Here is a 72,089-nt window from a genome sequence, read left to right as displayed (position 1 = left end):
ATGCATTTTCATCACCGCATTTCATTCCACATTTTCACCTCATAAAACAACGCATCAAGTTTTTGGCACCGGTGCCAGGGACTTCAGCAAATCAGTGTGCTAACGGTGATTTTTCTGATTTCTTTGCAACTCTCAATCTCTGGCGAATTACGACCCAAAAATTGAGAGAACATTTCGACACAGACTGAGAGACAACCACCAACAACAAGACAAAACCCCAAGAATGGCGGAACAACCGGAAGCAAAGGCCGCAAATGCGAACAATATAATGGTCAACCCATCCTTCTGCGAATGACCGCAATAGACCCATTCGGGACTATGCATCGCCCAACCTCTACGATTTCTCTCCATGAATCATGAGGCTAGTGTTAGATGGATCGAGGTTTGAAATTAAGCTGGTAATGTTGCAGATGATCCAGCCTATTGGCCAGTTTGGAGGGAGGCGTGGTGAAGAACCGCACGCCCACCTTCGGAGCTTCATAGAAATCTGCAACACTTTTGTGTTCCCGAATATCTCTACCAAAGAAGTTCAACTAACTCTATTTCCATTTTCTTTGTGTGATTAGGCAAGAAAATGGGTGTATTCCCTCGAGCCAGGAGAGATCACTTCGTGGGAACAGGTAGTGGAAAAGTTTATGAAGAAGTATTTCCCATCAACTGAGAATGCAAGGAGAAGGAAATTAATAACAAATTTTGAACAAGAAGATGACGAATCGCTCAGCGATGCTTGGGCAAGGTTTAAGCGGCTGGTAAGAGACTGTCCACATAATGGCTTATCAGACTGCCTGCAGAAGGAGATCTTTTATCAAGGATTGAATCCCTCTTCGCAGACCGCTACCAATGCGGCAGCCACTGGTGATCTGCTAGACAAAACATATGAGGAGGCAAAGAGTATACTTGATCGCATTTCCAAAAATCATGAGGATTGGCGGGAAAGCGATCAAAGATTAAAAATTAAAGATAATGATGCAAACAACAGGGCCATCGCATCCCTGCAAAACAAGATGACTGCGATGATGAGTTTGATTCAAGGCATCGCAATTAATAACACGAGAGCGAAGAAAGGGTAGGTCAATGCAATCACTCAAACGACCGCAAGTTGTGTCATTTACGGAGACACTCATTCGATGGAGGAATGTCCAGCTAACCCGCAGTCAGTATGTTTCATAAACAACAATCCCTACTCCGATACATACAACCCCGGGTGGAGAAACAACCCAAATTTTGCATGGAAAAATCAACAACAAAACTTCCAACCTGTGGCGCAAAAAGGAGGGCCACCCGGATTTTTCCTGCAAAACAACGGTCCAACGCATAGTCAAGCTAGCAGCTCGCAATCACCGCAATCTTCGTCCTTTTAGAGCTTGTTGAAGCAATACATTGAGAAAAACGAATCAGTGCTTCAGAATCACGCAACGTCCATTCGAAATCTCAAACTTCAGTTGGGACAAATTGCAGGGGAGTTAAAAAATAGAACGCAAGGAGTGTTGCCGAGCTCAACTGAGCTCCCTCGCAAGTTGGGGGTACCGGGAAGGAACAATGCTTAGCAGTCTCCGTGCTAAGTGACAAAATGACTGCGGAAGTAAGGGAGGAACCCATCACGACCAACTTGAATGCAGTGACAACCGAGGTTCCGTTGACTTATAATTCGGAAAAGCCCAAGAAAATGAACCCCAAGTTATGTCCATCCTCAAGCCTTTAGAACCTGAGACAGAAGAAGTCAGCTACCACCAGCTCTGCAAAGATTGAAAGAGAAACAAAATGATGAAGAAAAGATCACAACAGTGACTACAACGCAAAATGCTATGATCCACACAAAAATGTGCGACATAGGAATCTTCACGATACCATGCTCCATTGGAGGGATCTACAGTGGCCAAGACTATGTGATCTTGAGGCGAGCATAACATAATGACATTATCAATCTTCAAACGATTGACCATTGGCATACTCACGCCCACGACAGAGACTCTCCTGCTTGCAGACAGATCCGAATACATCCTGAAGGAGAGTTGAAAAATGTTGCAATCTCAATTGATAGTTCATCTTGCCGGCAGATTTCCTCATTTTAGATTATAAAGTGGACGAATGCGCCCATCATATTGGACAACCATCCTTTCGACCAATCGCGCTCAAATTGATGTAAGTAATGGGAGATTATAATAAACATTCATGGGAACCACTCCGAATTAAGGCAGTCAAGATCCCAGAGGACAAAGAAAAGAGGGAAAAGCCACGTTGGACGTGAAAAGACCAGCTTGGAATAAGTAGTCCCTGAGTTACTCTATAACTAACTCAACCTCATCAGGGGCGCAACTCTTTTGAATATCCTTTTTCCTGCATCAATACTTCATGAACTTTCATCATACTCGTTATTATCTATTATCGCAATCACTTTGTTGTTATCTGCACTTTTCTTTATCTAAAAAAAAAACCAACGCAATCGTACTAAATGATTGCGGTGAAGCGATTTTGTTAACCTTGTTTTTTTATAATATTTGACCCTCTCTATGTTTTTCTTGCAAACGATCAAGGCGAACGATTGTAGAGGCATTATATGAAGAAGCAACTTATCTTATTCTATCGTCGCAATCCAAAGAAGATAGATTGCTGCAAAGTAGGATGCGTCAACAAACAATGTGAGCAACAGCGCAAATTTGAGGGTTGTATTCTTCCTTGACTTTATTCCAAATTCTGCACTATCGTATCGCATTTTAATTTTGAAATTTTATCACCGCATCCTCTTTGATTACCGCAATCATTCCACATTGATAAATTTAGTAAGTCGTCGCATGCTTTCGCTTTGCCAATTATGATTTCAATGATGAAAAACATGCTTCTATTTTTTTCATATACACTAGGGTCAGCTTAATTTTAGGATAGTCACCTCATGAAATATTTCTAGAAGTTAGTGGTCTGTTGGCTTTCTTTCAAATTGACCCTTTACCAAACTTCCTAAGAACATCGCATGACTTCTTTCAATTTTTTGGCAATGGGGACATTGCCGCATTTTAAATTTGGGGGTGAGGTATTTATTTTTCAACCTTGCTATTTTTAGCCTTATGAAAAAAAATATTTGAGAATAACAACTCCACTGTCCACGCAATGGGGAAACCCATGATTGATAAAAGTTAAGTTGTGAAGGGCACTTACCCATAGTTAGATGTCCGCATGACATGGGGGCAAACCAAAACAAAAGTAAGTCGCTGATGCGTTATTTTACTGAATGGAAATATGGGTGATATGCGTTGATGGAATTACGTTGTGCACTCAAGTTTCCCTAGTGGAATCCACGTGTAAATTCCTCTGAGTTTCCTGGTAAGTCCAGGGTCGATCACAGGGACTTGTGAAAATAGTTTGCGTTGATAATTTCTTATGAAAACTTTGCGGTAACCGGTAAATGAATAAGGTGGTTGGTTTGTTGTTGCGTTAATAAAAATAATAATAAATGCGGCAGAGTTCGAAAAGAGTTAGCAACGGGAGATACAATGAATATGCGATGAACGGTTTGAGAAGAGTTTCGGCTAACAGTCCCTAGGTTGCATTCATGCCTTGCGATCATGCAACATGCATACAATAGTAAACCACCTCTCGGCGTGAATGCCACGGCTTCTAAGGCTAGAACGTATGCGATAAATATGCAATAAGTATACAGGGTTTACATATAAACCTCTATTTCTATTTATGCGATGATAATCACATAAATATGCGACCACATAATATCATTCCTATTCCTAGGATCCATGCGATGCAAGTTGACAAACAGAGTTTATCTCTAAGTCCCTATTTCTTGTTTATGCAGGCCTAATCTTGCTATTTCAAGTCAGATTCTAGCCTAGCTCTCTCGAGACATTAGGTTCTTTCTTTAGATTCTCTCTCGAGCAACTCTAAAGGGATGTTTCGCACAGCATAAAACAAGACAATCGCAAGCAATGAACTTCCTAGATCATGTTAGCTTAATTCCTCTCAACACATTCAACTAGTTTAGCTACTCATGTGTGTTAAGAGAGTGAGCAGATGTAGAAATATAACTTCCATTGAATAGATAAAAGATGAAGTACAGAATAACAATGCAGGTATAGTAAAGAGCCTGGAGCAATTTCTTGCCACTAGAAGTTACACTGTTCTACTCGTGCTCTAATGATATTCTCGCTTTTGCGAGGGTCAACCCGCTCTCTGCTCTACCCCAAGGTCCTCTCTTAAGCCGCCTTGGACAATCTCCAGTGTCACCATTCTTCTCTAGCTCCATCGTGTAATGAAAAAGAAAACTATGAAAAGAGTTGTGAACTTGTAAGGTTATGAAGTAATCGACTGCTTAACCCCTTCCCTAAAGAATGCACTTGGTATTTATAAGGCATCAAAATGTGAAAGGCGACTTCTCTTTCCTGACTGTACAAATGGGACTGCTTTAATTCTTGACTGATGCATCGGATAATTGTCACCGATAAAGCTGGATGTACTTTGTGACCGTTATTGGCTGTCAACTTAATTTGGATCTGACTGTTGTCAGCTTTCTGTCCCATCAATCTTAATTGTCCTTTCGTCCGGATGCGTCCACCATGTTGCGGTTATTCTACTTGGGTAAATATTTGCGAGAGCGATCAACGCAAAGTCTTGCGGTGAAGTTGCGCTCGATGATGAATTCCTATGATCGCAATCTCTGCAATGTGTTAATGCATATTCTACACAAAAAATATAAAAATCAATAGTTCCAATGTGTTGACGCACGTGACCGCAATATTATAGATTTTATGCTTAATGAACGCAATTTATCATTTTTCATCAACGCAATTCAATATTGTTTAATAACTTGACACTATGATAACATGCATTTCTGCCCGTTGTCAGTCGCCAGGATCAACGCATAAATAAATTACCGCAACTCCGTTGCCAAGTAGGTATGAGTTTAATCTGAGAAAGAGCGAATTTCTCGTAGTTGGATGTCCACATGACACACATGGGGGCAAGCCAAAACGAAGGCAAGGCACTTGGATCAGTGTAAAGTCAGAAAAAAATAATAATGTCAAGAAATATGCAAGGATAAAAATCATTTGACACTCTGGTGGAAAAGTTTTTTGAAATAAATCATGCGATATCTCAAAATTTAGTAAAATCCTTTTGAAGGTTAAACTTGCAGTCCCTAGGTCTTAGAAATATTTTAAGAAGAAGACTTGAATAAGAATCAAGGAAATTTTGGTGTATAGGATTTGAATTAAGAAATCTAGGAAAAGAGAATTGTGGTCGACTTGCTAAAGAAATCTTTAGCTTATGCTTGAGGACAAGCATTGTTTAAATTTAGGGGTGTGATAACGGGTAGAAATGCACGTTACAGTTCTAAGTTATTAAACAATGAAGGTTTGTGTTGATAAAATATGTTAGATTGCGTCCAAAAAACATTAAGTTCATAACATTGCGGTCGCATGCGTTCATCATTGAAAAATAGATATCACTTAGGATACACTAAACTACTTTGCTAAATCTTGATTGGTTTTCTAAAAGTGGTTTAATATAAGTAGACTTATTTAAGTTTGTTCATTTTTTAGCAATTTAAAATATGGCTACCGCTATTCTTAGTCTGCTTGTCGCTGATAAACCGATTGGCGAAAATTACGCTAGTTGGAAAAACACAATTAATATGATTTTGACCAACGATGATCTAAGGTTTGTCCTTACGGAGGAATGTTCTCCTATTCCACCTTCTACGATTACTCGAAACGTTCGAGAAGCATATGAGCGCTGGACACGAGCGAACGAAAAAGCCGAAGTGTATATCTTGGCCAGCCTTAATGAAGTTTTGGCCAAGAAGCACGAGCCCATGATCACTGCACGTGAGATCATGGAGTCCCTGAGGGGAATGTTCGAACAACCGTCTGTGTAGCTCAGGCACGACACTCTAAAGTACATCTTTAACTCATAGATGAAAGAGGGAACATATGTTCGGGAACATGTTCTCAATATGATGGTCCACTTCAACGTGGCGGAGATGAACGGGTCGAGCATCAATGAGGCCAACCAGGTTAGCATCATTTTGGAGTCCTTACTAGAAAGCTTCCTTCATTTTTTAAGCAATGTTGTTCTGAACAGAGTTGACTACAACCATACAACTCTACTCGATGAGTTGCAATCTTTCCAATCTTTGCTAAAAAGTAAAGAGAAGAGGGTTGGGTAAGCAAATGTTGCTTTATCATCCAAAAAGTTCCACAAAGGTTCGATCTCTAGAACTAAGTTTGCACCTTCTTCCTCCGGCACCAGAAAGTGGAAGAAGAAGAAGGGTGGTAAGGGGAAGGCTTACCTGATGAGTTACGCTTCCTTTCCTGACTCGTTTTGGTGTTATAAAGTAAAGACTACAGCTTATATCTAGAACTGTGTTCCCTCCAAGAGTGTTGCCAAAACACCTTTGGAGTTACGGAATGGTTGTAAAGCTAGTTTATGTCATTTCAGGATCTGAGGTTGCCCAGCACATGTGCTTGAGGCTAATCCTAAGAAATTGGAACCACGTTCAAGGTTATGCCTATTTGTAAGCTACCCCAAGGGAACGAGAGGTGATTATTTCTATGATCCTAAAGAAAAAAAGTGTTTGTATCGACAAATGCTACTTTCGTTGAGGAAGATCTTATAAAGAAGCACAGACCTAGAAGAAAAATGTCAACATCATCTTTTGATACTTGCAAAGTATGCATTCATGCTTGGTTTCTGAAGTATCATCGCATTCCACCACCCTTGCGTTCATCCCTCTATTATGGTTATTACTCTATAGCCACAACCTTTTATGTAATGGATGCATGCAATTAATGGCCGCAACATCCATGCGTCAAATGTATGCGATCGCCTTTTGTGATGGTGGGAATCACCGCATGCGATCGATTCCTGCAATAGCTACAAAAATAGACAATTGGAGGCAAAATAACACATAATAGTGGCTTAGCCGAGATTTTCATTGCTGATCGACACAAGCTCACTTTCTCATGAATTCTTAGTATAATCACCGCATATTCTACTTACAACCCTCATAATTCTAAATAAAAGGCCTATAATAACGTACATTTCTGCCCATCATTAAGGGCCCCTGCATTTCTTGGCATAAATTTCTTGTAATCGAGTCTGTATTTATTTAAGTTTTGAGTTGTTCATGGAGCTTCAGACGCAAAAGTTTCAGTTCGTTTCGATGAAGAAGACGAAACGGTGGTCGCATCATGTAGCTTAAGTTAGACAATCGTTTAGATTTGGCTATGCGTTCATGTAAAGTTGTTATGTACAATCGTATAGCATTTTCTAAACAATCGCATAGCTAATGCTACACGATCGTATAAAGTGTTTGCACGATCGTGTTGCATTGGCTGCAAGATCGCGTAGGCGCTCGAGGTGTAAACGATCGCACAGTATTTGATACTCGACGCGAGGCATATGTGCTAAACGATCATGTAGACTATCATTCTCATCGCATAGTCAATAGCTACACGATTGCATAGTATATGATACTCGACGTACGCTACTCGATCATGTAGACTATCATGCTCATCGCATAGTCTTTAGCTACATGATCGCACGGCATGCGTTACTCGAAGCGCGTTGTACGATCACATGGACTTTTATGCTCATCGCATAGTCTAACGCTACGCGATCGTTCACAGTCGACGCTCATTGCTCAATGATCAAGGAATTTGCTACATGATCAAGCTGCAAGGCTTCAAGGTGAGCGGTTCAAGACCCGATTCACCTGTTCCGAACCAAAGGACTCAATCTTTTGTAATAGTTTAGCCTTTACTTTTCCGGTTTTGAGATATTCAATCCCGGTCCATCAACTTTTATTAAATATGCATTTGATGTATGTTTATTTTATATGCCATAATGTATGTCACTTAGTTTTAAAACCCACTATAGGTTATGTATTTATTTTCATGCATCATTTTTATATTATAAGTGTTATAATATATTAGTATGCATGATTAAATTATATAAAGCATGCTCATGCATCATATAATATAAGAGTTATAATATATGCATGCATTATAGCATATCCATAAATTATTTATATTATAAATGTTATAATATAAGGTTGAATGTATGTATGGGATGTATGTTATAGCTTAGTTCATTACTTGTTTATATAAAAGTTATATATTAGTAATGAATGAACGTTGCATGAAGCATGACACTACCTTAGGTTTATTTATAATTGCTATAAATACCTTATGTATGTCTAGCTAGCAATGTTGAATGGTTTTAATTGTTTCATTTCTTATAAGAGTTATAATTAATGAAATAGAATTAAAACCAATAATAAAAAGTTGCATGCAAACCTTAGGCTTTAATCATCTTTTAAAAGTGTTTTAAAATTTGATTGAGATATAACTAAGATCACGTTTCTAATAAGATTAGAAATCTAAGTTTAATCTTTTAAATCGGTTTATATGATTAAATTGATTCTATTAAAAGATTAAATATGTGACAAGTATATCTATAAGGGATCTTTTGTCTAAGGCTAGTTCTGGCTAGGTTGGGATATTTAAGTCGATGGAAACGCCGCACCCCTACTTGGGAACCTACCTGGAAAGGTGAATTAGATAGATTTGTTACATGCATGCAAATTTAATGAAAGTATGTTAAAGAGTTTAATAAGACTTCAATCAAAGTTGTTTAATCATCAAAAGCAAGTTTTATTTTTTAGAAAAATCACTTAGCTAAAATCAGTAGCCAAATTTTCTAAGTTAATGAACCCTAGGTAGAACATTCAGTGGCAGGTAAATGGGGTATATGATACTTCACTTTACCTCTACACGTTTCTCCCTAAAAGTTCACACCGTGAGATCTATCCTCAGTCTCGAGGCACCTCTAGAGTGTCCTCCTATGGGTGGCATTTGGGTAGGTCAATACCAAGGTGAATGGAGAGAATGTTCATAGTAAGTAGGAGTGGGATGTGTGACAATATATCCCTCAGTCTCTTTCATTAGGTTGGATAAAGTTTTTGTACATCGACTCGTGGCATCATGGGTGTCCTCCTAAAGGATGGCAGTTTTGCACAACTCTTTATTTGATCTCCAAAAATGGATATGGTTGCTTTAGTCTCTTTTCCTAGTCAGCTTTTCCCTAAGGTTAGTTCATTAGGACGGAACTCTAGGGCCTAAAATGAGGGGTTACATTTACACAGAATTGTTAAGGACGTTAACAAATTCTGGATCAAACAATAGTGATTGTTAGATTAAGTTACAATGAGTTGTTTCTGTCTAATGGTTGAGATTGTCTCATTATAGCGAAGAGGCACTTGATCACCCTACGTTGACTTTTGTCCTGCCTCATTGAAGCATCATTGCAAAATAGATGTCACTTAAGGTACACTAAACTACTTTGCTAAAACTTGATTAGTTTTCTAAAAGTGGTTTAATACAAGTAGACATATTTAAGTTTGTTCATTTTTTAGCAATTTAAAATATGGCTACCGCTACTCTTAGTCTGCTTGTCGCTGATAAACCGACTGGAAAAAATTACGCTAGTTGGAAAAACACAATTAATATGATTTTGACCAACGATGATCTAAGGTTTATCCTTACGGAGGAATGTTCTCCTATTCCACCTTCTACCACTGCTCGAAACGTTCGAGAAGCATATGAGCGCTAGACACGGGCGGATCTTGGCCAGCCTTAATGAATTTTTGGCCAAGAAGCATGAACCCATGATCACTGCACGTGAGATCATGGAGTCCCTGAGGGGAATGTTCGGACAGCCGTCTACGTAGCTCAGGCATAACGCTCTAAAGTACATCTTCAACTCACGGATGAAGAAGGGAACATGTTTTCAACATGATGGTCCATTTCAACGTGGCGGAGATGAACGGGTCGAGCATCAATGAGGCCAACCAGGTTAGCATCATTCTGGAGTCCTTACCAGAAAGCTTCCTTCACTTTTTGAGCAACGTTGTTCTGAACAGAGTTGACTACAACCATACAACTCTACTCAATGAGTTGCAAGCTTTCCAATCTTAGCTGAAAAGCAAGGAGAAGAGGAGAAGAGGGTTGGTGAAGCAAATGTTGCTTTATCATCCAAAAAAGTTTAACAAAGGTTCGACCTCTAGAACTAAGTTTGTACCTTCTCCCCCGGCACCAGAAAGTGGAAGAAGAAGAAGGGTGGTAAGGGGAAGGCTTACCTGATGAGTTACACTTCCTTACCTGACTCGTTTTAGGGTTATGCAGTAAAAACTGCAGCTTATATCTAGAACTTTGTTCCCTCCAAGAGTGTTTCCAAAACACCTTTGGAGTTATGGAATGGTTGTAAAGCTAGTTTACGTCATTTCAGGATCTGAGGTTGCTTAGTACATGTGCTTGAGGCTAATCCTAAGAAATTGGAACCACGTTCAAGGTTATGCCTATTTGTAGGCTACCCCAAGGGAACGAGAGGTGGTTATTTTTATGATCATAAAGAAAACAAAGTGTTTGTATCGACAAATGCTACTTTTGTTGAGGAAGATCATATAAGAGAGCACAAACCTAGAAGCAAAATCGTGTTGAATGAGCTTTCCAAAGAAACTACTGAATCTTCAACAAGAGTTGTTGAAAAGCGTACTATATCAACAAAAGTTGTTGAAGTAGGTTCATCTAGTAGGTTAAATCCACCTCAAATGTTAAGGGAACCTCAATGTAGTGGGAGGGTTGCGAATCCACCTATTCGCTATATGGGTTTAACTGAAATCCTAGCTATGGTAGTTGATGACGAGGTTGAGGATCCACTGTCTTATAAGAAAGCAATGGAGGATGTTGACATAGATGAATGGATCAAAGCCATGGATCTCGGAATGGAGTCTATGTTTCTTTAATTCAGTTTGGGATCTTGTAGATCAACCTGATGAGGTTAACCCTATAGGTTGTAAATGGATCTACAAGAGGAAACGGGGTGCTGATGGGAAGGTGCAAACCTTCAAGGCTAGACTGGTGGCAAAGGGTTATACCCAGGTAGAGGGAGTCGATTATAAGGATACTTTCTTGCCTGTTGCCATGCTGAAGTCTATCCGCATCCTTCTATCCATTATCTCATATTATGACTATGAGATATGGTAAATAGATGTCAAGACTGTTTTTCTGAATGGCAATCTTGAGGAGACCATTTACATGGTGCAGCCCAAGGGATTCATAGTCCAAGGTCAAGAGCAAAATGTTTGCAAGCTTAATCAATCCATTTATAGACTGAAGCAGGCATCTCGTTCTTAGAATATAAGGTTTGATACTACGATCAAATCTTATGGCTTGATCAGAACGTTGATGAGCCTTGTGTCTACAAGAAAATCATCAATAGTTCAGTAGTTTTCCTAGTGTTATATGTAGATGATATCCTACTCATTGGGAATGATATAGGCTTACTGACTACAGTTAAGAACTGGCTAGCGACCTAATTCCAAATGAAAGATTTGGGAGAGGCTCGGTTTGTTCTTGGTATTCAGATCTTTCGAGATCGAAAGAACAAAATGCAAGCATTGTCTTAAGCATCATATATTGACAAGATATTGATCAAATATTTGATGCAGAACTTCAAGAGGGGCTTATTGCCTTTCAGGCACGGAGTTACTTTGTCTAAAGAACAGTGTCCTAAGACACCTCAAGAGGTTGAGGAAATGAGACGGGTCCCTATGCACATGTCGTGGGCAGTTTGATGTATGCGATGTTATGTACTAAACCTGACATCTGCTATGCAGTGGGGATAGTTACTAGATATCAGTCTAATCCAGGATATGATCATTGGACGGTCATGAAGAACATCCTCAAGTATCTACAGAGAACGAGGGACTACATGCTTGTGTATGGTTCTAAGAATTTGATCCTTACAGGATACACGGACTCTGATTTTCAAACTGATAGGGATTCTCAGAAATCCACTTCAGGATCAGTGTTCACTCTTAACAGAGGGGTTGTAATATGGCAAAGCACCAAGCAGGGGTGCATCACGAACTCCACCATGGAGGTTGAGTATGTAGCGGCTTGTGAAGCTGCTAAAGAGGTCGTTTGGCTCAGAAAATTCCTGACTTATCTGGAAGTTATTCCACACATGTTAAAGCCCATCACACTTTAGTGTGATAATAGTGGTGTTGTGGCTAATTCTCGTGAGCCTAAGAGTTATAAGCGCGGAAAGCACATTGAGCGAAAATACCATCTCATCCAAGAGATTATGCATCGAGGGGACATGAATGTCACAAAGATAGCTTCAGAGCACAATGTTGCTGATCCGTTTACGAAGGCCCTCATGGCTACAGTGTTTGAGGGTTACTTGTAGAGTATGGGTCTGTGGGACAAACCACGGCTAGACTAAGGCAAGTGGGAGATCTTATAATGGGCGTGTTTTGCCCTAGTTTATTGTTTTGTGTACTTATAATTTGATTATCTTGTACACCCCACTAGCTTTAGGATAAGTGGGAGATTGTTGGGTTGATGCCCTAAATCTCGTAGGGTTCTATAGTTTGTAAACCTTGTATGAACAAAGATTTCTGTGATTAATAATATTTGATATTTTATTCACTTCGTCTATAAAATATATGCTATTTTAGTTGCATTAACCACAACCAATAAATTAACATCCAAGGTTATCGTGTAACTTAAACATGTATGTGGAGACATATAGGTGGATTATATTTAAGTGATAACCTAAATGGTCTGTAGTATATGGATAAAGTTGGATACCTTATCCTGGTGATACTATGAGTATGGTCTGCTTTGTAGGTGTTACAAACGTTGTAAATTGCTACAAATGATCTAATCCTGATCATTCATGTATTAGACTTACAGACGAGGATATTCTATGCAAAGAAGTCTGTATAAGACCGGATCACAAAATGCATAGTCTCATTATATAACACCGTTTATAATAGAGATTTTCATTTCACTAGGATGACTATAGGTAACATGACCTTAATCCTAAGTGAGTTGTGAGTTGTTGCCTATGAGAGCGGTCTTTTGATTTGCATGGGTAAGAGTGGCTAGATCGCCCACTCAACAAGCTTACCATATTGGGGATTCATCTGATTGGGGAGCTGGGAACTCAGCTACACAAGATGGAATTCACTCCTTCCCGAAGCAGAAGTAAGTAGATAAATTGTTCCCTTACGGGCTGATTCCGGGTCTTGACCAATATGGCACCACACCCTCTCTTGGCCCGAGAGGGGTTTAGTCATAATAAAACTATGATCTATTGTTCATTAGAGTGATCAATGGTAATTAAGGAGTTAGATGTAACTACAGGGGCAAAACGATAATTTGGTTTAGTTGTACTTACGAGCAATTTGTGAAGGGTTATCGTATTGTACTATTGATTGGTTATATTCAATGAACACAAAAATATATCTGTAGTGCGAAGAGTGCAACTGTTGGTCTTTAGTGGAGTGTCCGACAGTTAACAGATGGTGGATAAAGTAATTAAAGAGTTTAATTAATTATTCACGTACCGTTGGAGTTTCAAGCTACAGGTCCATAAGGTCCATAAGGAAGGTCCCCTTAGTAGCTCAAGGATTTAGTTGAGAATCAGTTTTTGGGTTAATTTGAAATGTTCAAATTAATAAAAGGGAATTTAATTATATATGATATAATTAAATTAGTTCAATTATATATGATATAATTGATATAATGTATTTGATACATTATAGTTGGAGGAATAAATATTTGAATATGATTCAAATAAATTTTCTATGAATAAGATTCATAGTTATTAAATTTAATATAAATATGATTTATACTAAATGTCATAATATAGAGAAAAAGAACTATGGTTTATATATTATATATGATGCAATATTAAAACTATAGTTTATAAATATAATAAGATAAGTTGGTTATCATATTTATTTATAGTTGGAGGAATAAATATTTGAATATGATTCAAATATATTTTCTATGAATAAGATTCATAGTTGTTAAATTTAATATTAATATGATTTATACTAAATGCCATAATATAGAGAAAAATCTATGGTTTATATATTATATATGATGCATTATTAAAACTATAGGTTATAAATATAATAAGATAAGTTGGTTATCATATTTATTTATATTATTAATTATTTGATAATTAATTCTCTTTTTCTCTCTAACCACCTTAGTGGGAAGTTATCAATTTTTATGGCAAAATGCAATAAAATAAAATATGATTTCATTATTTTGGTGGACAAGTTACACGAATTGTGAACCTTCTACACGATTGGTTGAGAGTCTATGTGATAGACTCGGTTTACTACACAATTGGTTGAGAGTCTATGTGATAGACTCGGTTTACTACACAATTGAAGATTTATCTATGCGATAGAGTTTTTCCTCCTTCAATTGTCTTCCTCCTCCAAACCACAAACTTCCCTTTAACCAAAATAGCCAGAACCCAATATTTCTGGATTTTCACACCAAAAATACCAAGGTCACCAAGTGATAGTGTCCTTCTCCTTTTTGGTTCGAGTTCTGGTTGTTATTTCGAGAGGAGTTCGTGCATGTTCGGCGCGTTCGTGAACGTTCATGGGATATACTTGAAGAAAAGTTCTTCAAAAGTATAATCTCTAAAGCCTTTTTATAGTTCAAAAGCATGTTGTAATTTATGCATATGATGCATAATCTATTCTGTTTACTGTAAATATTTGTTTCTGCTCAAAGATTCTCTGTAAAACAAGATCCTTGAATGTGTGTAGTAGTTATCACATGAGTATGTCATCTAAATTCCCACCTGGTTGTTCGTCTCAATTGTCCATCACAGAATGCCCCAGCAAAAGTGAGGTTTTTATATGGAGAGCTTTTCATAATTGTTTACCTGTGCTGACTTGCCTCATCAATCGTGGTATGGATGTTGCGACGCAATGCCAACTTTGCTGTCGAAGGCCTGAAACCATTTTTTATGCTTTTGTTGGTTGTGATCAGGCTAATTTATTCTGGGCTCGGTTGTAGGACCCAAATTTTCATCTCCTAATATTATGGATACAGATAAACTATATCGTTGAAGGAGGAAGTTTGAAGAGAAATGGAAGAAAAAAATAAGGTTTGAATTAGGTATTAAGGAGAATAGTGAGGAATTTCATAGTTGCAAAGATAACATTCTTACTTCATTAAGAAAAAATAAATCAAAACTAAATCAAAAAGAGGAAGAAATAGTAAGTCGGTTAGTGGAAGCTCTATAAAAAGGAAAGGAAAAATAAAAGTAACTTTTTTTTTTTTTATTTAACCACAACCATGGCCGTGAAACACACTGAGAGGGATTGAGGGAGAAAAGATTAAATGGAAGAAGTTGCTCTTAGAGGGCCAAAAACAAGAAGAAATATAACTTTAATGGTAAGAATATTTATATGTTTTGTTATAGTTTTATAAAGATGGCTTGAAATGGACAAATGAGGATAAGGGCTATGTTGGAATCAAAACTTTGCGTGAAATATTAACATTGTAAAAAGAATTTGGTATATTTTCTTGCATTAACTAGTCTTTGAAGAAATCAATGAATTTTGCTAATTTTTAAGAAAAGAATTTTGAAGAAATTTTGTTTAATGGCGGGAATTTTGAAGGAAGTCTATTTTTAGTTCTTGGATTTAAATGGCAAGGGGTTCTTAGGAGTTTTTGTTGGACTAAAGATCCCACGAGTCCTAAATACTCAGGATCACCGTTGAATAGATGAAGAAATGGCTCAAATCAATTCTGCCAAATCCTTGATATTCGGAACTTGACATTCGACTGCTTGCTACTCGATCTTCATCAGAATTCCCTTCTTCATCTGACTGGTCTCTATTAAATCTTCGATGCAACTCGATGATAACAGAGTTAATACTCGATCATACTCGACAGTTCTTGAACGATACTCAGTGCAACTCAAAGGTGAAAACGATATACTCGGACCTATTCGATAGTGATGAATCGATGTACGATTGACTCGATAACTTGATTACTCGATGCGATTTGTAATGTAAATGATTGGCGCGCGATTTGCAATAAAGAGTTTACTCGATTGAATAAGAAAAATAAGGGAAGAAGAAAGAGACACAGTGTTTTACGTGGTTTGGTAAAGTTGCCTACGTCCACAGGAAGATTTGAAATCTTTACTTGATGAAGATTGTTTACAGATTTGTTGTTTGCAAGAAAACCAATAAATGATGATAACTCTCTGTTTTTAAATTCAAAGTTAGTGGTATTTATAAGGTTATACCAGCTGATCATTACAAAATCTTAGTTATAAACAAACTAAAATTTGAGGTATTTGAGTCAAACTTCTTCGGTTTTGAAGAGGTTGAAGATGATCATGGAGGTTGGAAAAAACGAAATTAAGGAACAATGTGTAATACAATTGCTTAGGATGGATGTGTGGGAAGTAGCTAAGTACCTGGGTCTGAGAGAGAGAGTGTGTGCTTTAGAAGCTCTAAAAAGGGGGTTATTTTTATTTAATTCGAACTAATCTTATAGTTATTGGAATTCCAGGTCGGACCGAAGTTGGAGTTGCTTACAATCTAAAGGGTGATCGACGATAATTTTGTGAGTGGTTTATTTTACGCAATATTTTATTATTAATTATATTTTAAGAGGTTTCATGAAATTTATGTTTATGAATGGTTTAGAAAGTGTTACTAAGTGATTTTCATGTATTGTTTACAAACTTACAGTATCGTCATGTTTTTAGTTGATGTTAGGTCTAAGGAAGCGTTAAAGTATGTTGTATTCTAAATGGCTTAACAATGTTAAATGATATGAGTTATGAGATTTAAGATAAAGTGATTTAAAATGCACTGAATCTTGTACCCATGTGTTACTCGATACACTTCGTGAATGTGTTTTTACGGTGTAAATGATATGGTTATGTTTTCCGATACATCTTGAGAGTGTGTTTTAAGGTGTAAATGTTATGGATATGTTTCTCGATACACCGCCAAAATGTGTTTCAGTGGTGTAAATGTTGACCTACATGCACGTATGGAAGGAAAAATTGATTGTGTATCAATCTATGCCAACATGTTTAAGTTGGAATACAGGTTTAGTGAAGATTTTTACAAGTTTATCTTAAAGATATTACAAGGAGATGTTTTTTTAATTTTCTAATGGTTTGAAGATAGTTTGACAAAGTTATTTTAATTCTAAACTCACCACTCAATGGGCTTTTTAGCTCGTACTTTTCTTTTCTTTCTTTTTTTTTTTTTTTTTTTTTGAATTTTTTTACTAGGTTGCTCTTGAGTTTCAGAAAGAGTTAGCTTACCAGTATCTACCACCGATCTCACCACATGTCGCAATACATTTTTTGTATGAATATTTAGTTAGACGTTAAGCTAGGTGTATGTTATTGACGTTTTATGTGTTGTAATATGAATGCTATGTTCAAGAGAGTATAAGAATGTAAAGTTTAGGATAATGAAAGTTTTAACAATAGATTCCATTGCACGCTCAGGATCTATTATCGTCACATCTCGTCTTGGGATCAATAAGAAATCTGGGATGGGTGTGTCATCAGTTGCTCCCAATGGTATGTAATCTTAATTTGGTTGTTTCTATTTTCCAAGATTTTGCTTGTTGTTGGTTGATGAGCTGTCGGACTGTGATTTTTTGCTATGGTGTGTTAGATGTTAGAGGTCATGGAATGACAGATATGTTTTGTATGTTAAGGGTTGTGTTCCTCATGTTGAAGGCAAGGTGTCATGAGCTACAGATGCATTGTCAGGCTGGGGAGAGGTTATGAGTTTCAAGGATGTGGTTGTGACAAGGGGTTGTTTTCAACTTCATGTTGATGTTACGTCTTTTGCTCGGTTTTGAGCTTCTAGAAGTGGGGTTAGGATTGGGGTTGTGGACGATGCGGGTGTGTGGTGGCGGCCTCAACTAAACTTATTCCTATTTCATACTCTCCCTTGTTGGGGGAAGCTTGGGACTTGCTGAGGGTTTGCGGTTTGCTCAAAGTATTCATCTTAAATTGGCGGTGATTGCTTCTTCTTTGAATAACGAAAGTCAAGAATATAAGCTCAAACATTCAACTTATTCAAAAACTATTTCACATTTCTTTAACTTTTACAGTTTGTTATTATAACTACTTGTATCAAAAAATAGTAGAAGTACTCATCATTTACAAATTTTGTAGCATACAATTACAATAGCTTCAAGAAAACTTGAAATCTGTAAAAGAAAGAATCTGTGATTTAGCTCACAATAAAGATCTCCCTCCTTCCCATGGATGTAAGCAACATTTCATTGAACCACGTATATCGTTGTGTAGCACTTCTCTTCTTCCTTTCTTCTTCAAGATTGCATGTTTTGTTCATCAATCGTTTACTCAAGCAGTCGCACAAAACAAACAGAAAAATAAGGTTAGAAGAAGTTTTGTCGAAATTGAAAAGAGAGAACGAGAGAGGAAATTAATTTTGAAAACATCACCCATCAGATTAATTTTTCTTTCACTTCCATCAGGCAAAGATTAGTGGAGCAAACCACGTGGAGCACATCAGCTGGAAGTTCGTGGACAAACGGTAGCCAAGTATTCTACCAAACCAAATCTTTTAGGGCAAAATAATTGGACTCACGAAATTGGATCAGCAAGAAGGGCCACATTATTCATCATTTGGACTCATATCAGTCATACAACAAGAAGCAGGCCCAACAAAGTGGTATCAGAGCAAAAGACTTACAAGATTACAGTTCTTGAAGAATCAAGACTCAAGTTTTTCATCCAAAAATGTCAATAGCAAGATTCAAAGTGGAGAAATTCAATGGCAAAGGAGACTTCGGCCTGTGGAAGGCCAAAATCAAGGCGATTCTCGGCCAGCAGAAAGCTCACAGGGCCCTCCTTGACCCATCAACACTCCCTGCCACTGTGACAACCCAAGAAAAAAAAGACTGGGAGCTGGCAGCCTATGATATGTTGGTTTTAAACCTTAGTGACAGTGTTCTTAGACAAGTTTTAGATCAAGCAACTGCACAAAGAATATGGACTAAACTAGAAGAGTTATATGCTACTAAAGATTTTCCTAGTAAAATGTATCTTAAAGAGAAATTCTTCACATTTAAAATGGATTCAACTAAAACTTTAACTGATAACTTAGATGAGTTCAAGAAAATTGTTGTTGAATTTAAAACTCTAAGAGAAAAACTTGGTGATGAAAATGAGGCCTAAATTCTAATTCATTTTGAATCCCACAATCAATCTAAGATCCAAAAGGATAGTAGAGAAGATCCATTGGTGATCTACAAGCTTTTGGAGTCAAGAGTGAAGCTGAATTCGTGGGTTGAAGAAGGTTTTCAAAGGTATATTCTTCAAACCCTAATTTATCTTATGAAAATGTTTTCTTAATTGTTAAAATTGTTGAATTAGAGTGCTTAATGATTTTGTTTGCTTTCGTTTATTGCTTGCTAACTCCATGAGACGTGATGCTAGAAACGATCATACTCTGCAAAAATACGGGTTTGTAAAAGTGAAAAATAAAAATTATGATTTAGAATGTTTATGGAGAGAAAATTAAACTCACGTGTAGAATATACCTACGAAGAAGTTTGACGACCACTCCAATACCTTTCATTATCATAATTTAAATTTTTTTCTTCATTTGGTGCCACGTCGTTGCTTTTTTCAAGTTGCATCTCAAGCTCTTTTGCAAATAATGTGTCTTCGTCAATTGAATAATCTTGATCAAGTGCTTTTGTTTGCATTGTTGGACTATAAGAAAAATCAAAGTCTTTCTTTAAGAATATTGTTAAAGAATGAAACAATTTCACATCTACAAAATTAAAATCTTTTGAAATACAATTATAAAACAAAATGAAGAAATTATCGATATACATAAAAATAAAAATAAAAATGCTTTATACGTACCATAGTTCATGATCATAATTTGAATCTTTTTATGTTTTTGAAGGTTTCACATTGTTGAATATTTGTTGAAGACTTATCTTGATATCTTTTCGCAATATTACTTCGTCAATTGAATTATACGATAATGTGATTTCATTCACATTATTGGACTATAAGAAAAATTAGTATCTTTACTTAAGAACATTGTTAATGAATAAATTCTTTTTAGAGGCAACTCTATATAAAAGAATGAAGTAATTTTAATATAAATCAGAATAAAATTGTTTTTTACGTACCATTTATTAGCAAGTTCCACATTTTCATAATGTTGATTTCTCAATCCCATTTCAGGTTATTGTCTATCATCAAAGGTTGAACGATATCCACCTAAATGTGAGGAGATTCCATTTTGTATCCATGCATTACTTGTTGAATGTCATCTTCAAAAAATCATCTTGTATCAATGAAAATTCATTTTCAAAATTAACTCCATCAATGCAAAGTTCATTTTCTAAACGACCAACCACTTGTTTTTCCAATTTTTTGCGTTCATGTACTCCCATTTGTGTTGTTGTAGCTTCGGGCCAATTTGGGAAAAATAATGTTTGTATGGTCGTGGAGAATTCCTTTTCTCCTTTTCCATAATTTTGTTTCAAAGCTTCCAAAGTACAAAGAAATCATGTATCACCTCTTTTGGTACGAAAGTATGATGAATTGTATACTCATACATGATCCAGGAACAATTATCATTAAGCTTCACTTTAGAGTTTTCATAATGGAACCGTTTAAAACTACCACTCAACACATTATTGTTGATGGAAGAGAACACTTTATTAGTCTTGTTCTCATCACTCCAAATGGCCCCATTAGAGCCAACTTTTCTAATAACTCGAGACTTATTCTTCTTGAGATTGGTGAAGAAGTAGATATCTTGGTTATTCTTGTTAGGTTGTATACCCTAAAACTCATAATCTGTAAACATTAAACATATTCTATTCTACAATAAAGTTGTTATTGAGGTAATTCAATAAAAATGTTATTGAATATGTGAATTGCACTTTTTAAACTCTAAATCCAATAAATTAAAACCCTCTGGCTACAGCATGAATACTTGAACTATATGTAGAGACATAAATGTAGATCAAGTTCAAGTATGTAGTCAAAACGATCTAGATCCTAAATCTTATGGCTTTAAGTAGAATGTTGACGAACCTTGCTACAAGAAGATTGCTAACAAAACTATAACAGTCTTAGTGTTGTATGTTGATGACATCCTACTCATTAGGAATGATGTAGGATATCTGAACGGCGTTAAGCAGTAGCTAGCAACGCAATTTCAAATTAAAGATTTGGGAGAAGCTCAATTTGTTCTTAAAATCCAAATTGTTCAGAATCGCAAGAACAGAACGTTAGTCATGTCTCAATCATCTTATATAGACAAGATGTTGTCTAGATATAAGATGCAGAATTCCAAGAAGGGTTTATTACCTTTCAGACATGGATTTCATCTGTCGAAGAAACAGTGTCCTAGAACACCTCAAGAAGTTGAGACATGAAACCTATTCTTTATACATCAGCAGTTGGTAGTCTGATGTATGTCATGTTGTGTACACAACCTGATATATGTTATACAGTAGGAATCGTCAGCAGGTTTCAATCCAATCTTGGATATGATCATTGGACTACCGTTAAAAATATCCTCAAGTATCTTAGGAGAACGAGAGACTATATGCTCGTATATGGCGTTAAGGATGTGATCCTTACAGAATACACTAACTCTTATTTTCAGACTGATACAGATTCGAGGAAATCAACTTCAGGATCAGTGTTCACTCTAAACGGAGAAGCTATAGTTTGGAGGAGTATAAAGCAAAGTTGTATTGCTAACTCCACCTAGAGTACGTGGCTGCATGTGAAGCAGCAAAAGAGGTTGTATGACTTGGGAAGTTTTTAACTGATTTAGAAGTGGTTTCAAATATACATCTGTCTATCACCGTTTATTGTGATAACAGTGGAGTAGTTGTCAATTCTAAAGAATCTAGAAGCCATAAGCACGGAAATCACATTGAAGGAAAATACCATCTCATCAGGGAGATCGTATATCGAGGAGACGTTATCGTCATACAGATAGCTTTAGAAGACAAAATTGTTGATTCGTTTACAAAGGCCCTAATGACTAAAGTGTTTGAGGTTCACCTAGTAAATCTAAGACTGTAAACCCCAAACTTTACTTACCCTACTTAAATAAACTGATTAATATGTTTAGTAGGTGTAAATATGAGTTATGTTATATTGTAAGGAAAAGGTTAAAGAATGAAAAGGGTGGAGAAGGAAAATTCTAAGTGTGGATGTGTATTGCCTCGGGTAGCTTTGTGTTTGGCCTTAGTAAGTGGGAAATTTGACTAAGTATGGGAATAGACATGGATGCCATGAGGCGTTGGTATGAGGAACTTGAGAGGCAATGATCTTGTCATTGGGGGTTAGGCAAGTACCTAGAAGAGTTGGCCTTGTTGGCGAAGTATCGGTCGCATAAGGACACCATGTGTTGGAGGCTTTGATGCACCGAAGCTTGAGGCATGGTATGTGGCAGCCATGTCCTCTTGATGTTATTTAGGCGCATGGTAGCCGCGAGGGAAGGTGTTGTTAGTAGGCTAAGTGTTAGCCGCAAGAAATGTAGGCATTGAGCGCACGGCATGGGCGAGGCTGCCTAGGCATTAAGGCTGGGCGTGCACGTTGGTCAGTGTACGAGCTGTGAGGACTATGCATTAGCCACAAACCTATGCAAGGAAAAGTTGTGAGATATGCCAGAACATGCATCGAGTGCGTAGGTGGTGTGCAGCAAGGCAAGACATGGGTGATGGCATGGTCGAGCGATAACATGAACGATTGACTAGGCGAGGGCAAGAGTGTGATGCTAGGCGATGGTACTGCAAGCTTGAAAGTCAAGGCGACAACCTTGAGCAAGGCGTTGGGCCTAGGCTAGCGATGGCCTTAAGGCATGCAGCCAAACGAGTGTGCGATGGTGTAAGCGATGGCCTTGAGACATGCAGCCAAGGGGTTGTACGATGGTAAGGTTGGTAAGCTAGCATTGATCAATGTTGATGTCATGTAGCTACGTGTTGATAATTATGGGAAGATAATCAGCTTAACCACCATTTTAAGTGGCCAACTGTCGTGATCAGATATATTAATCCCACTTAGGGAATGAGGTGGCAGCTTAATAGTTAAAGTAAAGCATGCAGACTTGAGTATAAAAAGAAAGGCTGAATTCAGATGCACGGTTTGAGCGATCTATTCATGCTATTAAAGTGATTCTAAAGTCATTAGAAAGCTTAGTGAGCTAGTTGATAAAGTAGGGCTTTCAGATGGAAACCCCAAAGGAACTGAGTTGGAAATTGAAGAAATTTCAAGACGGTCGAGTTCTCAAGTGAACTTGAACCAGTGATGAAGATTTAAAGTTTCTAGCCAAACCAAGAGGAATTCTGAGCTCAAAATTTAAGTTAAGTATGATAAGAAAATTTTGAACAAGTTTGTAGAAGAATATTTTCTAAGAAAAGGCCTAAAAAATAAGTTATTTGAATTATAAGTTGAATCTAAAATTTTGGAACAAGCAGGTAGCTACTTGAGATGAACAAGTAAGCAGCTCGTTGGTTGACGCACATGCAAGGGTAGGAGTGAACGCCAAAATGCGTTGAGCTGAGCATGGGACTATGTATGCGAGCATGGAAAGCTTATATATATGAGGGTAGGGTTGTGCGATGAGTTGTGGCTGTTAGAGCGCCTAGCCATGCGATAAGCGCATGTGTCATGGGCGATGGTGGTGTGTGATTGCCACATAGCCAAGGTTTAAAACCTAAAGAAATTTCTAAGTATTTAACACATAGTAAGATAGGCGTTGAGAGGTATGACCAATTTGTTAAGGAAAATGTGTGCTTAATTATGCAAGTTAGTCTGGAAAGGGAGACCTTTGTTAGTAGCTAAATGGAGTTATTATATTCACAGGGTTGACACCAATAGGAGAAGCTTATCAACCCTAGGAGGATTGCTCAAAGCCGTGGGTGACTATGATTGTTTTCTAAATGTTTTAGAAATCATGCTAGTTAAATTACAATAAGTTTATTGTAATTTAACTATGACTTTTAATGAAAGTTTATCCTCATGCTAGTTAAATTATAATAAGTTTCCAAGCAGACAAATTTTCCTAAGTTATGAACGCATGCTAGTTTACAAAATTTATGAATATACTTTAATTATGTTATGATTCTTGACACCGAAGGTACGATCGTATGACAGGTTATTGATGTTGGTGAGCTTGAGCAAAAGGGTTCTCTCCCAACATTGGTTGTAAGGTGATTGAGCAAAAGAGTTCTCACCCCAGCCCAGGTTTATGTTTGAGGGATTGAGCAAAAGGGTCCTCTCTCAAACAAGGATATCTGATGTTGAGAGATAGAGCAAAAGGATTCTCTCTCAACTAGGAATCAGTTCAGTTACGTTTTCAGTCACGATAAGTTTGAAAGTTTTGTGTACATGTCTGCTTGGTAAGTTTTTAGTTTTCTAGCTTTTAGTTTGCCACTCAAGGACTCCAACTTGGGAAAGATTAGGTGTTTGTTGTGTAATATTTGTACACATGTTTTATTCATACAGGGACTAGTTTAGCATGATGGTTGTTAAGAGACATATTTGTACATGTGTCATGTATATGAATGGTTATTAAGAGACCTTGTTGATGTAAGTCTATTGAATGTTGGTTACTCAGTAAATGTATGTTTGTATAATTCATGGTTTCTAAGACAGGTTAAGCAATAGTAGGCAGTAAGTGCCAATAAGAAGATTGGTAACTGTTGCTGTCACATTTCCTTTTAGGTTAAGAGGGTAATTTGGGAGGGGGTGTGACAAGGACTACGGGTTATGTAAATCTAAGGCAAGTGGGAGAAGTTATGGGTATATGATGCCCTAGTTTATTATTCTTTTTTGTCACACTCACCCTTATATACATATGTAACCCCACTGGGGTTTTAGTCAAAATCGAAGTTTGTTGAGTTGTATGTCATAAAACTCATGGTTCATAAACATTAAACATATTTTATTTTACAATAAATTTGTTATTGAGGTTATTAAGTAAAAATGTTATTGAATATGTGAATTGCACCTTTCAAACTCTAAATCTAATAAACTAAAAACCCCTAGCATGAATACTTGATCTATATGTAAAGACATAAAAATGGATCAAGTTCGAGTATAAGCCAAAACGGTCTATAGTATAGGGATAAGGTTGGATACCTTAACCTGGGGACATAATGGAATGACTCACTTTGTGTTTGATACAAATGATGTGATCCTGAACCATTCATGTGGAGACATACAAACGGGGGCGTCCTATGCAATGAGTTTGCATAAGATTGAACTACAAAATAGTCACTTTTACTTTATAACGTTGTTTATTGTTAAGACTGACTAGTTCAATTCGATGATAGGTAACTCGATCTTAATCCTGAGCTAACTATGAACTTCTATTTATTCGGGATTATTCTTTAATCTGCATGAGTGAGAGTGACTCAATATCATTGACTCAATAAGTCTTCCATTTTAGAGGTAAGATCAAGTAGATAGTTGGGGACATAGTTCTGCAATATGGAATTTACTCGTACCTGACTCTAGGGATAGTAGATAGGTTGTTCTTTTAAGTGTTGGCTCCGGGTCTTGAACAAATGGTCTCACCCTCTCAATGGCCTGAGAGAGGCTCAATTTGTTGGTTGGACCACAAACTAATTGTTCATTGGAAGATTAGTGAGACTTAAGGAGCAAAATGTAATTACAAGGATAAAACTAATTTTGACATAACTGTAATTACGAACAACCTGTGAAGGATCGACTTACTAATCATGGTTAAATCAAATGGACAAAAATATATATACAATGAGGAGAGTGTAGCTACTGGGCCTTAGTGGAGTGTCCCGATAGTTAATAAATGTTGGTTAATTAGGTTAAAGAGTCTGCCGGTTAATCTCAAATTGTTAGAGCTCATGATCTGTAGGTCCTTCAGGTCACCCTGCTAACTCATATCAGACTAAACCGTAGAATGGTGTGATGAGAATTTGAAACATTCAAATTCGATTTAGGGAATTATAGTTAATTATATGTGATATAAATAACGTCATTATCTAGTTTAATTGTTGAAAACCAAATTGGAGAGTAATAAATATTTAAATATGATTTAAATATTGTACATGTGAATGAAGATTCATGTTCGGGATTAGTGTTTTGTTAATTTAATATTTCATATTAAATTAATTTGATTAATTAAATTGTTTAATTAATTATTTAAAATTGTTTAAAAGAAATTAGTTTTATTTGAAATTAATTATTTGAATTAATTTTATTTAAAATTAAAATAATTTTAAGTAAGAATTTGTGAAATTCATTTTAAATGAATTTGGGATAGTGGGAAAATCTCACATTTTCCACAAATTTAAACACTTATTTTTCACTTAATTTTTGGGTGTTTTGGTATCAAATTTTCATGCAATTTGATTGCATGATTTCCTTCTTTAAATAGAAGAAACTTTAATAGTTAAAATCTTCATGCAATCTTGATATTTGAAGAAGAAAATTGTTCTTTCAAAACTTTACACCAAAACCACTCTCAAAGCCTAAAAATTCCCTTCAATCTCACCACAAGTTGGATCTCATAATCCGTTCTAAGATCGGAGAATAGCGGGGAAGGCTCTAGCAGTAGTCCACGACGAGTTCATGATTAGATTCAAGTAAAGGGTTGGTTAATTTGGAGTTTCTATAAAGGCTGTATCTCAAATCCTAATTTATTGATATGAACATGCATGCTTGATTCCTAAAATCAATGTAGTTAGAGTGCTTAAGATCTTAATGCTTCTGCATACACCTTGTAGACTCTTACAATTTTAGTCTTAAACATGAGATTCTAAGCTAAAATTGGGCTAGTGCAGACCTGGGATTCTAAAAGAAACCATGAAGCCAAAAGGCTTGGAAGTGGAAAAAACTAGGAAACTGTGAGTGGTGTTCCTTTAAATATGATTAAATTTCATACTTGTGTTTGTGTAGGTTGTATGGTGATAAAGATTACACCGCACAGGATGGTTAGAGGGTCTTATGTCCTAGTTCCTGAGCTTGTGGCGGAGTCTCTTGGGATGGTAAAGGGGTTGTAAGGCCTAGTTCCTGAGGTTGTGAGAAGAACCTCGCGTGGGATGGTCAGAGGATTGACGGGTCTAGTTTCTAAGCCCATACGAGATAGAGCTATGTGCACATAGGAAAATATGGATAACCGTCTACCGTATGTGTAGGGATAGCGGGAAATGGATATGGGTAAGCCTGAGGTTTGAATAGTAACCTTGTGGTGTGGATATGCTGTTATTGTGCCCTTGCTCTTAAGGGTTGAAAGAGACCCTGTAATTTGTTTACCACTCACTGGGTTTCTAGCTCACTCTTTTCTCTTATATTTTCGTTCACAGGTAATAGAAGAGTCTGGGTTGCTGGGTGAAGAAAAGGTCTACCATGAGTTAAATTTCTTATTTAGTAGCTGGGAATGGGTTAGACAAATGATTTGTAAAACCTATTGAACTGTATGAACTTTATTTTTTTATGTATAAAAGCTTGAAGTGAATTTCACCTTTCGTTAAGTTTGAACTAAAATTAAATATAGGCAGTAAATATCACAAAATGGTGGTATCTGTTGTCCTCACTCCTTCTTTTGAGAAAGAGAGGTAAGCTCAGGAGGAGATGTGACATACCAGCTATCGGTTGTGTTGGTGGCGCGATGATCTCCAACAACGAGCTAATGTGAGGGTAAGCTTTTTTTTATTATTATTAATTATGGGAAAAATACCTTTTTAGTCCATAACTTTTCAAGAATAGGTATATTTGGTCCTTAATGTTTCAAATTGGTCATTTTAGTCCCCCAAATTTTCAAGAATAGATTTAAAATGTCCTCTACTAATAAATTCACTAAATTTAGTCATAAAATTGACTAAATGTTGATATGTCAAGTTGACTTGGGAAAAAATATATTTTTAAATATTTTTCCTCTTCTCTTTCCTTCTCTTTCTCCCTCTTCTGATCTTCTCTCTGAGCTATGAAGTCTGGTTTTCTCCTCCCCTCTTTTTCTCTTTCACCTCGAACAAAAAATCGATCTCGCCATCAGCTCGACTAAGAGTTCTGAATCAAAAAAGTCGACTAAACAGCCCCAATTGGTAGAAACAAACCCACAACCCCTTGGGCTTAAATGTTCTATGATACCTTATTATCACTGATAGAGGAGAATCTTTCGAGGTTGTCGTGCTGACCATACTAGTGTTGGGGGTGAGTACCGGCCCGCGCTAACAATACATGTTCTTTGAAACTCGTTGAATGAGAGATATTGGCAGGGGATTCTTTCGAGCGATATGTTTGACATTCATCCATCCATACGTAGGTAAGCTGGGTCAGGAAGGAGGCGAACTAACGTGGCTGATACGCAGTGAAGCAGGTGTATTAGTAGTACCGGAAGTGATAATAAAAGTGGGAATGTTGTCACTAGAACGGACAAACCTTCTTTTAGGAAAGGGATAGTAGACATCTGAAGTGCTTGTCTTAAAGAATGAGAATGCAATATTTCTCATTTCGTTCTCTCTCCATATTTCTCATTTTTCAGACAAATGCAATATTTTCCTCCAGCTACAGAAACTTAATGTGTTATTTTGGCTTCATCCCTATCTTCTTCACCTAACACCAGCAGGCTTTTTCTAGCTCTACAAGCTTTCATCCACATTAACCTTGCTCAGAAGGCAGTTTCGAAGCTTTAAGCTTGTTTACTACTCTCTCCCAGATTCCTTTCTCCTTTCTTTTTTGCTCCAAAGTTGTCGATGAGAAATTGGTTTCAACGATTCTCTCATTCTTTCATATGAGAAGATGAGAATTACACACACAATTACGCGAAAAAAAACTCTCTTTCACTGTAAGACTTCCTCTCTCAAGAAATTTGCAAGGAGAGAGAAATAATCTTATAAATTTTAAGGCAGTTCCATAGCTACCTTTATGCCTCACAAAATTAATGTCAAAGAGAAGGGTTGATATTGTAGAGAGGAATTTTAAATAAAAATGGTACAACAAGTTTGTATATGGAAGGGAAAGTTGCAGAAAAATGATAGAGAAAAAAAGAAAGGATGGAAAAGGAGAATCCGAGGAGATAGAAGAGGACGGAAGGGAGAAAGAGGAGCGAAAGAAAGAGAGAAGAGGAAAAATAATTAAAATGTATATTTTTCCAAATTAACTTGATACTCACAATTTTATGATTAAATTTAATGATTTTATTAATAAAAAGACCTTTTAAACCTATTTTTGAAAACTAGATGATTAATGCACCTCAAAACTCAGCAGCAAAAAGGTATTTGTCTCTTAATTCAGTTATCAACCTTTTATAGTTCTTACTTCAAGAATAATAAATCCCTTTCTTTATATTATCTTTTCTCTTCTATTTCTTTTTTTTTCTCCACATCATATCTTACAAATTGACCATTAAGATTTAAATCTTTATCTTTTTCTTTTCTTTTTGAAATAAATTAATTTATCCAATTAGATTTAAATCATATTTATTTTCAATGTACAAAAATTTAATTAACCAATAAATTTTAAGTCATCTCCAAATTAATTCAATTAGGATTTTAAAACCTAAACTTAATTAAAAGAATATATAAAACCAAACAATTTTAAAAATAATAATAATTTAAACTCGCTTAGAGTGTCACAGAGTTACAATTTATTGAATAATTATCTATTTACCATTTCAAATTCTAAAAATGTCAATATATTTCGTTCTTATTTTCTAACACCAAGACAATTCATGATCACATTGAATCCTCTTTTTATGGAAAATTATAGTCGATGAGAAGCATGTTTCGATTCAAAAGTCATCGAGGAAAAAAAAAATCCATTATTGATCTTGAAAAACAATAATATATGTTTTTTTTTTGGCATCAATATAAAGCAAAATCTTATATATATATATATATATATATATATATAATAATAATAATAANATAATAATAATATGAATCTGGTTTTTTCCCTTAAGAAAACTCACTCAAGATTTAATCATATTCAATTTCAACCTACAAAAATCAAATCAACTTTACAAGAATTTAAATCATCTTCAATTTAATTCATTCAAATAGAGTTTAACGATGGAATAAAAAATAGAAAATAATTTAAACTCAATTAAAGTTCGAGACATTACTAATTAGTTATTTTATAGACATCTGATTCATGCATTCCACTAAAATTAAAAGATTAAATAATAAACATTCAAACTTCAAATTATATGGTTCAAATAATCTCAAAGTTGTCTATTCATCCTTTCAAATTTTTATCATATTCAATTTCAACATACAACAATCAAATCGACTCAATAAGATTTAAATCTTCTATTTAATTCATTCAATAAAGGTTTAGTTAAGGTCTACTTTTTTAAATAAATATCTTGTTTAGTTAAATTTGTGTAATTCTTTTAAAATAAAGATATCGGGTATATAATTACAATTTTATTATTTGACCTAATTTTATCTTAGGTAATTGTTTTGAAAGGTAAAACTTTGAAAATATTTTCGGGTATAGCAAAATGTCACTATCTATTAGTGGTAGACTGCGATGGACATCTATTACTGATACCAATAGATGTCTATCGTGGTCCATCAAGATCTATCATCGATATATAGTGAATTTTTGTTATATTTATAAATAAATTTGTTCATTTTTCTTTATTTTAAAACAACTCTTTTATCTTTAGGTGGGAGGAGAGATGTAGAAACAGAAAATTGGGAAGTCGAACTGTTTGAGAATGACTATTTAATTTCATTCTTTTTTATTTATTATTTTTCATTTTGCTTAAACTTACTGTACATGAAAAGTCATATTTAGTTTCATTCTACAAAATCTAATTAACCCCTAAATCGTTGCCAATTTAATTTAATTAAGATTTTAGAATTTAAAATTAAATAGAAAATAAAATCCAAAAATTTAGGAAAAATAATTTAAATTCACCTAGAACTTAGTATGTTACAAATTATTTCATAGTTATCTATTTATACATCCCTTCAACTTTTAAAAATTTTAATATATTGCATAATGGTTTAATAATTAATTGGTTTTTGGTTTTTAGTTTTTAAAAAACAAGTATGTTTGTTATCCAATTGATTTTTTTTTTTTTTTTTTTTTTGAAAATTTGTTTCTAAAATGTTTTTTGTTTTTTTCAAAAAAATGCTCGTTTTTATTTGATTAATATTGATGCTTCAAGGTATTGAAATGCTTGGAGTCTCCGATAGTCGAAGTGTTTGTCCATCATTCTTCTATGTCGAGGTTTGAGCCTTAGCCCTTGCAATTTTTGCACATTTTATTGTAACCATTTCTAATTTCTAATTCATATAAAAATGTAGTAATGTTGATTTTTTTTTTTTCTTTTCTTTTTTACACTTCATTTCCACATCAAATTTTATCTTCATTTTAATTAAAAAATATATATATTAAAATTAATCTTTTCATATTTCTTATAATAATTTTCCCATTTTAAAAGTAGAACAAAAATGAACCAAACTTGGAAATGTAGAGACCAAATGAATATTTTGAAAATATAATGATCAAAATAAACCAAAGCCAAAAAGTATGGAAACCAAAATAATGTTTAAATCTTTATTTAATAACAATTAATTAATTACATAAACACCCAAATAAGTTATCAAAGTGAGCTTAACTCGACGATTATTCAAAGGTTCAACTTCTCCTTTCATCTGTGCCCACTCCATATTGAAGTGTATAGATTCGTTAGCTGCAAAGGAATTCAGTCTAAGAAGACTGCTGAAATTTGAAAACATTATGAATGTAGGAATTATAACTGTTGTATGATTGATTTGGAAGGAGATGAAGCGTGCAATACAGGCAAATTATACTATGAAGAAATGCCCAGAGTTGCATACAATAAATGCTATTCCTCACTCATGAACTTGCTTCAAGTGGTAAATTCCAACTCAAAATCTCTACCTCTTCCCTAGTACTGCAAAATGGGAGTCTTGCTAAAAAATGAGAACTAGACTCAAGAATATACACCAGAGCATCAGCAGATCTCTCCTATACATATCATTAATTCCAAGCATCCCCATCAGACAGAACTCTCTACTCTAGCCAAAACTTCAGACCTTAGTCTCACATGTCTTTCGTCCTACTACACGAACCCCAGCTAGTGATCTTAGTGAGACCGTAATTCCTGAACATAGCGACCCAATTGCTGAGCGCCAATAAACAGGGCATCAGCAGCAAGAAAGACTGCAACCTGTGCGAAGAAAATTAAACATGGGGCTGAAGGAGAGAAATTTAAGATGGAACTAGAAACCAATTAACTGATACATCTAGATGAAATATTACCAGACGAGCAGAGTAAACCAAGCGATAACCCCAACCTTCTTTTGCACCAGCCATCCTTTGTTGATCTGTCCAACTGAAAGTCATAGGGGAAGTGAGTCAGAGGAGAGGGAGATACGCACTTTCGAAGTAAATTAATTTGAAATGTTCTTTTTGCCATTTGAAACAAATAGCATCACTATCCCTAACAAAGAACTTCATAGTATTTCTGCAGGAGATATAACTGCTGAATAATGCAGAAAACATTAAGAATATATAATTGAGAGATTCATTCTAAGGTAAATTCATGGAAAGAGAAATTTGGTCATTCTCAAGTACCCACAAGTCAATCTGAATCCTACTCCCAGGCATTGACTTAGATTATGCAAAATGCATTTATCCATAGACCGTAATGCATTGAGTATTGACTATTTTTGCATATTGAGCATAGAAGTGAGTACAGAACTAGGTTGCTTGCAAATTAATGATTTATAGCCTGGAGTTGGATTTCCATAGGCATACAAAATGAATATAAGGAGAAGATAGATTAAAATCATCTGTTACCCAAGGAATTCTGAAAGTCCACCAATCCCAGCGAATTTTAAAGGCTGAGGACCTTCTCTGGCAAGATCCTATTCCAGGTAAAATGATAGACATTACCAAATTTTACTTTTACAGACTGAATTAACAGCAAGAAACTACAGACACCAAAAAACATAAACAGAGAGAATGCAGAAACTTCAACGTAAAAATATTGATACCTCTTCTTCAGCAGCATCTAGACCGCCTTGAACCCAGAAAAGGTTTCTATAACCAGCATTGTAGAGGAGCTCGCATGCAGCTAGGGACCTTCCAAAAATGTTGTTCAGATGAAAGAAGCTCGGCCAAGATTATAAGTTCCTTACAATTGGATCTTTTGAAGTAATTAATAATATCAATGGTTTGATTCTTTTAGTGATAATCTGATACAAAGAAGAAAAAAAGTAATATCACACTATAGTAATTTTTTCCACGATAATATTAGCCAACGCTGGATGTGAGATATCGTAGAAGATTATTTAGTCCAATGATTTCATGTAAAATAACAATGTGGTGCAATCCTTTGACTCAGCAAGATGTTTAATCATAACTTGAACCCGCTGCTGGGATCACTATCAGTATACTGAGCCATTTTTCCTTCACTAGTTACATGGAAGTCAAAAGATCATGATTAAGAGTAACAGAAAATCACAATTCATTATGGCCCAAGTTGCGATCTCAGTTTACAACTCAGCATCAATTATTTAAAAACGTTTCATCTTAGCCCATCAAAATCAGGAGATTACCTCAATCCCTTTTGGCATGCAAGAATAAGGTCAGCATCTTTTGGAAACTTCTCTTGAACTTCTGACAAGAATCGGCTGTTGAAGTACAGGCAGTGAAACAAAGTAATATGGATTACACAAATTAACAAAAAGAACCAGAAGAATTGCTGTGGCCTGCTTTATACCTATTGTAGGATACTGTAGGCACACCACTCCACCAACCCCCTAGGAAAATATAAGAACAATGTAAGGGACTAACTGCCAAAAATAAATAACTTGACAAAAAAATAATCCACTAAATTTATGGGCGGTAATACACATTACTTTGTATGATTCACTAATCTTACTAGCAATCTTGAGAAGGAAATTAAGTAAAGTATTTTTTGTCTCTCAATGGCAAGCAGCAAAAGATTACAACCAGAGAACTAGACTTTGTTCTTTAAAGAAGATATAGCAAGAGTTCCATGGTACCCATCATGAAGCTTGTGACCTTTCGAGAAAGAGTTCCAGGATCAAGTTTATCATCAACATCAAAGATTGGGATCCACGTTGAGCCTTTAACCCATGCCTTCAAAACATGGGAGAAACATAAGTTCAAGAGTCCAACAACGAATAAATATGAAGATCTGTTTGTCATAAAATCCCTAGAATAGCTTGTGAAAGTTAGCAAAAGCCTTATCAACATTTTTTAACTAAGAACTATTCACAGTGCCACTAAAATTACTGAGCATAACATGGACTACGCATTCATCAATAGAATCTACCAGTATTGAGGTCCCTTAAGAGCCAATTACATGTGCATCACTGGGAAACATATGACAAAAATCAAAGCGTTACTTTTTCATGTGACCTCTACCGCAAGCATCAATCAGTAAACAAAACTTCCAAGGATCCACTCAATGAGATTTTTTCTCACAAACAATTCAGTAGTCTACCTTTTTGTGTTCTGTAGAAGGACGAACATCAAGCAATGTCTTATCAGAGAGCTGAATGGCATAACCAGCTTCCCTTGGCACCAGAACTTTTACTTTGCCTTCTCGGATCTATAAATATAAATGATTGGTAAACAATAAACAGCAAACATTTATTAATCATACTAACAAAAAAATTTGAATGAACAATTTAAAATTTTAAAGAATGCTATCAAGAAACAATGCCGTTGAAGAATTTTCCCTCAGAGAGTATGACTAAACCATCTGGACATAATGAACACTCATAATACTTGTTGATTTCCAAATTAAGTTGGATCCCAAATCCCAAATAATTGTTACAAGATAATAGATTTGGTTTAACAATTAATATTGAGTAACTAACACATATACACCCAAAAGACCAATTAGTTGTATCAAATTGGACCTGTTTGGTGTATTGATTGAAGTCACTGCCATACTTATTTTCAACTGACTGGTATAATGCAGAAGTGCGATTTAGATTAGGTTCAGCTAGCAAATAAAAGAAGCATTTAGATCCTCTAGTTAATATGATCAAACAAACATTCACTAGAAAGCAATACAATTACAAATAAACGGTGGGTACCAACCAGAGAGTCCCATCTCTTTTTAGCTGCAGCCATATCCCTCATTTGCTTCAGCTCATAGTCTTCACTATCACTTTGCATTTTGATAACATTGAAATGCTGAACAGAAACATCGACATTACAGAAACAAATGGATCATGTAAAGAAATAAAACCAGCAACAGCAATCGTTGAATTGTTTTGTGGGTTTCTTGAATGTTTTCCAAGAAAAGAATCAAATACACCCAAAATTGAAAAAAGGGTATATAATTACGTACATGGCGGTGGGCACCATTGAACTTTAAGGTGGATTGTTCGTAAAATTTGCAGTGATTTAAGCTTCTGGGCAAGCTGGCAAAACTGCGTTTCTTCAAATTAGAAGAGGAAATGGTGAGTGAATTCAGGGAAGGAAGCGCCAGAGCTTCCATTATTATGCTCTGTACAGAAGCGGGAGTGAAGAGAATGTCCAAAGGCTTATCCAACGCAACGCCTATATCCCTTACTCCCACGAGGATTAGCGTTATCCAGAATCTGAATATTCATTATTCGGATTAAGAATCAAGATAATCCAATCGGGATAGGGTTGAAAAAAAAAAAAAAAAACAACAACCTCGCGGGAAGGGTCCCACCTTGATCAAAGCAGGAAATTCTCAGTTTGATCGAGGATAAAGGCCAAATCCTAGATTAAAGTAGGGTTCCTAGTCGAAGACGGAGCGGGGATGGGAACCATAATCCGCCCGTTTTCGACCCAGCCGTTTATTTTTTTAATATATTTTTAAAAAAATATAAAAATATAAATGTGTGTATATATATATATATCTTTGATTTTTAAATTATTATTAACTTTCTTTGTAATAAAAAAATTGTTTTTATATTCAACCAGTATGTGAGATTGATAAGGATAAATATAACTTTTTTAATAAATTTTTTATTAAGTGGTGTTTTCCAACATTTTGGGGATGGATTCCGAGGGGGTCTAATTCTCCGACTTCAATTTGCAGGGATGGGGATTAATTCCCCCCAGGGATAGGAATGGGGAATGCCCCCTCCCCTGCTGTCCTGCACCAACCCTAAATTGGGATTCCCTCGCTCTGTCCTAACCTGTCAACCCTAAATTTGGACATGTTTGACCCAAATATGAAATCCATGAAATTGGTCACGTTAAAATCGAATCTTTAATTTTGAAGTTGATAGATGGTTATCTTATTTTTGTTAATTAGTTAGATATAAAACTTTAAGTTGAGACTATATTTTAAACCAATTAAATCATAGGGTTTAATTTATAAAATGACGGTACATAGTTTGGAAAATTTTTCAAGATGTCTTTATATTATTTTAAGAATTTCAATCTAGGTCGTGTGGTTTGTCTTAGTTTCCATTTTTGCCTTTATGGTTTTTTTCGATTTAGTCCATATGGCACAAACTTAGTTTGAATTAAATTTCTATAGTTTTGATAAATGTCAAAATCATCCCTGTATCATGTTTTACCTACTTTGAAATGTCAACTTTTTTTTTATACAAATCTTACGGGAAAATTGAGACTAAAATCAAATTAGAAGGACTAAACTAGAAAATTGGATCCAAACCATGTGATGAAATTTGTAATTTAATCTAAGTGATATCAAATAAATTACTAAATGCTATGAATTTTTTATTTAATCATCTCTGATGAAGTCTTGTTGATCTATTAAGAGACTAGGAACTCTTTAATTGACTTTGCCATAGTGGTTTGGGAGGAGCACAAAAATCTTGCTAACACATATTTTGTACTATCTGAAGTTTGAAGTTTTTTACTAATAAATTTCTAAATTTTCAATTTTTTTTTACTATAATAAGTCTCTTAAAATGTCTAATGGGTATTTTTTTTAGATAAAAAAATATATTTTTGGTGTGAAAATCTAAGTTAATAGTACAATAGTACCTATTAAGAGACAAAGTTAAATTTAGTGTATAATATAACATTTAATTTATTTATTTATTTTTTTGCATATTTGAAAATGTAAGAGACCTACTAGATGCAAAATTAATATTTAAGAAATTTATTAAACATAAAAATCATGGATATTTGAATCTATTAGACATTTTTTAAGGTTCATAAACTAAATCGAGAAGTCCATCGACTAAACTTGATATGAAAGTCCTAGCGAATTGGAATTAGAAACTCTTTTGGTTGAGAACCCCTAATTCTTTATCACTAAAACTCTCAATTCAATATGATTTCAACCCTAAGGATTGGGTTAGATACGGATTGTCTCAAATCAAATATCTTGAAATAAAGAACAAGTTCCCAACCCAAGATTCAAACACTCCATAAGAAGGATGATCAATCTCAATTGAATGTTCTTGGCATGCAACTCAAAAGAATTACAAATTCAAGAAGTTATTTGGCTAACCTTAAAAACAAAGCACAAAGACTAAAACTCAATTCATCGTAATCTGATAAAAATAATCTAATAACAAGGTTTAAATAGCCTCCCAATAAAAACCCTAATGTAACATAAAAAGACTAAATTATCCCTACTTATATGTTATAAAAAGGACAAAATTAGAAAATGCTAAAATTACATCAAAATTATTAAACGAAATATAAATAAAAATTTGATGTTTGAGCGGTTCATATCATCCTCTCTTTCTTTGAAGGATTCGTTCTCGAATCCAAGTCAAAGCCTTGTAAAGCAGTTTTGAAGTCATGGGAAGAAGATGATGTCAATTTCCTAGCACTCATCTTAGATGGTCTCCTTTGTAGAGTAACCTTGTAGTCATGAGATGTCAAAGGTTGATGTCGTCTTGGATTTCCTCTATTTTGGAAAGAACATCGATCATTTCAACCCTCATTCCAATTATGACCATCAAAAGAACTAGGCACAACCACTGAACTGTGTTTCATAGTCAAAGCTTTAACATCCTGCAAAATCTCAAAGAATAAATTAGGCAAACTTGCAAACACTTTTGTTAATCAAAGTTCGCCTGTCAGAAAAAAACACTTTTGTTAACCTCATAAATATCTAAACTCACATTTTTTGCTTTTCTCTCATTTTGGTCTATAGATTGAGTATTACTTACCTGCTTTTCTTCATCATACATTTCTATTGCTTTTGTCTCAATCTTATGCCTTTTGTTTTCCAACTCACATACATCAAGTTTTACTTCTCTTGGAAGCAATGATACAACATAGGATCAAAAGTTACTTTGGGCTCTAATAGACTAGTACTGTTAGCACAAAATATGTTATTTTTAAGTTCACTACCATCTACTTTCTCTACTCCACTACTACTGTCACATCCATCTCTATAAATAAGTGGTTCAATGGCAGTACTAAGATTACAATCATGTGAGTCCTTGCTACTTAATGTCCTACTAGGCAAAATGCCTTTATCATGCATAGATACAACATTAGCAAGTTTCTTTTCACTACTTTTTAGTTCATATATTAGCATTGAAACTAGACTTAGATTAATATACTGTCACACCTCGTCCCAAACTACTCTCTGAGCCTAGGAAAGGATATGACTGCAGCAGTTATCAACCTTTTTGTTGACACTTACTGCCTAATAACTCTTGCGGAAATAACTCTGATACCAATGAACAAATTCAACAATCAATTGATTAAGTCAAGGAGATAACAGCAACTGATTAAGTAGGCCTATTTTATTACAACAATGTAACATTTATACAACTCCAAGACTTAATTACAAAGTTTACAATAATAACTGTAAAACCCTCCGGAAGTGTAACTGTGGCTTGTGGCAAACCTTGACCTTAGCAGCACCTTGGAACTCTTCACCTTCCGCTACCTGGGGAGAAAAACATTTGAAAACAGGATGAGCTTGCTAGCCTAGTGAGTGACCAGAAAACTGATTCTTATGAAATAGCAGTACCCCATACTTGGGTACTTCTGCTCAGATACCTTCTCAACTGTGTCCTTCAGTATCGAGCTATTCAAATACCTTTTCAACCGACCTTCGATATAGAGTTTCAAGTAAAACTAGTCATACAATGACTTTCTTTAATAAAACATAGAAAACATGTCTTTATCTAAAAGATCTTTCTTTAGCACATGGTTTCTTAAAACATTGTAAATATTTAGTCAAATACTTTAGTCACTCACCTTGATCGTTTAGGAACTTTCCTCTCTAGAAGTTCCTTGGTCACCTCGGGCTCCCTTTTGAACCTTACAATCCAGATTCAACTTAAAGCTCAGATTACTCATAGTTCTAGGTTTTATCTCGAGATACTTCCTTCTACAAATATGCTCTAAATCTTAGCTCATAAGTCCTCGTGGTTTAGCCGGAAACATCAAAACATCAAGACTGGCCCAGCTTACCCGACAGCTCGACCCTTCTGTCTTTTCCTCATTCTTCAGCCTGATTCATTGGAGCTTCTTCTCTAGCAGCCTCACCATGAAAACTAGACTCTTTTAGCTTTCAGATGGCTTTGAAATCACTCCAAACGCACGAGTATTCTGGGAGAACTCCTCATCCCAAGTCGATGCTACTTCCTGTCCTTTCTGTCCAACATCTCCCCTCTTGGAACCTCTTGACCAACGTATGGTCTTGCTACCAACGCATAGTCTTCGCCCAATACACTCTTTTTTATGTCCTTTGAAGAGAATTTAAGTTCTCATATGAAGTCCTTGGTCCTATTCATATGCGTCCAAGATTGCTCTAAGGCCGACACCTTCTACTTGGCCGCATGTCCAAGTGTCTCTTCCTTACACTATTATCGTAATCTTGCATCAGCGCAACCCAAGGTATCTTGGTCCCCTTTTACCAATGTATAGCCCTCAACTTTACATGTCTTCTCATGCATCCACTTCATTTGCTTAAGGCTTAAGATTTCTTCTCAACAAGCTACATGTCCGGATGACATCCTTGAATGTGTCCATCCTTCATATGCATTCTTCCAACTTCATATGCGTTCAACTAGGATAATGACCAACGCTCCTTCAATGCATACTACTAGCTTGTCCTATGCGCCCACGTGCTTTCGAATGTCTTGGTTCTTAACTTAACACCTCAAGGCATAGGTCACCATCACCTAGGTTCTTGCTAACGCATCTCTTATAACCAACGCAACCCACCTCATTAACCTTGTTACCGCAAGCCTTAACAATGCAAGGACAAATCACCATGTGTCAACCTTAGCTCGTTCCATCGCATAGCTTATACCTTAGCAAGGCCGTCACATCCATCGTATCCATCGCATCCATCGTTGCATGCCATCGCATCCATCGTTGCATGCCATCGCATCCATCGTTGCATGCCATCGCATACTACCAATGCATTCCTTCGATCGCATGCCTCCAACGCATTCCTTCGGCCGCATGCCTCCATCGCATACTACCAATGTATTCCCTCGGCCGCATACACACATACCATCGGCCGCATACCATAGGCCGCCTCACCGCATACCCTTGCACCGCATACCCTTGCATCGCATGTCCCCGCATCACCGCATGCCCTCGGTCGCACACTCTCGCGTAGCAAGGCCGTAGCATGCCACCAACACATAGCACCGCCTCATGACATCAACGCATAGCGTTGCCGCATAGCATCACCGTGTGACACCAACGCATAGTGTTGTCATATACCATCGACGCATACCCCCATTGTCGCATTCCATACATCACCGCATGCTACCAATGCATCTCTTCAGCAGCAAACCATCGGTCGCATACTCTTGCGTCCAACGCATCCATCGCTGCATGCTACTAACGCAACCATCACATCCATCGCGTCCTTCACAACCATCGCACCCCATGCGTTGATCTAACCTCCAAAAACAGTGGTTGTCGCATGCGTTATTCTTGGCCATACTTCAATCTCTCTCTATGCCCAAGTAACCTCTCAAAACTTTATGGCCAACACATAGCACCACATTAACGCATTGTCCAACACTTAGCCATTTTTCTCCTTGGCTTCCAACGCATGACAACTCTTGGCAATGCCTCTTGCCAATATTTTGGCCAATCATGCGTCCAACCTTACAAACCATGGTTGCCTTCTCAACTTATGCGTTAATGTCTCCTAACCTTTCACGCATGGGTCCTTTTTTGACCTTACACTTAGCCAATATCATTAATTAATTCTTAACTCAAAACTACTCAAGGAAAATCTATTCAACACTTAGAAATTTCCTTCTCTTCAACATAGGATTTAACTTTCACTAAGTTAATTCCTTTTAACACTTGCTTAAGGAAAATAGAAATTCGGGTTTCACATATACTTTGAAGTTGTTTTTGTATGTTGATGGCAACATGCACCATCTCTTCCAAATCCTCACAAGGTCGAACTTCTTCTCGATCAACAAGCATATCGACAATCTCCTCGTTAAGTCCTTTGTAGAAACGATCCATGACAGCTTCTTCATCCTCACATATGGTCATCTCCTTAAACAATTGCATCATCTCTTCATAGTACCTTTCCACACTCTTGCTCCCTTGTTGCAAAGTTTGTAATTTATAGAAAGACTTAGGGACAAAATGATTCCTCATAAGAAGCTTGATTTCTTTCCAAGAGGGTGTTGCATGATTTCCACATCTTCTTCTTTTCGATAATAAATGTTTCCACCATGTTAATGCATAATCCTCAAAGGTAGAAATGGTCAATTTTACCTTTTCATTTTCACTATAGTGATAGTCATCAAATATGACATCAATTTCCTTCACCAAAGAAGATACTCATTTGGATTGAAATCACTTTCAGAAAACAATAGAAACATGTTTTTATCAACATGACAACTATTTCACGAAACCCTTCTTTGTATAAACATGACTTACGAAATCTTGTTGTTTATAACTCATGAAAATTCAGTTATTTGCTTGATATGCTTCCTTGACTTGTTTGCTTTCAAAATTTCCTCCCCTCTTCCCATTTCCGTCTAATGAACGCCTTTTTTTTTTTTCTCTTTTTCAAACTTTTTCTCAAATCAGATCTTTTTTTTTTCTCTTCTTCCTGTCACAACAAACGAACAAATTTCTGTTTTTCTTTTCTTTTTTTTTTTTTTTCCATTTCCAATATGCTCCCAATAATTTCTCTCTTTTTTTCCAATAGTTTACTCATCTTTAATTTGATTTAAACCCTCAATTAAGGTGTTCAAATAACTCGACAATCCAAACAACGCAAATTATCCAACCTAAAATATAAGGGTTAAGCCGGGTTAATTTTGTTCTTGGATTGGGTTAAACTTTTTCTATTTTTGTTGGATTGGGTTGGGTCTAAAAAAAATTTGGGTTGACCCAACTCAATCCGAATTATATATATATTAATAATATATATTTCTCTTTTTAAGTTATGATCTTTGTCTTTGTTGAAAGCTTAGTTTGCAATAAATATCATAAATATTTGTTATTTAACCTTTGAATTTTATGAGATTTTAGTTATTAGTTATGTGTTGTATATAAATTTACATATTTTTTAATTTTTTTTTAAAAAAAAGTTATAAACCGACAACCCAACTAACCCAATCTTGGAGACTTTATTTGGGTTAACCCAACCAACTCAATTTTTTAGGTTGATCCTAAAAACACTCTCAACCCATGTACACCCCTACCCCAATCCTTGCACCTTCATTTTTGTTTTTTTTTTTTCTCTTTCAAATTTCAAAATCTCCAACTCAATCAATTTTTTTTTTCACAAATCCAGTCGCATCCTTTAATTAATTTTATGCAAAACACTCTTGAAACTCAATCCAACAACTCCATATAATTTTTTTCTTTTCAGAATAACACAACCAAAAAGCAAAGATTCAAATTCAAAAACTCAACAAAAGAATAATAATATCACATGATATTCCGATCTAGAGTGTCTATGCTCTAATACCAAATTATATGAAAATCCTAGTAAATTGGAAACTAAAAACCCTTTTGGGTGAGAATCCCTAAATCTAAATCGCTAAAATCCTCAAATCAGTATGATTTTAATCCTACGGATTGGGTTAGACATGGATTGTATTATCAAATATCTTTAAACTAAGAATAAGTTCCCTAGCCTAAGATTTGAACACACCATAAGAAAGATGATCAATCCCACTTGAATGTTCTTGGCAGACAACTCAAATGAATTGCAAATTCAAGAAGCTCTATGACTAACCTTGAAACAAAGCACAAAGACTAAAACTCAATTTATTGTAATTGATAAAAACAACTTAATAGCAATGCTTAAATAGCCTCCCAATAAAAACTCTAATACAACATAAAAAGACTAAATTACCCCTATTTAAATGTTATGAAAAGGATAAAATTAGAAAATGCTAAAATTACATCAAAATTATTAAACAAAATATAAATAATTTGATGTTTTCATCTAACTTTGTATAAATTTATGCCCCTATCGTGAAAATTTATGGATAATGTCAATTCTAGTCCTAAACTTTTAAAAAGTGTTTATTTTGGTCTCTATTAAGATTCTATTGATTTTTTAAGGATGAAATTGTATCGAACATGGATTGAGCAAGATGTAGGTGAAGTAAAATGTCAATGATCAATGTGTCCAAATAGTGATTGGCCAAAATATTGAACCCAAAATGACTTTTGAACTATAAAAATTATTTTACTACCTAATTCAAAATTGATGCCCTAGATTTTTTTGCGTGGCTAACTTATTTGACAACCTAGTCATCTAAAAATACAAGTCATCTCATTATTTTCTTTATGGATTAACAAAATTTTAATAGTAGGGATCAAAGTAAACAATTTTTAAAAGTTTAGGGACTAGGATTGACATATTTGAAAGTTTAAAGACCAAAATAAAATAAGATTCAAAGTTTAGGGATCAAAATAGGATTTAAACCATATATAATTTTTCAAAATGATTTAATGTGTCTTGGAATCATCAATTTTGTGTTTAATAATCTTTGTTGTATTATTTTTAAAATAAATTAATTCACCTATTAAATAAAAAATTAAATTTTTATGTTTAATATAATCTTTTAGATTGAAAGTTATACAAATTGTCGTTAAGCTAAGCTTATTTTGATGAATAGATTAAATTTTTATTAAATACATCATTGAAATTTGATGACTTAATTGACACAAAATTAAAAGATAAAGGACTTGGCCATCAAATTTACATACAAATATAAAGTTGAAAAACATTATAATATTAAACATGAAACATATATCCGACTAAATTTATAATTCAATTTATTTTTCAACGTTCTTGTTTGATTTTGTAGTCTTTCAATGGGTTGGTCACCTTCCAATAAAGAAGATATAAAATCAGGACTCAACACAAAAGAATAAAGTCAAATTACGCTATCCAATCATTCTTAAAGCAACTTTATTTTCTCTCTCTTTTTTCAAAATACAATAAGAAAATTTATTAAAGTAGTACAATATGAAGCGTAGAGGTTTACATTTTAATTAATAAATTTGACAAAATATCAATCAATGAATAAATTACTTGTACCTTTCGGATATTTTGTTGCTTAAACATTTTTCCACGACCAGGATTTTCATATTTAAATTTCTCCAAAAAGAAATTATATTTAAAATAGAAAAATTATTTCAAATGATAAAACTGTTGAAAATATTTACAAGATATAACAAAATTTTAGAACTATACGTTGTAGACTTCTATTAGTGATATTTTGATAGTTAAAAATTTTTGCTATATTTTGTAAATATTTTGGAAAATTTTTATATTTTTAAAAACAACCCTTTAAAATATATTTGATAGGTAAAAAATTTTCAAAATAATAAAGCTGGATCAACATTATTTTTGTACCACCCAGCAAAAGGAGGCAATCAGATTTCTGGCTTCTCCTTACATACAGGACACCAAGGAGATACATTAATGCCTCTTTGAATCAGGTTTGTGTTGGTAGGAATAACATAAAATGTTGATTTTTGGCTGCAACATTAAGTTTCCATTTTGTAAAAATAGTGAAAACATAACATATAAATTTTATTTATATTTAATCTTTTAAGTTTTTTATTTCCTTTTTATTTAGTCGAAATTTCAAAATATTGTAATTTCACCCTTAAAATTTGAGTTTTATTTCAATTTGATCCTTGGGTTTCAAGATTTACAATTTTAAGATCAATTTTTCACCGAATATTTACTCCATTTTTTGTTCTTAATGTTTATTGATTAATTTAAAATAATTATAAATTATCGTTTAAATTTAATTTGGATCATAATGAAAAAATAGTGAAAAATAATTCATTATAATTCTTTTAATTTTTTAAAAAAGTTAATTAATAGATGCTAACACTAAATGAAAGTGGGGCTTTAATAAAAAGCGAGTTTCTGGTGTAAATCTTGAAATCTAAAAACCAATTGAAACAAAGCTCAAACCTCAACATAAATTGTAACATTTTGAAAGCCAAAGACTAAATTGAAGTCAAACTCAAAATCTATGGATTAAACTCGTCACATTTTATAACCTAAGAGCCAAATAAAGATATTTTTCGCTTAAAAGCATTTAACAAAATCTCTGCTTGTCAACTTGACTTTTGGAAAATTTGTACGAATGACCCAATATTTGGGTCTAAAATGCCAACCAACCTCTTTTTTAAAATAATGTTAAATGACCCTCTACTGGCGTGATCGTCATACCAAATTATGGGAATTGCCCCCTCACAGTATTGGTCTTGCTCTCACTTTACCTTCTCTTGCTCTCGCTCTACCTTTGTGATGTACTTGCTTGTCAGTATACGAATGATTTGACAATTTTCTCGAAATCATCTATCTGAAGCCTCAAATCGTTAAACCCTAAACATACAATCGTGAATTCTTTAAAATCTAAACTTCATTTCAACTGTGATTACTTTCTTCAACGAGATTCATTCCAACGATGTTTTGTTGAACAGAGTTTTATTGAATGAGATTTTTCATAATGGAACGGGTTTTTCTAGAACATGGTTTTATTGTTTAAGTGTTTGTTGGAGCTATGTGATTTCTCAAAAAAGGTATGAAAACAGCATAACGAAAAGGAATTGTGTATTGGAAGAGTGAGAGCGAGATCAAAGGTAGAGAGTGAAACCAGTGGGGAAGTGAGAATGAGAGATCATTACGAAGGGTTTAGGGTTTTGAGAGAAAGAGCGAGAGAGATCGAGAACAAAAGGAACACTTGGCACCTATTACCACCCTCGGATTCATACAATGTTCTAGGCAACAAATGGATCTTCAGGTTAAAGAAACATCCCGATGGCTCAATAAACAGATACAAAGCACGTCTCGTAGCAAAGGGTTTTCATAAACACCAAAGGGTTGATTTTTTTGAGACGTTCAGTCCTGTGGTTAAGGCCTCTACCATCAGAGTTGTTCTCAGTATTGTTGTTTCTAAAGGCTGGGAGATCCGTCAGTTGGACTTCAATAACGCTTTCCTAAATGGAAACCTACAGGAAGATGTGTATATGAATCAACCTACTGGCTATATCAGCACCAAACACCCTGAATATGTGTGCAAGCTCGATAAAGCGATCTATGGCTTAAAAAAAGCCCATCAGGCTTGGAGCAACACATTAGGTAATGCCTTGGTTAGCTGGGGATTTAAAATCTCAAAGGCTGATAACTCATTGTTCATGTTTCACACTCGTGCGGCTGTTATCTTTCTGCTAGTCTATGTAGATGATCTGATAATAACAGGTGGCAATCCTCAGCTGATATCACATCTCATCAATCTGTTTGACAACAGGTTTGCCTTGAAGGATCTAGGCCGCCTTACCTATTTCTTAGGCATTCAAGTCCACTATCTTAAGTCTGGCTTCATTCTCAATCAAGCAAAGTATGTGGAAGACCTACTACACAAACTTGGTCTTACAAAACTCAAATCGGTAGCCTCTCCCTGCACAGTAGGTAAACATCTCTCATTAACTGATGAACAACTTCTATCTGATCCTTACATATATAGAAGCACCATCGGAGCTCTTCAATATCTAACACATACAAGACCGAATATAGCATACATTGTTAATCACTTGAGCCAATTTTTGAAGCACCTACTGATATTCATTGGCTAGCAACGAAAAGGGTACTTCGGTACATTAATGCCACTAGACATCATGGTCTTCTTTTTCAGCCTAGTACTGATTTACAAATCACATCCTTCTCTAATGTTGATTGGGCCTCCAACATAGATGATAGGAAATCTATCGTAGCTTATTGTGTGTATGTCAGTCACAATCTAGTGTCTTGGTCCTCCAAGAAGCAAACGACAATTGCAAGATCCAGCATAGAGTCTAAATATCGGGCTCTTACTCATGCCACAACTGAGATCATCTGGCTAAAACAATTGATGAACGAGTTACAAATTTAGACTACCTACAAACCTATTCTATGGTGTGACAACATAAGTGCTGGAACTCTAGCCTTAAACCCGATCTTTCATGCTCGAACGAAACACATTGAGCTCGATGTACACTTTGTTCGTGACCAGGTCATCAGTGGCAATAAAGTGCGATACATTCCATCATCTGATCAGATTGTTGATTGCTTGACAAAGCCGTTGACATAGTCTCAGTTCCATTTGCTTCGAAACAAACTCGGTGTAGTTAACCTCCCCACGAGTTTGAGGGGGGATGTTAGAGTACAAGAACCAGCCAGGACCAATTAGAAATTGGATCCTACCATCCAAGAAAATCACTGGCAAGTCGGAAAATGCAATTGGAATGGATATAGAGGAAAAGAAAGAAGGAAACAATTAATTATTTCTATTTTAAACAAATTGTATTAGCCTGTAATATAGAGACACTTGTCCATTGTTGGTTAGGAGAATTTATTCCTTTCTCCATTTTTCTTATTTGCCCAAAACCCTAAGGGAAAGGGCATGTATAAAACGGCTATAAAGGCCACACATTGCGTCAACTGAATAAATATAGAAAAGACAGAAAACGCTGGAGTTGCATCCCTCTCTCTGTTTTCTTCATTCTAACTTCTAAGGTCAACGCTTCCCGAATCATCTTTAATTTGGTTAGGTCATTTTGTGCAAAAGAGAGTTGGCACCTGGATAGTACTGATACTTAAAAAGAACTGTTCATGCTATCACCAAAATTTTGTTACATTTCTTCAGAGATGAATGCATTAGAACATTGGACATGTTGATGTTCACCTTTGTTATTCATTTGAACAATTATGGCAAAGAAAATAAGGTCATTTCATTTTAAAAAAAAAAGTAATAATAAATAAGTAGATAAATGACAATAAGGTTTTCATGTGCCTATATGAGAGCGTAACTTTCAAAGGTAAACACTACTCTCCCTAAAAGTTTAAAGGGGAAGAAAACCAAACTTGATTTTCGAGAAATATAATAATAAGGTTTTCTTATGTCGGAGAGTCGCAACTTTCGAAAGTAAATACTACTCCACCTAAAAATGTGGAAGATTAAAGTTGAAAACTTAATTCCTATAAAAACAATAATAATAAATAGTAACTTAAAACAATTTTCCTTAAATAATAATAATAATAATAATAATAATGCAAAAGAAAACACTATGATTATTATTATTATTATTATTTTTGGTTAAACAATGAAATATATATAGTTTCAAACTCTAAAATGTAAGTGTTTATAAAAAAAAAAAAGAAAAGAAAAAGAAAAATAACTTAAGACAGTTTGACTTGTATATAAAGGACCCTAATTGTATATAAAAATAAATAAATAAAAGAATAATATAAATATAATAAAAACAAAAGAGAGCACAAATGACACAAAATAAATATAATAAGAATAAAAGAGAGCACACATGACACATATAAAGTAAAAAAATACAACACACAATTTAAGCCAAGAGAAAATGATATAGTATCAGTATATCTAAGATTCTACTAGGACAAGGCCCTCAACTTATTCTAATGTTATTTTTAAAAAATAACAAAAGAATTCATCTGAGCGAGAATTTTTCTTGTGCCTACACATAAATCGAAATCTCTCGAAAGTCAACACTACTTCATTCTCAATTCTAGTCCTATAAGGTTGTAGCCTGGGTAAAGGGCTTATGAGGGTGTAAAATGCACGATAACTTATAAAAGAAAAATTGCACCAAAACATAGTGCAAATATTTTATAATAAATCAAATCATAACAGACAATAATTAAGTGAAGCAACTAGGGTTGACAACGGGTCGGGGTGGGATGGGGCGGGGGTATTTCACCCTATCTCCGTCACCATAGGGGTATTTCACCCCATCCCGTCGAGGAAACGGGTCCCCGTGGGGACCCATCCCCTTTTTTTTAATATATATATACATATATAAATATTTGTAATTAATATATATATAATTATATATAAGTTTATTTATTTGAAAATATATATATATATACTAAAAAAATTAAAAAAAAAAATTAATCGGGTCGGGCGGGAATACTTTCCCTGTACTCGCCCCATCTCTGATCAAACTGAAATTTTTTCGCCCCAATCGGGACGAGGACCTATGAGGACTTGACTCGTGGGGATTTTTGCCAACCCTAGAAGCAACAAACTATGTTAGAATATGAATAAAAGATAAAATGTAATGGCTTGACTCTCTTACACATTAAAGTCCCCAGTGGATCGTCAAGCTGTCACAATTTTTTAAAAATGAATAATTTAATTTAGTCTTTAATATTTTAAACTTTAGACAGATTGGAATTAAGTGAGATTCAATTTTTATGAAATATGTATATACAAAATTTGAATAGAATAAAATGACGATTTGAAAATTCACATGGATTGAGATTTGGTATCAATATAATAATAGTGTTTAAAAGAAATTCAGGTTTACCAACACAGTAACAAATTAATACCAAAATAAATCAAATCTAACAACCTAATAAATATCAAGTCGGACTACAACAACAATCGATCCTCTCCTTGTAAAATTAATATTAAATTAGGAGGCACGATTTGGTGATTGCAAGGAGAAGAAAAGCAAATATTCATAATGATACTAAAGAAATTCATCTCCTAAATTTAGAAAGGAAAGAAAAAAAGAGACCTTTTATCATCTCCTAATCAAGTGAAAACATCTCCTCTCCTCATTTTCTCAATACATTACACGTACAATTAAAATAGAAAATCGAGTAGGAAACAGATTTTTTTACAAATGAAATTCGAGAGAAATAGTGAAGAAGAGACCTTTGTTATTTTCATGACATTACGTCGGGGATCTTTTAATTTTATAGGAACTTCCTGTTATAGGGGACAAGTTAGTTTTTCTTTATAAGAATGTGAGAGAGTTATCAGGGAAAGGGAAAAAAAAAAAAATGGGAGCATGTCAGGAGATCATGTTTGTTAAAAAAAAAAAAAACCAACGTCAAATCAAAATAATCAAATTCAAAATTTATTTTTATTGAATGGGGTCTTAGCCATAAAAGAAAATGAAAAAAGTAAAAGAATAAATTAAATGGAAAAAATAAAATAAAAAATAAGCCGACAAAATATTATATCTAAAAAATATATAAATATAAATATAAGTATGAAAGCTTAATATATAGAAATAAACAGTGAGGTAATATATTAAATTAATTCAAAATAAAAACATAAAAATAAATCTGCCTTAATAGAAAAAGGTAGCAATGAATGTGAAAAGCACGTGGAATGACAAAAATACTTGTCTGCCGTCAATATCTTAAAATTTAAAAAGATAATAAAAATAATTGTTTTTATGTTTTTGAAGTGGGAATTTGGAAAGATTATAAAGGAAAAAATGAAAAGACCATTCACCATTCGGCGTTTCCACTTTCCTATCTCTTCGTTTAGGCCTTGGGGTTTTATTTCAAGTTTCCAAAATCGGACTTCTGTTGCCGGCGCGCACAACTCGAAGAGGAGATTGGGAGAAGGAGAACTCCAGTCAGGCGACGGCGAGCACGATTCAACTTTCTTCTCCCGTCTGGCGTGCTGCAACTGAAAGAGAAGTAGAGCACTGTACTGCCGCCAACGGCGGTAAGAAAACCCATCTTCTCCTTCATGCAACTCGAAACTAATTTTTTTTCCTGAATAGTGTATCGGAACGTTCCGATTCAGGGCGATTCGCACGATTCAGAAACTTGAATCGTGTGATACATGCTATTTGCGATTCAAAACTATGAGTTGAATCGTTTTGCATTAGTTTCAATACGCATCGTGAATTGAACGTCTTTAACAACCTTCATGAAACTTTAAATGCATCTTTTCGGATCGACTTTGTTTGTATCGTTTCTTTCAGATTGTACTGGTTCGAGTGAATTTTTTCAAACCCTTTTTGTCGGTGGATGATTAAATTATCTGATTATCTCTATTTTCTTTTTCTGAAATTTCATGCAAATCTTCGTCAAATCACTGATCCTAAATATTAGCATTGTTCTTAGATGATTTGGGGTTTTTATTTTGGTGGGGATTGGATTTCCTCTTGGAAATTTGGGTTTTCTTGCAAAAGTTCTAGCAAATAAGACCACTTAGTCTGAATTTACCTTTGTTCTTCAACTTTCTCACAGCAGGATTGTTTTGTTTGTCCTTCATTTGGGCTTTTTCTGATTGCAGAACTTATTGCTTTCGTTTGTTTGTTTAACTCTCTTTTGTGTTTTGGGGATTGTTTTGTGTAATGTAGTTTCCTCTCCATATGTAAAAACACTGAGATTTTCCACTTTGATGCTTACTAGTTGTTACAACGACCTTTATGCTGCAGAGTTCTTATGAAGTGATGGGTGGTAGAAGTTCTAAGCATGTAAGTTCAAGACGAAGTTCGTCTAGTCGGTCAAACTCGCAGCAGGGGACCTACGGTTATTATCCGCAGTCGCCATATGCTCAATCGAGAAGCACACCACAGCATCTGTATGCACCTCCAACTCCTAGCTATGGTGGAACTCAGGCCCCTGAGTCAAGAAAGAGACTGGAAAGGAAGTATTCAAGGATAGATGATAACTATAATAGTTTAGAGCAGGTCTTGCTGCAATTCATATTGTAAAACTTTATTGACACTTTATTTCATTTCAACATGAAGCTCATTTCTATTCTCTGATACTCTTCATAGGTTACTGAGGCATTGGCTCGTGCTGGCCTGGAGTCTTCAAATCTTATCGTCGGTATAGATTTCACGAAGAGCAATGAGTGGACAGGTTCGACCTTGCTTTGGCCATTGAATGTTCTTCTAATCGTTTTCTTCAATAGCATGTGCATATGCTAACTATGCCCTTTATATAGGTGCAAGATCATTTAACCGTAGAAGTTTGCATCATATTGGAGATGAGCAAAATCCCTATGAACAAGCAATAGCAATTATTGGGCAAACATTATCATCCTTTGATGAGGATAATATGATTCCTTGCTTTGGTTTTGGAGATGGTATTTCTTCCAAAAATTTGTGCAATCGATCTATTTTCCGCTCACAATTTTGTTTGAATTAACAGTAGTGAAGTACATGACTCCTAAAAATGTTGGCAGCATCGACTCATGACCAAGAGGTTTTCAGCTTTTATCCCGACGAGCGATTTTGTAATGGATTTGAAGAAGTGTTGGGTAGATATAGGGAGTTGGTGCCTCATCTTCGACTTGCAGGTTTCAGTCTCCCTGTTCGCTATTACACTTCTCTATTGTTAGCTTTTACTTACTATACTTTCATTGTTTCATCCCCGGACAGGACCAACATCATTTGCCCCAATCATCGAAATGGCTATCACAATTGTCGAGCAAAGTGGTGGCCAATACCATGTATTGGTAATAATAGCTGATGGTCAGGTACTTTTATCTTCATTCCCACTGGACTTCAGTTTTGATCGTTTTCGAGTTCGTGTTTATAGCATTACTTCCTGTTTGTTCCCTGATGCATAAAAGCTCTGTAGTTAAGCAATAATACAAAAGCTACGATTGCAGAGAGACTAGTTTGTAGGAAGAAATAATGTGTCAAGGATGTTGAGAGTTTAGTTAGTTTTATTTATGAAAAGCAATAGACTGCTTTTTCAGCAACCTAACTATTCCTTGACAGGTTACAAGAAGTGTTGATACTGAGCGTGGACAGTTTAGCCCACAGGAAAAGAAAACCATTGAATCAATTGTGAAAGCTAGGTAGGTTCAAGGTATCTATAATGGACAGAAATGACATTGTTCATATTTCTACATTGCGAAAGTTCTCTAAATTCGTTTTGAATTACAGTGAATATCCCCTGTCGATTATACTAGTCGGAGTAGGAGATGGACCTTGGGACATGATGAGGGAATTTGATGACAATATCCCAGCTCGTGCCTTCGATAACTTCCAAGTAAGAACTTCTCTTGGGAGGTTTTGTGGTGTTTTGTTTCTCAAGCTGGATTTGCCTCTATCATTGTTTGAACTCTATATGCAATCTGAGATTTGCACTTATGATTCTGCAGTTTGTGAATTTCACAAATATAATGTTGAAGAATATGGATAGAGCCAGAAAGGAAACGGAATTTGCTCTTGCTGCACTCATGGAAATACCCTCCCAGTATAAAGCAACACTAGAGCTTGATATTTTGGGGTAAATAACAAGATTCAAGAGATATTGAAGTGTTTTTTATTTTATTTTATTTTATTTATTTTTTGCAGTTAAATGGTATTGTATTTAGTTTCATTATTTCTTTCTCATTATATTTTCTCTCATTCCTCCAAAGTGCCAGTAGAGGAAAGGAAATCGACCGGGTTCCTCTTCCCCCTCCTCGTTATGGACCTAGCACCCAAAAAACCTCCAACTCAAGCAGTTCTCGCCCAATGCAACCCTCATTTGGTGGAGTTGTTCCTGCCCAAACCGCACCTCCTCTAAGTTCGGTTTCTGATGCCCATGTAAATGCTTCTGTTCCCTTTTTAGATCCATACTATCTTTTAGCAATGAAGACTAAGTTGAGCACTTCTATTCTCTTTTGTAAAATGGAAATGAAGATTTTTACATCCTCTGGTGCAGGCTTGTCCCATTTGCATCTCCAATGCAAAGGATATGGCTTTTGGTTGTGGACATCAGGTAATCACATTGGTAACTTCCAAATTGAAATTTTGTTGCCTATCTGAAACATTACCTGAAGAAACACTAACCTTTTACTTATCTGCAGACATGTTGTGAATGTGGACAGGATCTTCAGCTATGCCCCATATGTCGTAGCTTTATCGACACTAGGATAAAGCTTTATTAGCTAAAACTAAAACCCTCTACTGAATTCTTGCTCATGTCACGATAAAACTCCAGCGTCTTGCTTGAGTCATCTATGCAGCTCCTTTATTGGGTATGTTGAGCAATATAATTTTGTAAATATTCATAGTTTTTCCCTCCGATTTTCATTCATGTTTTTCCTTGTCATTCCATAGAATGTGTATAAATGATCAAATTCTTCATGTAAACTAGTTTTGCATTATTCTGAATGTAATTAGAATATCTTTAGTGGGCTATGAGACTTGATCTCTCATTATCAGTCACATTGAACTCCACCTAACACCTGATTTCTACACGTTATAGAGATGACTAGATAAGCAAATTAAGTTTTTGGCAAATTTCACGGCCAGCTTCTGTAGCCTAAATTTCTGCCAAACTAACTAACAATATCCCTTGAATGAGCTAGGTTTTCTGCCAACATTACTTGCTTCAACCAAGTGAAGAACTTATATAAACAACGTCACCTCTTCCAACAATATTTAGACCAATCCACATGGCCAACCATTAGCATTTTTCTGCAGTATTCAATGTACTGAAAACCATGATCTTGCTATTACTGCAATGTATAGAAGTCAGTTCTGTAGATGGAGTTTCCCCAGCAACTTAAACAGCAGGAAGGTGGCAGCTTCTTTTGAATAACAGTGGCGTGGTTGGCTATGAACATGGCTTTAACCCACCATCAAATATATTGTTTTTTAGAAAGAAATTCAAATTCAAATTAATATATATTATTAATACAAATACAAATACATAAACTAATATATATTATTTTGTTAAGAAAAATAACAAATAAAATAATAAAATTATATTAATTTAACTAGAAATTCAAATTAATAAAAATAAAATGTTATAAAAGTTGAAATTATATGAAAATAATTATAGATCAATGAATAATTGATTTGATGGAAATCATACAAAATATACTTATAAATAGATATCTTCGAAAATATTCTTATAAAACGAAATGATTACATTCGAGGCAAAGGCCTCCTTTTTTGTTTTATAGTTTTAAACTATTTGTCTGGGAAGACGTTATTTCCAAGCATCATCATTAGAAAATGATTTTTCTTTTCCCTTCCAAAATTATGGATTTTCTCTTTTTTTTTTTCTCCATCTGTTTTTTATTTTGTATAATTTTATTTAGAATATAATTAATTAATTAATATTAATTTAACAAAATTAATGTAAATATTTATTTTAATAAATCAATAATGGTCTATTAAAATATTTATTTAACTTATTTTTAAAATAAAATTTGATTAAACGAACGTAATTATTATTTTTACACAAGTTATTAATTAATTAGCTAACGGTATCTTAAATATATTTAATTAGTAAACTAAGATAAGTTAAATTTATTTAGGATAAAAAATCTATTTTCAATAATAATAATTAATCATTTTATTTTTTTAACTAATCAAACAATTATTTATTGAGATTAATTTTAATTTGATCATTTGAACCTATAATCATTAATTAGTTAATTATTTATTGTGATTAATTTATATTACTTCATTCATTATTAACATATTATATATATATATATAACTTTTTTTTAGTATTGTTTATTAATATGTCATAATTTTATCTCATTTTTTCACGTTTTATATAATATATTGTTTATTAAGATATATTTTCTTATATTATTTAAGTAAAATTGAAATTACTAATGGTGACTTAATTAATTAAAAAAATGATTAAGTATTGGATTATAATTAATATGACATTCTTAAATATATTAATTGGCTGGTTTTAATTATAAATTACTTAATTTGAAATATTTATAATTAAAATTATTATTGATTCTTAATTAATTAACTTTTATTAATATATTTAATGATATTTATTGTTTAATTAATTATTCTATTAAAATTACATAAGATTTTTATGCTTAATTTCATAAATCAAATACAAACAAAATTTTTGTTCATAAAATTTTGATAGTTTTTTCCATGCACAACCAAACACAATTATATTTTATTCCCAGATATCCTATTTCAGGTATCTTATTTCTAGTATCTATTAAACCTTAAACTAAATGACCACTAAGGGTTTTTTTTTTGTTTAAGTCCAAGATTTCCATGGGTGGGCATCCATGGGTGGGCATCCATATTACCATATTTGTTTTGTAGAAATGTAAGATGTCCGGGCATTTAGAGATTTAGGGGCATCCGAAAATGTTCGTACGGAAGATACCTTGGAAGTTTTGGATGCCCTCTTAAAATACGGGTATTTTAGATTCCCATGTTGAGAAGATTTTTTTAAAAAACTTTTTAACCCTTATATATATATCACTCTTCCTTATTTTCATTTATAATTAAAATAATACTGTGAACTACGTATTTTACTCTCTTTGATTATATCGGAGGTTTTTTAAGAAAGAAATTCAAAATCAAATTAATATTTATTTTATAAAAATTCAAATTAATATATATTATTTTGTTACGAAAAATAACAAATAAAATAATAAAACTATATTATTTAAAATAAAATTTAAATTAATAAAAAAAATGTTATATAAGTTCAAATTATATTAAATTAATTATAAATTAATAAATAGTCGTAAGAGCATTTTTGAAATATTATGTAAATTTAAGACATTTCTGTGTATAAGTTATACAAAACAAACACAGTTATTTAAGTATTCTCAAATATCTTCAAAAACATTCACACATAACAAATGTGGTTATTTAAGGATGTTGACATTTGCAATTTTGGACATCTAAAGATTTTCATTAACTACATTCTTAAAAGCAAACGACCACCCTTAAACAAATATAGGATAATGTAGCAATCTAGCCTTTAAAACACTAGTATGTTTTTTTTCTAAGCTTGACCACATGTGGAATTGGGAAATCCATATGATATATGTGCTAGGAATGGTGTCCTAAACCTCCTTATAATCTCGTAGTTTGTAAACTCTATATAAACATATTGTTATTAATAAAATAAGTGTTATTTTATAAGCATTTACTCAATCCAATAAACTAAGATCCGAGGTTATTTTATGTAAATTAAACAAGTATGTAGAGAGATACAGGTGGATCTTGTTTAAATAATAACCTAAATGATCTGTAGTAGATGGATAAGGTTATGTACCTTATCCTGGTGATACTATGGATACAACCCGCTTTGTAGATGTTACAAATGTTGTAAAGTGCTACAAATGATATGATCCTGATCATTCATGTAGAGACATACGAGTGAGGGTATCTTATACAAAGAGTTTGTATAAAACCGAACAACGAAATGATTAGTCTCTTTATATAACACCGTCGATAATAAGGACTTACATTTCACTAGGATGACCATAGGTGACATGACTTGAATCCTGGGTGAGTTGTGAACTCCTGCTTATGAAGGCGGTTATTTGATTTGTATGGGTGAGAGTGATCAGATTGCTAACTCAACAAGCCTACCACTTTGAGGATTTGTCTGATTGGGGAGCTAAGAACTCAGCTTCACAAGAAGGAATTCAGTCCTTCCCCGATGCAGGGGTAAGTAGATAAATTGCTCCCTTAAGGGTTGGTTCCGGGTCTTAAACATAGCGGCCACACCCTTTCTTCCAAGAGAGGACTCAGTGGGACTATGACTTATTGTTCATTAGAGGATTCGTCTGATTGGGGAGTTAAGAACTTAGCTTCACAAGAAGGAATTCACTCATTCCCTGATGCAGGGGTAAGAAGATAAATTGCTCCCTTAAGGTCTGGTTCCAGGTCTTAAGCATAGTGGCCACACCTTCTCTTCCAAGAGAGGACTCAGTCATAGTGGGACTATGACTTATTGTTCCACTATAAGAAGTTAGATGTAACTACAGAGGTAAAACGGTAATTTATCTCAATACCTTGGTAAATTTTGTTGATATAGATAGACTTTCGCAAATTTGAGGTATTAAATGTAGGGTTGAATCTATTGATATTTCGTTTGGGTGTTCATTTGCTTTGATTTCGTATATGCCAAAAGAAGTGTATTGTTCCTTGTGATTGATGATATACGTTAATTATTAATTCACCATGTCATCTTGATGAGCTCTTCTGCCGACTTGGTTGGCATTATTGATCGATTAGATTGAAACTAATTTCATTCCATTGTTCATATAGAGTGGTTGGCATTTTGATTAATCATATTCAAGTACTAGTGAGCCTTCTTATGTTTATAACAAACTGTAGAGTTAACTGAGACCCTTATGAATTATTAGGTATTAGTTTGGTCATTCTCTGTAGGTTTGTACAAGAGTCTTCAACATATGGGAATAAATTTACTTCAACCTATATTCATTCTAATTTGTTAAGTCCAGTCCATTTTGTTAGTGTATTTGACAATTCACTTTTTTGTTTAAGGCAGATCAATGAGTATCAAAGTAGAACTATGAACTAATGTTTTTGTAGGAAATCTTTGAGAGGTTTTGGCAAGGCTCATATGCAAGCTTATCCCTAGATGTGCCAATGGTGAGAGTTTTTTTCCTCCCTTATTGATTGATGAATATTTCCCAGCTTTAAAAACCATTGTATTTGTAAATTTCATGTGCTTAATAACATAAATGAAGGGATATGATGAGCGTGCTATGAGTGTATCAACTTAGTTGAGATAGTTGGGTGCACTTGCTGATCCTGCTCTTTTAGTTTCAATTACCTCTTTTGTATCATTGTAATTGGAGCATTAGTCTCTTTTCATCTCATCAATGAAAAGTTCTATTTCCGTTCTAAAAAAAAAAAAAAAACAAATGAAATATATGTCATGTTGATGTTAATTTGTTGTTAAGTTATGTAGCATTTGAAAATGACTTGAATAACTCGACAGAAGCATCGGGTTACTTGATTTCACAACAAGCTTTGGTTTACTATGCAACAAGCTTTGGCTAACTTTCAACAAGCTTTATAATTTTTTTAAACGAACCTAGAATGTTATAGTCTAGTATGATGGTGCTATATGTATGATATATATTGCAGCATCCTTTGGCTTGTAAATAAAGCAGCACGATGACAACATTAAATTTCTCAAGACTTAGAAAACAAATTAGATGAATCCATCCTCGACTTGCAAGGTATTTTTATCTATCATTGTGGGGTAGTGAATTTGTTCTAAAATACGATCTTTTCTCTTAGATTTTGTTCAAATGAATTAATTTGTTTATGGTTTCCATTGACTTGTTTATGTTTATAATTTTTTATTTTCTTTTTGTTTAGGTTTATTCATTTTGCCAAATGAATTAAGTTGCTATTAGTTTTTTCTCTTAAACTCAAGTGAAGCATTTATGAGTTTCATTACCTTGTTGAGTTTATTTCTTTTCATAAGTGTATATGAGTTTTATTGACTTTTATCTCTCTTATTCAGTTATCAAAAACACTCTCCAACACAACAAAATTTCTTAAAAGTAAGTTCTTACTTTTTTTTAATATACCAATAAAAGTTTGTTTGTATCCAACAAAATTTTAACTTTTCTATGTAATCCTTATGAGCTTTGATAATTTGTTGATACTCATTCTTGACTGATTTGTTGATTCTCAAACCTTGTGGTATTTTAATCATTGTTTTCAATCCAAATTGCTTAGGCCAAGAAATTAAATTAAATTAATGTAATGGAATTCTAGACTACTTAACGCATTTTGAGGTATTTTTGGAGTACTTTAATTGGTACTTTTCTTAAAAGTGTTTATAGGAAAGATTTTCACATAAAAACAACACTTGTAAGTCATTTTACACTCATTCATAATTACTCTAAGGCTTACTTGTATTTTATATGTTTAAATTACATGAGATTTTGATATTTATTTTACGTTATCATCATAGTTTTATGTTTGACAAGCTTACATTTATTTGTTATCTCACTAGTTTTTCTATTATTCTTCACTAAGGGTAATATTATGTTTTTTTTTTTTTTTTTTTTTTTTTTTTTTTTTTTACTTATTTGTTCAAATTGTTGTTTTATCTACTTTGTAGGTGGGAGAATAGTCTTTAGGTTCCAAAAATTGACATCAGAGAAATTTGGGAAGACATTATTGAGCACTTCTCATTTATCTTCAACTTATTTTAGTCATTTTAACCATTATTTGTAATTCATTTATTTTGAATTCTATTATTGTGGGCAACTTAGCATGTACACTCTACTTGTTCAATGTAGAATATACATGTATACTTCATGGTTGATACATAGGGATTTACGGTCAAAACCATATAGAGTTGATTTGGATGAAAAATATATCTTATCTTGATTTTGGAGTTAAATTATCATCCAATTTTTCTTTTATGACTTATTGGGGATTTGTGAAAGTAATTAAGATTTTATTTTGTGCATATACAGATAAAAAAGAAATATTATTGATATACTTGTGCTTAAGCAACAAATATATATAATATTTTTCAATGACAAAACGATGTTAGACATTTAATATCGGACAATTACTGCTAAGAAGTAGGTGAAAAACCAACATTAAAGATAATGTTCAATGTCGGTTGAAAATTGACATTGAAGATAACTGACATTAAAATCTTTTTCATTTATAGCGTCGGTTTAAAACCAACATTAAAGACCTTTTATAACACGATCTAAATCGACATTGTACCCCTATTGAAGGAAATTAGATTTGAGATTTCCATGAGCAGTGGAAGAAAGATAATTCCAAATCACAATCATGAATGAACAATACATTTACAGTTGACTTCAAATAAGCGGTTATACAATTCATACAGAAATTATAGCATGAAAAAACTACAAATGCACAAAGGGAAAACTCTACAAACATTTGCAGATGCGTCTCCACGCTCTTTTGCGCACGACCGCTCGAACAATAGCAACTTCGAACGCTCGATCTACACAATTGCAACACAGCACGAACACCACACGAACACTTCGCGCTCGTCCTCAACGATCGCCTCGGCCACGAACTCCTCAGCAACAGCACGAACGGCCTCCACGGTGTCGAGTTGAGACTGACACCACCAACAAGGTTACCTTGGTATTCTCGGTGTGAGAATCCAGAGGGTGGGCTCTGTTTAGACTTGGTATGAGGCAGACAAAGAAGGAAATACCGATCGCGTACACGACTGGGCAAGTGGGAGATGGTGGAGATCTATCGTATAGGTTAATGCCCAATCGTTTAGATAAAACTAAGCGATCGTCTAGCAAAAGCTTTGCGATCGTTTAGCTCATCATTTAGCTCGGTCTGTCGCTTACAAACACTACATGATCGTTTACTTTGGGCAAGCGATCGTCTAGCAGAATTATGCGATCGTTTAGTAAATACTGCATGATCGTTTAGCTCGCCACTGCACGATCTCTTAGCTCGCCCAGCCGTCATTTAGAAAATCCGTATTTACTTGACGACTCTGTGAGTTTCTTTTGCGCGAGAGAGAAATCTCAAAACTTTTTATCAACCTTTTGTAAAAGCTTCTTTTTCAAAATAGGAAAACCACTTTCTTTTTAAACTCACGTTTACCATGAATCCAATAATCACCCACTCAATTGATTATTTAAAGAAAAATAATTAATTATCCAATAATTAATATTATTATAAATATAAATGATAACCAACTTATCATACTATATTTATAACCTATAGTTTTAATATTTCATCTCATGAAACATATAAACCATAGTTCTTTTTCTATTCCATGGTATTTAATGTAAAATTTCATTTACATCAATCCTCCACTAGATGTATCTCATATATCATACCGATTATATCATATATAATAATAAAAAAAACCTCTTGTCAATTTGAACATTTCAAATCAACACCAAGAACTGATCCTCAACTGAATCCATTGAGCTACCAAGGGGACCTTATGGACCTGTAGCTCAAAGCTCCAACTGTACGTGAATAACTGACTAAACTTTTTAATCGCTGGATCCACCATCCGTTAACTGCCAGACACTCCACTAAAGACCGATAACTAACTCTCCTTACCACAGATATATTTTGTGTCCATCTTAACCAATCAGCAGTGCGAACCCTTTATAGATCGCTCGTAAGTACAACTGGGTCAATAACCATTATACCCCTGTAGTTACATCTGTCTCCTTAAGTTCCACTGATCCCTCTAATGAACATAAGTCATAGTCTTACTATGACTGAGTCTTCTTTTCTAAAGAGAAGCTGTGGCCACTATGTTCAAGCCCCGGAATCAGCCCTTAAGGGAACAATCTCTCTACTTATCCCTGCTTCGGGAAAGGAGTGAATTCCATCTTGTGGATTGAGTTCCCAGATCCCAGATCAGACAAGTCCCCAAAAAGGTAGGCATGTTGAGTTGGCAATTTGGCCACTCTCACCCTACTAATCAAATGACCGCCCTCAAAGGCAGAAGTTCCCAAAACTCAGGATTGAGGTCGTGTCACCTATGGTCGTTTAGGTGAGATGTAAGTCTCTAGTATCAACGGCGTTATATACAGAGTCTAGTCATCTCGTGGTCCAGGTCTTATATAAACTCTTTGTATAGGACACCCCCGCTCGTACGTCTCCACATGAATGGTCAGGATCTACCATTTATAGTAGTTTACAACACTTGCAAACTTCTACAAAGCGGGTCGTATCCGTAGTGTCACCAGGATCGGGTATCTCACCTTAATCCTTATACTACAAACCTATTTAGGTTATCACTTAAGGCATGATCCACTTGTATATCACATATACATGCTTTAGTTCACATAAGATAACCAATGAGTTTTGTTTATTGGATATGAGTAAATGTTAGAATTAAATAACACTTATTTTATTCATTAAACAATGTGCATCTTTACAAAACAACGAGACTTCGGGAGAATTAGGACACCAATCCCAACACTTATAATGACAATTTTAAACCGACATTAAAATCCAATTTTGTAGTAGTATTTCTAACCTACTCATGTTACTAATTATTTTTTTTATTAACATGACAAATCGTAGCATGCCGAACATTAAAAGAACACAACATATAAGCAGAAGATCGAGTTTTATTCAAATCAAGGTTTAGTTTGAACATCCCATCTGTGAGGGTATATAAGTCAGCCCCTATGGTCTGAGTAAAGCCAGTCTTGTTGAAGAAATAGGCCGAGACTAGATTCTTCCTTATTTTCGAAGTGTGCAGAACTTCCTTCAGAGTGATGGTCTTCCAGAGGCAAACTTCAGCTCTACCTTGTCGATTTCAGCAACTATTGTTGAGTGGTGATCACCCAACAATATATTTCTATCTTTAGTTTCAGAATATGATTTAAACAAACTACGATCATGACAGACATGATGTGTAGCGCTAATGTCTAGCCACCACCCTTTAGAACTCCTTATCACATTTACTTCTATGATCGTGGCAACTAATTCTTCTTCGGTCAAGTTCGTCTGCGCAACAGGTGCAAGACGACGCCTGTTCCTACAATTCTTGGTCATATGCCCAGGCTTGTTACAGTTGTAAAGAAATTGTACCATTTATCTTGAAGGGGCTTTCTTTTTTCTTTTTTTTTTTTTAATTTCTTTTTATTCTTCTAGTTGTTGGATCCACAATTCTGAATTTTCATCTTATTTCCCTTTGGCTTTAGTCCAGGTTTTTGAACAGTATATGTGGACTTTCTTGGTACAATGTTTACCTTCTCCCTCTAGTCCTGCTTTCGGGTTTCCTCCTCAATTCTCAAGCGTGTTATCAGACTTTCCAAAATTCCTTGGTTTTATGCCTTGGTGCGTTTTTAAGGGGTAACTTGTCAATAATAACAACAACTTGAAATTGTTCATTTAAGGGCATACTTTTACTGATGATTTCATGAGTAATCTTCTGCAATTCATGGGATCGATCTTCCACAGATTTTTCGTCCATCATTTGGAACTTCAAATAACGACTGATGACATACTTTTTTGAATCAGCCTCTTCGGTATCATATTTTTTCTGTAGGGCGTCCTAGACTTCTTTTGTTGTGGTCATCGTGCTATAATGATCATATAAATCATCAATCCAACCATTTAAGATAAAATTTTTGCAGAGAAAGTCATTTTCCTCCGAAGCAGTAGCATCTTTGATCTGTTGTTCGGTCAAATCAATTTTTGGGACAGTTGGCTTCTCCGTGGTGCAGGCGACAACAACTTTCTTCACAGTAAGGAAGAACAACATCTTCTACTTCTAACGTTTGAAGTGTGTCTCTTCAAAACGGAAAGGGCGGTTGAGATCGGTGGACAAAATGTTGTTCTGTGTTGGTATGACCATCACGCACGGAAGCAAAAGAAAGTCGTCTTAAAATTGTTGAGACAACTACCTGACGAACAGTGACAAGAATGGAGGCTTCGATGAACCCCGTAGGAATGGAGGCTTTGGTGAACTGCAACAGGAATGGAGGCTATGGAATCAGCAGCAGTGAACGAAAAACTTGCAAAACAGACACTTGTGAAAAAAGGCTGAGTCGTGGATCTCGTTTTCTTTAAGGCGTTTCGTGGCTCTGTCCGATGTGCAAGTACTTCATAGAGGATGTCACGTCGTCCCAAGATAAAATATAGCCCAAATATAAATCGGTCTCCATCGAAACTGCACCGAAAGCCAATCAGAATTCTCACACCCCTCTAGACTAACTGTGCTTGAAAAATGTGAAGGGAAAGGAGAGGAAAAGCATGGAGGGAAAGAACACGATTTCTGGTTTTCTACCTTCCTTCTGAAGCACTGAAGGCAATTTATAGGCCTTGAGAGTGCACAAAGAAGGTAACGTGCGTACTTACGCATAGAGCGGACCACGGCAAATTCGGATGACTAAAAAGAACAAATGATTTAAAGAAAATTATTATTGTTATTTATTTAAAATAAATAAATAAAACCCTTTTAATAAAAAAATATTCCACACACACCATTGATAGACCATCAAATCCACATTTGCCTAACTCTTTTGCCTAACTCCTTTGCCTAACTCTTCACCGCTTCTGGGGTAAATAAGAAGACATCTCCTTGTTGATTTAACCAATGTGGGATTCTTCACTTTCCTTTTCCTTCATTTAAAAAATAAATTTTCACCGACAAATATAATTGAGGACATGATTTACTTGAAGGCAGTAAGCAAAGAAACTATGCATTTGCATCCTCCTGTCTCATTGCACCTCCCTCAAATGGCGATAAACGCTTTCAATGTTGAATGTCTACGACAATGCTGCCACGCAAGTCGAACAATATAATTCTGTCAATATCCATAGTTTTTCCTCTAATCTTCAATTTCATTCATGTTGTCATTCCATAAAATGTCTAAAAATGATGTTCGATAAGTCTCCTAGGGGTAACAGATGCCTCAAATTCTTTATGAAAACTAGTTTTGCATTAGTCTGAATGTAATTACGATATTTTTAATGGGCTATCAGACTTGATCTCTCATTACCAGCCACATTGAACTCCACCTAATAAGTAACACCTTCACAGAAGAGGCATTTGCATTGATTTCTATACGTTGTAGAGATAAGCAAATAAAGTTTCAGGCAAACTTCACGCTCAGCTTTTGTAGCATGAATTTCTGCCAAACTAACTCAGAATATTTCTTGAATGAGCTAGCTTTTCTGCCAACATTAATCGCTTCAACTAAGTGAAGAACTTATATAAACAATTTCACCTTTTCCAACAATATTCAGTCCAATCCACATGGCCAACCATAAGCATTTTTCTGCAGTACTCATCGTACTGAAAGCCATGATCGTGCTACTACTGCAATGTATAGAAATCAGTTCTGCATTTGGAGTTTCCCCAGCAACGCAAACAGCAGGAAGGTGGAAGCTTCTTTTGAATAACACTGGCGTGGTGGCTATGCACATGGCTTTAACCCACCACAACACCGTTGTTATATTCGATCAAACTAGTGCTGGCCCGTCTGGATATCGACTCCGACGACGATCTGGGGGGAAAAGGTGTACGACATCCCATTCTGACATGATAGACCCCAACTGCTATGCGCATTCTGTGGAGTATGACATTTCAACGAATCAAGTTAGAGCTCTCCAACTTTCTTCCGATACCTGGTGCTCCTCTGGTTCCTTCCTGAGCAATGGAACGTTGTTACAAACAGGTGGTTATGGTAGCGGGTCGCGAAGAATCCGCAAGTTCAGACCTTGTAAAGACCATAGTTGCGATTGGAGTGAAGCCAAGTCATTGCTATCAAATGATCGTTGGTATGCTACGAATCAAGTCCTTCCCGAGCATGATCGGTTAATCGTGGTGGGTGGTAAGAGGACATTCACTTATGAATTCGTTCCAAAAATGGGGAAAGAGAAGTCCTATGATCTGCCATTCTTGCACCAAACTTTTAACAATCAGGAGGGAGGAAACAACCTCTATCCATTTGTTCATCTCTCCTCTGATGGGAATTTGTTCATTTTCGCCAACAGAGACTCAATTCTGTTCAATTACAGACGAAACAGAGTGGTGAAGACATATCCTCGAATACCTGGTGGGGGAGCGCGGAATTACCCCAGCACTGGCTCATCAGTGATCCTCCCATTGGATCACAGAAACAGGTTTCAAGAGGTCGAAATCATGGTTTGTGGGGGCTCTGCTACCGGAGCTTACAGGGCAGCACGACGTGGGGAGTTCATGAAAGGTCTGCGATCATGCGGAAGAATGGTGATAACTGGTAACACACATAAATGGAAAATGGAAGACATGCCAGAATCTCGGCTTTTACACGATATGCTGATCCTTCCTACGGGCAATATCTTGATCATTAATGGCGCTAAAACTGGTTGTGCAGGATGGGGCAATGCGAGAAACGCTTCCCTTCAACCCTACCTCTACGAACCTAAAAACCAACCAAACAGAAGATTCTCAGTCCTGAAATCCACCAAAATAGCAAGAATGTACCACTCGTCAGCGATTGTTCTTACTGATGGAAGAATCCTAATTGCAGGTGGGAATCCCCAACGAAATTACACATTCGAGAACGTACCTTACCCAACAGAACTCAGATTACAAGCATATCATCCACACTACATTGAGTCAAAATACGATGATCAGAGGCCAAGAAATGTGACGATAAACTATGCTCGCGGTGATTACGGCATCAAATACGGCGGAGAGTTCACCGTTCGATTCAAATTGGGGAGGAGGAGGGAAAATGCTGTAGAATTTAACGCTTACGCACCGCCATTTGCGACCCACTCGTTTTCGATGAATCAAAGGTTGCTGAAACTAAGGAGCAAGAGGATGGAGAGAGACGACAATGGCGGATGGGTGAGTGCCGTTGTGGAAGCTCCACCGTCGCCAAATGTTGCACCGGCCGGTTATTACTTGCTCACGGTCGTTAATGGAGGAATTCCCAGCGTTTCACGGTGGATAAGATTCATAAATTCCTGATTCAACTCAGTTTCGTTATTAAATGCCAACCCACCTACAGAAATAACTATTTTATAGTTTTTTTCCCCCTTTTTTATAACACTTCTATGTGACAATATTTACTTTTATCTAAACATAATAATAATAATAATAATAACTAGTATGTGATTATATTAACTTAGTTTTTATACTTTGGGATGTATCTCATAAGTTTCTATGTTTCAAAACATTAAAATTTTGTCTAATAAGATAAATGATAAAATTAATGAAATATTTTTAAATAAATAAAAAAGAAATACTTTTATTAGGCCTCAAGGGCAATTATGCAAGCTTACATCATTATGGGAATTTGGGAAACAACTACTCCAAACACCAGAAACTTTATAGCAGCTTCATGTACTCTAAGACCTAACTTTCTACTAACATGTACAAAGGAACTCCATAACTAAAGCTTTGATATCACCCAGGCCTGTCATTGATTTTAATAAAACCTTTCTGTGGAGGAGACCAAGTTGAATGAAATCCAGAAACTGCTTCATTATTCAAGTGAAAAACCTAGGTTAGGAGCATCTTTAATGGAAACTACTTCCTTCAAATAATTTTGTATCCATATAGTCCGAGTAGATGTATTGGGAATGGATCTCCTTTGTTTCGCTCATTCCATGTACTCCAACATGCGATCCAAGGTTACTTTATTTTTCTTTTGAGACATACTCTTCAAAATGTCTTAGAGTGCGTCTACCTCAACTAACATAATATTTATACTATCAATCTTACTAAAACTAGAGATTTAATAACAATAGAATATATAAATATCTAATTTTTTTAATTGAGAATAAATGTTTTCTAAATTATATTTAGGGATGTTCATGGATTGGGTTGGGTTGTAAGACTTTTTAGAGCCAATCTAATTTTTCGGGTTATAAATTATTTCTTCAACCTAAATAACCCTTATTAAAAAATGAACTCAACCCAACCCAACCATGAAATATTTGGGTTGGGTTGGTTAGGGTTAGTCGAGTCATTTGTTTAAAATTTTGTTCTAAAAAAAACACAATATAAATATGTAAAAAACTTATTTAATTATTTTTCATATATTGAATTAAGATTAACAACTCAATTTCAATTTAAATAGTGAAAATTTTCTTTCTAAAGTGCAAAGAAACTATTTTAAGAGTTGTTGAAGAATAAATTATTAAAAAAGTATTGAATCTAAATAAAATTAAAATTAATATATGTATAAATAATTTTGTTACAAGTAATAAAAAAAACATATTTTAAAGATAAGAATAAACTCAGGTTCGTTCGAGTTGGTTTGGGTTATATTCGGTGAACCCTTGAATCAATACAACTCATAAAATTTTCATTTATTTGAACCCAACCCAACCCAAATGAATTGGATGATCTCGTAGTATACTTGGATGATATTGTGGTGTATAGTAAGACTTTAGAGGTAAAAAAAACACCTACGACAAGTTTTCCAAGTACTTACGGAGAAAGAAATGAGGCTACTTCAATATCTTTTTATCAAGGGTGAGGTTTGGAACCCAGTCACTTACACCTAGTGGGAGTCGACCTTGAAAAGGCTTTTCATCTTCTCAAAGAGATCGACCTTGAAAAGGCTTTTCATCTTCTCAAAGAGATATCCACTGATTGGGATCACAGTGTAGCCTAGGGTCATCGGGTTTTTTAAACACCCGTAATTATATTCATGTTGACTCACTCAATTTTATTTGGTCCAACTCCAAATTTTGTACTTAATGGTACATCACTCAATAATTTCAGAAATAATTTTGCAAGTTAATCGTCAATAAACTTTATACTTACTTATATTGTTTAAAAAAACAAATCTATATATTATTTAAGAATATTTTATTTTTGCCAATATTTTAAAATACATTACTCCAGGAAAAAAATAAATTTAATATTAAAATAATCCCGTGAAATTAAATTTGAATTCAAGGTGAGAGTATTGTTAGAGTGAAGATATTAGCACATGTTTTCACGGGTTAATTAGATTTATAGGGTTAATTTTTATTTTAATTAAGTAAAAGGGTAACTTTTCAACTTATTTAAGTAAATGTTGTTAATTTTTTGTCCTTTTCCGAATGTGTCTCTTCAAGAGACGCATTCTGAAATATTTTATTATTTTTTTCAATTCATTAAAAAAAACGAAATGTCTAGATGCGTCTATTCAACAGACACATTCAGTGACGTTAGAAAAGTGGAGTTGTCAATTCACTCTGATTTTTTCAATTCATTAAAAAAACAGAATGTCTGAATGAACAGATGCATTCACTGGCGTCAGAAAAGTGGAGTTGTCAACTCACTCTAATTGCTTCTGTTGAACAAACACATTTAGACGGTCAGTTGACCGCCTCGTCGACCGTTCCACCTTTATTTCTTTTTTGTCTTCTTCCCCTTCATTTCCAATTTAAAACCCCTAAACAAACTTCATTTCTTCATCTTCTTCCTTTACAAACAACAAACACCCGAATCCTATTTTCTTCCCTTCATTTCTTCACCTTCTTCTTTTATTTTCAAACACCGATCATCTTCTGCCTTCATTTTCAAACACCCAAGAATCAAACTTCCATCTTCATATTTTCTCCCCATATTTTCTTCTCATTTCAAGTTTAACGGTCATTGCAATTTCCGCCTTCATATTATTAATTTGTTTCAATGTAGTATTTTATTTGGTAAGTTGATATATTTTTGTTATTTAACAAAAAATTAAGTTTTTGATAATCTTTACTGATTTTTTTAATGTTTATTTTGTTTACCGTGTTTATTTTGTTTACAGTGGATATTATATTGAATAAAAGTTCTATAAACCATCATTCAAATTTTTTTTTGGTAAGGTGCAATATTTTTCTTTTAATAAGTTGATATATTTTTTACAGGGAGTTAATTTCTTTTGTATTGATTCTCATAATTTTTTTTATATTGGTTTAATTTCATAGTTTTTCATAAGGGAGAATTACATGTGATTAACATTGTGTTATATATATTTGGGTTAACAATTAAAAATAGGTTATCAGACTTCTAAATGATTCTAGATTTTTTTTTAAAAAATCACTAAGTCAATGACCTAATAAATTCAAAATCAAATGTACTAACGAGTTAATTGGAAAAATAAGGTACTTTACCAAGATAATTAGACAAAAATGCACTTTTAAAACTATTTAGATAAATAGGGCATTATTTTTATCCATATTGAAATTATTAGCTTGGAAAGACGCATTCAATAAAATTTTACATTTGAAATCATTAATAATTTATTTTTCTCTTATTTTTTAGCATCATACGTTAGAGAAAAATAATAAAAATTACATTTTCCATATCTTTTAGCATCATATGTAAAATGAAAGGTTTTTTATAAGAAAAAAAAATCATATTTTCTCCATATTTTTAGTAAAAATAGTCTAACTCAAATTTTTTAAAAATCAAAATTTATCTTTATTTCACGTTCAAAGAAAAAAAAATCTAATGTTATCTAAAAATCTATCCTTAGATCAAATACCTAGATATCTATTACACATAAAAGAAAAAGGTTTGCAATTAGGAGCATAATCAAACATCCTTTTTTATTTTGCCAAAATTTTAAAATTTATTAGTTGTTTTAAATGTAAAATTAAGAATATGTTCTTAATGGAAAAAATAGTGATATTACTTTATTTTGTGGAGAAAAAAAAAAACTAAAACCATTGATATACCTTTTTTATAAAAAGAATTAAAGAAAGAAAATGAAATCTAAAAATAGGTATTTAAATAAGAATATAAAGTTAATGGTGGTATTGGTGTAAATTACATCCCTTATTTATTTACTTGATGAGTAAATATTTATATCTTATAACTATTATTCAAAGTCATATAATAAATCAAGCATTAAATTCTATACAAACCTATGCTATTAAATGTTTAATGATAAATAGATGAAAACAAAAATAAATATGGAATAGGATTTTAACATCAAATTTATATCTTTGGTTTTCTAGAGTCTATATTAAAGAGATTAGATGATATTGAACAAACCTAAAAAATAAAAATCAGTGAAATCTCATGTGACTGACTTAGGATTTTATTTTTTTTTAAAAAAAATATACATACATATAAACATATAACTATGTGTAGGGCCACTCTTGATATAGGAGCCAACTAAAATATCACCGATGAACTAACCAAGTCCATTGACAAACACCTCACACTCAATTAGTTTTAAACAGAATTTAGATGAACTAATTAAAGTTCACCCACAAATATAATTGTTTCAGCTACAATAAAAACTATAAAAGTTATTAAAATCTCTCTCTTTATATATATATATATATATATATATTAAAAAAAATTAATAGTGGATATTATTTCTTTATTTTATAATGGATTAATTGGAGAAACATTGACATTTTATTTTAGAATGGATTAATTGGAGAATTTATTTTATAGGGGATGAATTAGAAAAATTATTTTATAATCGGTTAATTTAACATTTTATTTCTCAAATGAAATAAAAATGTAAAATGTTCATAATTTTGTATTAGTTTTTTTTTTTTTTTTAATTTTGATTACAGTGGCTATTATTCCTGAAAAAAACTCTACAATTAAGTCATTCAAAGGTTATGTATATAGTTATTTACTATTATTTGGAATGATGTAGTGATTATTAAATATTGAATGTTTGAATGTTAATGTTAATGTTATTGTTAGTATTATTGTTGTTGTTGTTATGTTTACCGTTTATCTAGTCAATTTATTTTGGATTATTCTCCTTAATATTGTAATGATGATTAAAAAACAAAGATTCATG

The 72,089-nt window shown here is 34.4% G+C and overlaps 3 protein-coding genes across 5 annotated transcripts; 2 read left to right on the top strand and 1 right to left on the bottom strand.

Annotated features, from left to right (window-relative positions):
* Positions 1-31,634: 31,634 nt before the first annotated feature.
* On the bottom strand, positions 31,635-35,497 carry LOC120071703 (rhodanese-like domain-containing protein 11, chloroplastic). 2 transcript variants are annotated; one of them, XM_039024084.1, is made up of 10 exons: positions 35,249-35,495; positions 34,996-35,091; positions 34,391-34,498; positions 33,927-34,023; positions 33,641-33,680; positions 33,477-33,551; positions 32,913-33,000; positions 32,716-32,783; positions 32,176-32,248; positions 31,635-32,083 (listed from the first exon to the last, which is right to left on the bottom strand). In XM_039024084.1, the coding sequence occupies exons 1-10, from the start codon at positions 35,396-35,398 to the stop codon at positions 32,000-32,002; spliced, it is 879 nt and encodes a 292-aa protein (XP_038880012.1). In that variant the 5' UTR covers positions 35,399-35,495; the 3' UTR covers positions 31,635-31,999. The 2 variants fall into 2 exon arrangements, with proteins under 2 accessions (XP_038880012.1, XP_038880013.1); XM_039024085.1 differs by lacking the exon at positions 32,716-32,783 and having other exon boundaries at positions 35,249-35,497.
* A 15,106-nt stretch (positions 35,498-50,603) lies between these two features.
* LOC120070664 (E3 ubiquitin-protein ligase RGLG2-like) lies at positions 50,604-54,264 on the top strand. Of its 2 annotated transcripts, none has more exons than XM_039022501.1 (12): positions 50,604-50,834; positions 51,556-51,810; positions 51,901-51,985; positions 52,071-52,211; positions 52,311-52,424; positions 52,507-52,604; positions 52,852-52,931; positions 53,020-53,125; positions 53,238-53,365; positions 53,505-53,667; positions 53,786-53,842; positions 53,931-54,264. In XM_039022501.1, exons 2-12 carry the CDS (start codon positions 51,571-51,573, stop codon positions 54,009-54,011), a joined length of 1,293 nt encoding a protein of 430 aa, XP_038878429.1. In that variant the 5' UTR covers positions 50,604-50,834; positions 51,556-51,570; the 3' UTR covers positions 54,012-54,264. The 2 variants fall into 2 exon arrangements, with proteins under 2 accessions (XP_038878429.1, XP_038878428.1); XM_039022500.1 differs by having other exon boundaries at positions 50,605-50,834; positions 53,499-53,667.
* A 10,919-nt stretch (positions 54,265-65,183) lies between these two features.
* LOC120071813 (aldehyde oxidase GLOX-like) lies at positions 65,184-67,328 on the top strand. The gene has a single exon (XM_039024200.1). It carries the CDS (start codon positions 65,600-65,602, stop codon positions 67,301-67,303), a length of 1,704 nt encoding a protein of 567 aa, XP_038880128.1. The 5' UTR covers positions 65,184-65,599; the 3' UTR covers positions 67,304-67,328.
* The last annotated feature ends 4,761 nt before the right edge of the window (positions 67,329-72,089 follow it).

This window comes from Benincasa hispida, chromosome 2 (genome assembly GCF_009727055.1).
Source record: "Benincasa hispida cultivar B227 chromosome 2, ASM972705v1, whole genome shotgun sequence".
Lineage (NCBI taxonomy): Eukaryota > Viridiplantae > Streptophyta > Magnoliopsida > Cucurbitales > Cucurbitaceae > Benincasa > Benincasa hispida.
Note: the sequence above shows the minus strand (reverse complement) of the source record. Positions and strands in the feature narration are given on the sequence as shown.

What these genes read in the sequence shown, in the direction of transcription:
- LOC120071703 (XM_039024084.1), bottom strand. Translation starts at nt 35,398, where the DNA reads ATGGAAGCTCTGGCGCTTCCTTCCCTGAATTCACTCACCATTTCCTCT. An exon ending in TCAATGGTGCCCACCGCCAT is followed by an intron (nt 35,092 to 35,248) that starts GTACGTAATTAT and finishes GTTTCTGTTCAG; the next exon opens with CATTTCAATGTTATCAAAAT. An exon ending in TGGTTTACTCTGCTCGTCTG is followed by an intron (nt 32,084 to 32,175) that starts GTAATATTTCAT and finishes TTCTTCGCACAG; the next exon opens with GTTGCAGTCTTTCTTGCTGC.
- LOC120071813 (XM_039024200.1), top strand. Translation starts at nt 65,600, where the DNA reads ATGGCCAACCATAAGCATTTTTCTGCAGTACTCATCGTACTGAAAGCC.
- LOC120070664 (XM_039022500.1), top strand. Translation starts at nt 51,571, where the DNA reads ATGGGTGGTAGAAGTTCTAAGCATGTAAGTTCAAGACGAAGTTCGTCT. An exon ending in GCCTCATCTTCGACTTGCAG is followed by an intron (nt 52,425 to 52,506) that starts GTTTCAGTCTCC and finishes ATCCCCGGACAG; the next exon opens with GACCAACATCATTTGCCCCA. An exon ending in CTTTTGGTTGTGGACATCAG is followed by an intron (nt 53,843 to 53,930) that starts GTAATCACATTG and finishes ACTTATCTGCAG; the next exon opens with ACATGTTGTGAATGTGGACA.